This window comes from Melanostigma gelatinosum (genome assembly GCF_949748355.1).
Source record: "Melanostigma gelatinosum genome assembly, chromosome: 11".
NCBI lineage: Eukaryota > Metazoa > Chordata > Actinopteri > Perciformes > Zoarcidae > Melanostigma > Melanostigma gelatinosum.
Window position 1 is genome coordinate 5,502,922 of NC_136644.1, and position 72,089 is coordinate 5,575,010.

Here is a 72,089-nt window from a genome sequence, read left to right on the forward strand (position 1 = left end):
AACCTAACTATAACAAAAACAGAAATCTTAAGCATTGCCGATTGTTGAATAATTCTGGGTGTCTGTAGAGTCGTGGCACAGAAAAGCTATCTCATAACACAGAGGGGGCTTGTGATTGGTTATTATACTTATGACAGGGCGCTAAAGAGGCTTTTACAGATGGGTAAGAGACGGCTATGGTCATGAACCAATGCTCGTCTCTCCTCTTACTGCACCGTCCGAATATAAGAAAACCACAAACTACTTTTTCAAAAGGGATTGGACCATCCCTCGACACAGAGGTATCTGTCAATATGGTTTTAAAAGTCAAAGCAGTCAATCGTTTTAAACTATTTTAGGGCCATAATGGCAAAGGCCTCTGGTGTGGGCAGAACTGGGGCTGATGCTTCAGCTAAGGATTTACAGATGGAAATAAATGGAATGGAGATCCAAAGTATTTAATTTTCCTATCTGAGAAGGAAAGTCTGAAAATAAATCTGATATGGAGATTCACTTTGTTTGAGAGGCACTGACAACAGGACTTAATCCCGCAAGGGGACATTTGTTCGCTACAGCAGCATTATGATACAGTTTAGTTACAATTTCTTAATGAATCACTGTACTGAGAAGATGTACTCATATTCAGAGTTCCTCTCTGGTAGTTTTTAGTCACCTGCCCTATTAAAAGGACAACAGTTATAGCTCCAGCTGTGCTAGTATTATTTCTAATACAACTGGAGTGCTCCTTCAGTTACTGACTGAGCGGTTTCATTGTCCACAACCACATCTGTTCCAGTTGGTTTTATTGTGGGGGAAAAAGAGCAATCTTTGGGAGAAAACTTCCTGGTACATGCTTTGCATTCTTCAAACAATTCCCTTAATCTTTTATCAATAATGCTGCCGACATGAGAAGGGTTTTGTTTATTATTGATAAAATGGACCTCTATGAGAGACAAAAACTCAACAACCTACAATGGATCTAGGTGGACTTGACTTAATACCCTGATTAGACACCAGGGAGCGGCTCTAGAAGGGGGGGGGGGGTCTTACACCATGTCAACTGAAACAAAGACTCCCTTTTTCAAAACCACACCTTGGGACCCTTTGCATTGCTGTTGATGCAAGTCCACTTGGAAACCGTCGCAGCTGCTGACATGACCGGACCTTCAACACATGTTTTCATTCAAGCAAGCATTTCCTTACAACAAATGTGATAAAATTTGCTTCTTGTACGTCAGTGAGTTCATCTCGGCTGAGCAGTGAGGGCAATTATGTCAAGTATCTGGACCGCTAATCAATGACAGATGTGCAGTAAGTTCTAGAAGTCGGCTTGCACACCCTGTCTTTGTTTGGAAACACCTCATTTAACCTCCCATCGGAGTAGTGACTGGCTTCACAGCAATGCTGAGGTAATTAACAGACCCCTGTGAGGTTTAGACACCCTTCAGCCTTAAACATGATTTGCCAATCTGTTCGGATGCAAAGGTCGTAAATCAGAGGCAACAAACTATTTGTCGCAAGTGTTCTTTGTTGTTCAGATGGCAGCTGACACTGCAAAGTCTAAACATGGTTTGTGAATTAAACACCCAAATGTAAGATAACAGGGACAGGGTGTTGGGCAATATGGTGACATATAATGCAGGGCAATTTTGTGTGTGAAAGTTTCTTCAAATATTTTTGGTCGTATTGGCTGTAACTAACAATTATTTAAATTTTTGATTAATCTGTAGATTATTTTTACAATTTAACAATCAATTGTTTATCCTCTAAAATACATAATATATTTATTATGTTTGGCACAAATAACTTACATTTTATTTGAGTTTATCAAAATTGTTGACTGTTTTGCGACGGTTCTTTCAGCATTACACTGGGCCATGTCATGGAAATATTGGATATCTGTATGCTTTTTGTAGCATCTTGATTTGTCGGGTATGTTGTTTGCTGAATGAGCCAAAAACAGACATTCCTGTCTGAGTTTTATCTAGAAATTGTTGATTGATTTTACAGAAAATGTACTACACCAGTGTATGTCATTAAAGCAATATAGAACTACATACCCTGAAAGTTTCATCCATATCTAAGATGTGATGATATCTGCCTCCGTGTCTGGTTTTTCCACTCGGAGAAAAACAAACACCAGTGCTAGTCTATGCAGCTGGATATTGTTATACCCACCGGGTTGCTGAAATGCTCAGGGCCACAGCTGAACAGCAGCTGGCCTCCACTAATCTCCAACCTACAAACCTCATTTTGAATTAACACTGTTAACTCTGACACGACCACGACTGAAAATGGGTTGGAGTTAGCGGCGCATTCAAAATGACCAATCAGCCTCGTGTACTCCGAGACATACAGTGAATACACGCAGCCTTTGAAAAGCTCGAGGTCGTTGCTTCAAGGAAAGGGAAAGCGCTTAAATACTAATAGACGGGTCTCCCAGCCCTGCCCCACTGCGTTTGTGTCCAACCATGTAGAAACGTGCGGAGAATAGAGCGTGTGAAGAAAGGAGGAGGAGGAGGTGACAACAAGAAACTAGCTGGACTCAATGACGAGCTGGCAGAGTTCAACAACAGCTACATCGGGGCTACTGCTGAAACTACGTCCCTGTGCTTGTACATTATCAGCTGTGAAGAGATAATATCGCTCAATCAACATCACAACAACCTAAGAAAGAAACCTTCGAAAGAACAACAAGAAAAAAGGAATCATCAAGCTACTTGTTGACACTACCGAAACTTCCTTCTGTGTACCAACACGGGGAAAGCAAGGCCGAAAAGGACTGACGGGACTGTCCAGTCTGTCACCACCCCCACTGGTCGGCCTTCGCAATCACACAAAGGACCTATTGTTGAGCACAATGGGGTCACCCTCTCTGTTCTCGCTGGTCTGATCCCAGTCAGTCACTGCTCAGAGAGCCTGGAAGCTCGCCAACTACCAGGCAAGGGTCTTTGAAGACATCAATCTGAAAGGGGACTGCCTTCACTTACAAGATTGTACGTTCCTCAAATAAAAATGGAATAAACGCGACAACTGGGGCAGACTGGATGCCACCGGTGACAGCAGTGCCATGCACTGGGAAAGATTGTATTGATTGTGTTGATTAATAGAGACGGATGCTTGACGAAAATGGCTGCATGAAGGCCTGCATTGAACTGAACATCTGAATTTTGTTTCGTGCATGTGAGGAGGACTGTGGTAGATGAGAGGCGGTGACACTCAGACTTACCTTGCAGCATGCACCTGTATGCAGACTCTGAGATGGCGTAGATGTGAGGGGGCATTTCGTGCCTCTTCTTGCCCCTGTACATCTCAATGATGTTCTCCGAGTAGATGGGCAGGTTTTTGTAGGGATTTATGACCACACAGAAGAGACCGGAGTATGTCTAGAAAATGAGAAGAAAACATGGTTGGCTGTTAATTCACCACACAGCAGCCCTCACATCACCATTATGTCAAGACAAAATCTATTTATTCGTATTTTTATATCAAAATGGAGAATTATTTGTAGCCTGCTGCGTTGTGTGAACACTCGTTAGCGCTCCGATCAAATGCGCGGGATGAAATTTAACTGTACACGGTTAAACTATTGGGTTTCACGGGGGAATACTCACAGCACAGAAGCTAAAGACGCTCTACGGGCCCATTATAAACAAATCCGTTATGTTGTGCAGACTATGAATTCACAGATGATGCCGGAAAACTGTGCACATCTGCAGCTTGCTGGCACACTGCCACACTGTCCCACAGTATTTAAAGTCCTTGCGCCACTCGCTGATCCTCCTCATATGTGGAACAATTCTCCATCTCCTTTTTGTCTACATAGAACTGGTGGCAATTTTACCCCCACATTCTATGACTGACACCAGGAATCAGATGCAAGGGGTGGCGATGTTAATCCAGTATATAGGTCCCTCAACTGTGTTGTGTAAACAGATATGCAGTCAGACAGCACAGGGTTAATCCCCGACATGTCTGCTGCTGGGGAACTCCGTTAACTCAAGAGTGCACGGGGTACGCAGCTCACAGTAGACGCCAGATTAAGGCTTTTTGAATCGATCACTGGGATTATCATACATTATGCCAATAAAAACTTTTTTTGTGGATAAATTGCAGCCATCTGTCCAGATCATGAATTAAGATGAGACAAGGGTGTCTCTCCTCCCTCTGCTGACTGTCCATCAATGGTACCAACTTCCGTGTGCTTTTTTACTACTCTATGCTGCGTTCCTTCCTCTTTTGTCACTTTTCTGATTTCTGTGTTTGGCTGGGCTGCAAAGCCAGATTCTTTAAATGATGTGGTCTGCAGGGGGGGCCCAGGCCTGCAAACCCAGTTGTTGAACTGGAACAATAGTGGCATGACCAAAGCATGCTTTGTGAGCAGAGGGCATTTTGTGTGTTGGGTGTGTGTGCGTGCGTGCGTGCGTGTGTAACTGAGTGAGACAAACGCATCACAACTGTCACATGGCTGGAGGTTCACACCAGATGTCACCAGATGGCCATCAAAATCCCCCTTCCCACCTCTTCCATGTGCACAGATGCTTGCGACACAGCTCTGTGCAGCAACCTGGCCACACTGAGATTTGTCACCCTATCATCATCATCATCATCAGCAGCAGCAGCAGCAGCAGCGCTGTTCTACTTGGCTGGTTACAGAGGCCAACACTCACACCTCGCTAACTGGAATTGCCTGTAAAAACTAACTTGGTGCAGCACAGGATGTACTACGGGGCCCTCTCCACAATAACCCCTTCCCAAGCCCCCCTACGGTGGGCACAGCGCCAGGCAGACAGATCAGTGCTCCTGACCCAGCATGGGCCACAGGCAGCGGGGTGAGGGATGACTCAGCTGGCTGTGCTTGACGGTGGACCCCGGGGGGTATTCGAGGGATTAGTGTGGCTCTGAGGGCAGCGGGTTGGACACCTACACAACCGGGCATAACAAGACACCAGCCAGACAACATGTTGTGGTTTCATTCCTTTTTACTGCTCACTGGAACGGTACTACTACAATGACCAATATGTGATGGTAGCTGGGCTACATATGACTCCTTGTGCAGAGTATTTTGAGCTGATAAATGGGCCCGAGCTGGTCAACACAGCCTAGAGCGCACAACTCAGAGAAGCTGTGGTGAGCGGAGGGGAATTCTCACACAGTTGAAAGGGATCCAAGCCCTCCGGAAATGTCCAAATAAATGTCTGTGAACCGAACACTGCTTAGCAACAGGGCCTCAGCCTCTCGATGGGAAGAGGGGTCTCTACAATTACAAGAATCAGTGCTATTGTGACACAACTGGGCTTTACCATCAAGTCATTGTCTTTGCAGACTTCCCCGGGAAATTAAGAAATGGATTTGTCTCACACAACACATTTTAATTATTTCCAGTAATGCCCAGACAGATGGTGAAGATTCTTATAGCTCTGTATTTGCTCTAAATCTTTAGGTGCGCTAAATGTCACTCAACAGCACTTGATTAAAATGACGAACCTGTCATCACTGTATGCTTACAAGAGGGAACAAACCTAAATTCAAACAGCTTTCACAGCTGAGAGGAGTCATTCTACCCGGCAAAGTGCAACAAGGAAGATGACAGCCTAAGACTTTAAATGCTGAATGCAAATAATCTATGAGAAATTAATAGGAGACATCTTGTGTTGCCTCCATCAAGCAGCATAACTCTACTATTGCGTAACGTGATGTCATTGCACGAGTTATTGAGTTGGCGTTTTACAAAAGTCTCCAACTGGTAAATGAGTCACAATCAGGGAACGGGTTGGATGAAATGGAGATGTAAGAGACCCATGCTCCAGAGAGAGGCAGGCTTATTGAACGGAGAGACAGCCTGCAGATAAAGGCACACAACAATCAGCATTAAGCTCTCAGCCTGGAGCTGCCAGCTTCAGCAAAGCCGGGCACGACGAGGTATGTCCATTCACGTTTTCAATGAGTGAAACAGGTTGAGTTTTTGAAGATGAACATTGTACATGAAGTCCGTCTTTAATTATTTTCTCTTTTACCTTGTCATTTCAAAAAGCAAACATCAAAAAACATGGATTGGCTGTTAATTAAGTATCAGTGTTCTGGCAGACAAATTCGGTTATTTGAGCAGACAGCTGTTGCTTATCTGTGAACACAAAGAACTCTGTTAAGGCGGGTTGGTCAGTGTGACTCAGCACAGGCCTCCCTGAGCTAAGAGATGAGGCTGGGGTCACCTTATTCTCCCTTAAAGGTGCTCTGAAAATACAAAGATGTTGTACAGATGTTTATTTATTGTACAAATAAAAACCTGATGACTACACTGCTGCAGCTTGTGTAAGAAGAGAAGAGAATCAGAATCTCCTCTCGAAGGGATCATTTTGTTCCAGCACATGAAGAAGAAGGCGAATCTGGAACCAATAATTAACTTTTGTCAACACATACAAAGAGATTAAGTATGATTTATGTTACTAACTATCCTTAGAAAATAATTGTTTAGTCGTGGTACAGGTAAGTTCATCATTGTTCTAATATGGCGGCACACAACTTCTGCTGTCAGAAGATACAAACGGACCAAGCAGCCTCTTGGGAAGGAGACATCAGTACACGGGGAGCACAGGGCAGAGCTCACAGTACTACAGCTGGCCTGGTCACAACATCTACCGCTCCACTACATTCATTATAAAGTGGTAAAATGGTAGATTTAGGCCTTGCTACAACACAGCAGAATACCAGAAACAAATATCTAAAACATCAAAGGAGAGTATCACATTTTGGATTCTGCCATAGTTGTGGGTACCATTCTCATTATCACAATTGTGCATTGTGAAGCTCTTTACATACATATTAAATAACTAATCATTGCTCACATGTCATGTCATGCCAGCTGTAGTAGACTGAATAGATCTTGATGCAACTCATCTCGGACTAAAATGAATAATCAATCGTAAAATTTGCAATAAGAAATTAAGCCAAAATGCCACATTCACTGGTTCCAGCTTGTTATATGAATATTTGCTGGTCCAGCCGCTGTTTAAAACCGCCTAGACAATCATTGGTAACCATTTAGTGATATTGGTGACAGGGGGTGCCTGCGAATCGCCCAAAGGATATTAAAAGGAAGTATTCACCCCCAGCCACAGCCTGTCTTTGTGACCGGGCCTCTGAGTGTGAACCTCTCAGCGCCCGCCTCCTCCCTGGGTCTCAGGTGGCCCACAAGCTCCGTGTCTGGGCTATTCCAGGAATGCATGGCACTAAGTGGGCCATAATCACAGGGGAAAATCGGCAGCTTATGTAGGCCATGATGGCTTGGTCATTGAAGGAAATGTGTTTCTTGGCATCTTGAATTCAGAAACTCAAGTATAAAATGCTATGGCTAAGATATGCAGATAGGTGGTTGGTATTTGTAGAGAGGCTAATAGACAGTTTGATGGAACTGTTTACTGATCAAGAATCGTTTTTTCAGATCCAGATTCCTGATTTAGTTTCTTCGATGTGGAAGAAGTTGATTACGAGTTGTTACAGGTAGTTGTTATGAGTGAATGACAAATACTCACATAGATGAGGCCGGAGTAGTAGCGGTCTTTGAGGTTGTGAAGCACGGAGGCTTCGTTCAGGCAGGTGAGTTCGGCCATGTCCTCTACTTTGCTGAACTTTGGCGGGTTCATCTTCTGGATGTCATCCTTGTTGACCACCGCCTTCTTCCCGTTCTCTGCCAGCTCCACCACCACCTCATCTCCGCGCTCCTCGCGAACGCTGGCAGCCTCGAAGCCATTGCGTTCTGATGGAATCCATACGAGCCTCTTGGCCGTCCAGTCGGCCTGTGCCGCCGGGTTGTAGACCACGGCGCGGTCCACAAAGAGGTACCGCTCCGGGTCCTCCTGCCCACTCCGCTGGGACATTTCTGCTGGAACCAGAAGAAGAACACACTACGCCACCTGTAGGGAGAAAAGAAAGTATAATGTTTGTCTGAACAACAGAAATATGCTACATTTAAAATCCATGCAGCCTTCTGTCACGCTGTTCACTATATGTTGTACAGATGAGACCACCACTGTACTATGTACACCTGGCGTGCGCTAGAAGTGCACAGCTGCTGGAGTATAAATCAGGCATGACACCTCCTGTTAATGGCGTTACTAGTGATTTCATCAGTGAACTATTTGTGACAGCTCAGAGCGTGCACACAGCAAGCTCCTGGTTCCAAAAACTCGGAGGTGCGCGACCAAGCGTCTTCGTGCTCAAAACGAAAGCCTTGATGATGTCATTTCCTGCCGTGCACGCCTTTCTCTAATTTCACTATGATAAGCATTAGGCTCGCTTTACAGTGTATCACAACAGGTGACCGTGCCCGCTCAAAGCTGCAACTAAAAAAACATTTGATCATCTTCACTGATTAAATAAATCCATGATTTAAATTACAAAAAGTAAATTAGTTTACTTTTAAGAGAAGATGATTGAATAGAACATTGAAATATTAAGACAATTTTTCGATATTTATTTTGGGTAAATGAATTGTTACATCAATAACTAATTTAAAAATGTCTTCAAATAAAGTAGCAAATGAATCAACTAATCAAAAGTATAATCATCAGATTCATCAAAAAAAAGAAAAAAAAAAGATAAATGATGAAATCCACTGTATTTATTAGAAATAGCCTATGGTCACTGCTGTTTGTCATTGTGGTTTTTAAATTACATATTTATTTCACATAATTTGACAGTTGTGTCCAAACACAGAGCGAGTGCAACGAGCAGACACACACAGCAAGAGAGAGAGATTAAATCTATACAAAACAGCAGAATTGCTTGTTGTCCAGAGACATGTGCTTTTGGTGTCAACAGCCAGGCTTCTGCTCAACAATTTACATAATGTGGTGCTTCCGCGTCCAATGTGATCCCGCCATAAATTTAGCGTAAGTGCAAGTTCATAGCCTGCTATGCTGTAATCATGCATTTCTCTGTGTATAATGATGCAGCAGTGGTGGCACCATGACTAACATTTTGTCCATATCGGGTAAGACATCTGACGGTGAAGTGCTTTAAGGATGATGCAGCTTCTCTAATAGCTGCAGGCTCCAAGAAAACTCTGGTTTTTATCGTAAATTACAAGAATCTCTCAGACAGCAAGAAGTTAGCCTCCCAATAGCTAATGCTATTTGTTTGCCAGGTTTAATAAGTATATTGCAGGACATGTCCGATCATTGTCAGGCGTCACAGCTCATCACAGTCACAGCCTCACAACTCAGCAGGGACTTGTGATGGCTCACCTTGTTTTAAAGTACGACTAGTAGACAAATGTGGGTCATCTGAAAATATTAGATCCCCGCTGAGTTCCTGTGTGCAGGTAAAGTAAGTGCATGTATTGTGTGAAGAAAAAGCAAATACACCAAAACTAGTGTCTCAATCAGCATTTACAGCAGAGCCTTCTGAATCACCATCTCTTATGAAGCATGAGCATGAGAGGGAGCACCCGTTCTGAAACTGTTTTCAGAACGCCACGGTGTGTTCTGCTTTCCAAATGAGAGAAATGTAAACCACTTGTTGGGCCCACACAGACGTGTGCGCTCAAGCCTTTATGCCTCCATCCCTGTGCACAACCAACACACATGTACAGTAACATCACCATTTAAAGGTGAAACTGACCCTGTTGTGCAATAAAAACAGGGCATACATGCGAGTGGTATATGTGCATGTATATTCAAGGTTTTCTGACATTTCCCAGGGCAAAGAACGAATCGAGAAAACAGATTAATAGTTTAAAATGCTTGAACATATTGTCTTGGGATTAAGGGAACAGTGAGGATTATATTTGTTACAACTTTCTGACAAAGACCACAGGAGTAACCAATAAAATACTCAGACAATGAATCTGTAATGAAAATAATAAACAGAGCAGGAAACAAAAGACAGAGGAGAGTAACTAAGTAAAACCAGGCACTTGATGCCCCCAACAGCTGATACACTGACAAGTGTGAACGTGGGCCATGACTGGAAGCACCACTCCAGCTTGCTTCTTATTAATCTGAGATATCAGCTGATGAATGCTCGGAGACATTTAACCTACAATCAAGTCCCATGCTTAAATCAGGCGCTGATTAGACACGAATCTGGGTCAGGTCAAGGGACGGAGGATCAGCGCGGCTGCTGGCGGCGGCCGGGTCACAAAAAAACAACTGCTTTCATCCTTCATTCAGCTCTAACGTTACACCGCAGAGATATGGAGAGCGCACCGCACCCTCGGTGCGATATTGCAGCAGAGGAGGGTCGGCAATTAGCTGTGAGCACACGGCTCGTTAGGGGGCTGACATACAGCGGGCTGGGCCAGACCTGCTGCATCGGCTAGGTTTAGCGTGCTAACGTTAGCTCAAAGTTGGCGTGCTGTGCCTCGTATCCCACCCGCTCGACATGATGCCTGCAAGGAATAGACAGCTCCGGTTGACCAGCAAACACCACCCGGAGGTCTACACTGGTGCTGTAATGTCTGCGCGCGAATAGAAGGTGAACAAAATAACCCCAGACGCGCTCGTGTCTATGCCAATCAAGAGTTTAAGGGATGATCCCATCATGGGTGTGGGTGTCTCAGAGACGTGTCTGGGTGGGGATAAAGCGAGCGGACAATGACCACACCAATCCACGGGGGCTCCTGAAGAGCACACTCTAGAAACAGATACCTGCATCACAAATGTTCGTTTAATTAAGACTTTATCAGACTGATACAACACAAATATGTGCACGTTGGCTCTGCGACGCCGGCTAACATTAGCACAACCGTTGGTCCTCCATCATTGAAAAGTCACGGCACAATAATCTGCTAGCTAATGTTAAGTGTTGTTAGCCACATGGATCCTCATACACCACACGGCCCTGGACTCTTCTTCTGCTGAACTTGCCACACACCTGAGATGAAGGAACCCTGTCCAGGTGCAGTATCCAGTAGATTGATGTAATAGTCCTCCAATGCGTGCTAAAATAGTCCTTTAGTCCGCTCTCGCATCAGTGGTACTCCCCCACCATCCAGCACCCTCTCAACCGAACTCTCGCCGGCCGGGCGGGGAGCTTGCGCTGCACCGCCGCACTCTTTTCTGGGACACGCCCACACATATATCTGGAACGTGATTGGCTCTCGGAGTCTGATGCCTAACCACGATTGGTCCAAAATTAATTTCCATCCCAAAACTTTGATAGTTGACAACTGCCGCCCAAGATATTAACACATGCAGACTGGTGGATGCTGCTGCGGCTTTACATGGTTGTACGTCACTGCTATTACGGTCAACTTTTGAACAGAGCTACGATGTTTGTATTTGTCAAATTCACACAGACACTTGATGAAATAAATAAAATGAATCCTAGAATGATTGACAATACACACCATATCTTATTGTTGTAGGGTCCTTTTCCGTTTCCGTTCCCTCCCCTACTCTGATTTAAAAAAAACAATTTAAACAAATGTCAATACAATCAATAAGAATATGAGATCATTACAACAAACCATGAGATCATCAGACACAGGAGGATACAGCTGAAATCAATGAAGAGAATAATGCAATGTATGGAAAGGTAAACCACAATAACCATACAAGGTATTTTACAAAAGCTTTATTACAAAAAAAAGAAATGTTGAAGACAGAACTTAAAATAAATGGAAAGAGTGATCCAAGGTCTGGAGGCTTGGACTGCAAAAGCTCAGTCAACCTTTGTCACCAGCCGGGAATCTAGCATATACTGTATATCAGTGGTGTATGTACCCAAAAGCCATACTTGAGTAAAAGTAAAGATACCTTACTGGAAAATGACTCCAGTAAAAAGTCACCTATTAGAATACTACTTGAGTAAAAGTCTTAAAGTATCTGATATTTATTGTACTTAAGTATCAAAAGTAATTTTCTGATATTAAATGTACTTAAGTATTGAAAGTAAAAGTACGGTACAAGTAAATGCTGTTAATAAAAAAGCAAAGGGTCAGAATTTGCATAATAATCCAAAAAATATCCACTTGATGCATCAGGTCAGTGTTTTGAGAAAGGACACCTGCCTTGTAAACTCCTATGGGCCTGATTTGAACACAATAGGCAAAGGTTTTGCTCAAGCTTAATCTGCAATTGGGCGACTGCTACCATGATAACTCCATCTGATCATCCACAAAATGACTAAAGTATCAAAACATGATCAATACTAAAGCAGCACTGAAAGTAACAACCCAGTCATTACTTGAAACTGAAAAATGTCCTGTTCATCTTCAGAATACAATTATATTAGAATGTAAAGAAGTTACATTGTATTCGAATGTAACTTATTTACATTATATTAGAATGTGAAGAAGCTACATTGTATTAGAATGATTCTATTGGAGTTATTCCTTTTTTAAATGTTTTAGACGAGTCACTAATCACCTTAAAAGAGTGATTATAGCTGATTTAACTTACAGACATGAGATTGATCTTCTCATGTTGTTCTTTATACAATGATATAAATTCATCCCCGTTTTATTGATATCTTACGAAAAGTTACTCCTCATTTTTCGTGCGTTTTTCCCGCAAAAGTCCAGCAACATGAGTCTGTTTTGGCTTGTTACATGCATACTGTCTTTTCAAAATAAACTTCCATCTTCACAGGAAACAACTAAGGTTTAGGCGATGAAACTACTGAGTTAGGTTTAGGAAAAGATCGTGGTTTGCGTTAAAATATCTACGGAAGTGGCGTTGCATAAGTACGGAAGTCACGTCACAAATAAATCAACATTGGCTTCTCTTTTCACACACGGCACAAACTGCGGCCTCCTGGAGGAAACACCAGTGTTTGTTTGACCCATCCACCTCTCCTCATCCCACCCGTCCTGTGTGGAATGCTACTCATGTAGTAGCTTATAGCATGTAGCATCCTGGGCGTCACTGGGAATCACAACACCGCGGCTTTGAGAGCACTTGTTTGCAATTGCGCATTAACGTGATTAACCAATGATTTAACTTGCTGCTAGGACCACTGATTCACCAAACCTGCTTGCAGTCTGTGTTCCACCACAGTCCCCGACGCTGCTCTCATGATTCATTTTGTTTCTAAAGATAGATTTGATTTTGTAGCGAGGAACGAAGGTTTCAGGGGAAATGTATCGGAGTAAAAGTATCACTTTTCTTTGCAAAATACAGTGAAGTAAAAGTAAAAGTCAACAGAAATATAAATAGTAAAATAAAGTACAGATATCCAAAAAAAACGACTTATGTACAGTAACGAAGTATTTCTACTTCGTTACTGTACACCACTGCTGTATATCTGCAAACACAGTGAAGTTAATTATATATTTCCAGTTTGGTTTGCTTTGCTTCTCAGACTGGCAGCACATTTGTAGTGTGTCTCAATAGTGCCCTCTGTTGTATAAAGACAGACATGACTAATGCTGACCTGCCTTCATGTAAAATAGATAATAGATAATGAAGAGCTACAAAAGAGCAATAAGGTATTTAGTCTGTAGATGTCTGAATAAGCTCAACTAAACATGAGTGTTACTGAGAGGAATACGTGTTTCTCTGACACTAAAATTCAAAACCTAAATGTGAAATTATATTACTGACTCTGCTTTCCATAAAATCAAATTCAAACAACGTATATTGCATTCTCTACTAATATTTGTGCATATTAAACTTGAGTTACTGAACTTGCATTCAGCTCGACAACATCTGCTTTATTACTGCACATCAGTCTGAACGATGATTGAATGTGACCACACTTTTTCAGGTGATATGACAAAAGACTAATGTGGCTCTTCTTTCAAAATTGCACTCACTCTATCTGGCCACAAGATGGAGCCAGAGGCCAGACGTGAAGTATTTGTCACGGTAAGGACCATCCAACAGATTGCTGTAGATTACAAAATGTATATTCAATTTATGGACATTATGACTTGATAAAATCCCCCAAAATGTATATACAATTTTTGGACACTGACTTGATAAAATCCCCCAAAATGTATATGTAATTTTGGGATGTTGACGAAATGTCCCTATGGGTTTGGTATTGGACATGATTTAAGTCAAAGTCTTTCCAGGATTGTTAATTTTAAGGCATTGTAATTTAGCCCCAGCTAAACGTCCTCAAGTGAAATCACTTAAAATCAGTTAAATTGCGCAGCTCCCTGTGATCTGAACGTCCTTAACTAGCCTATACTTATTTCTTTAAGAATACATATTCACTAGATACAAATGTAAATGTTATTTTGAAATTCCTTCCTTTTTGAAAGTGCACTGTGCATTAGAAAATCAAAGATTACATTATTACAAAGAGACAACATTAAAACGAGTTACCACTTTTCAGATGCATATTGAAAATGGCAGCTTGCGCAGCTTAGTATGAGCCTCCAACCATTTATTTTAAAACAGCCATTATTTCACCTTAAATGTACTCAAATCATTTATCAACCCAAGACTGCCAGATGTTATTTGAGGTGCAGCAGAGGGCAGCAGCGGTAAAGCTGTGCAGACCTCTGGCTTGACAGAGATCCAGGGGAGGTAACAGGACAGCTGTCTCTGGCATTTGTTAATCACATATTCGCACATGCATGTACTGTATGACAGAAACGCTGCATGTAACACAGTAAAAATATAATTCATTCCGTTTTTAACCTCATGCGAGTCAAACTGATTTTTGTCAGAGGCATCTAATTTCTGTCCATTTTTCCTCATGTACTCTTCCTCCATGTTCACTTACAGTATCACACATAGACTGAGTACATTTCTTTCCTCATTCGATGTCAAATACTGAGCACTGCCATCGCTTGAAAGACAGATGCAAGATGTCTGAGTGAGTTATTTCATCTTGTCTTGTGTGTGACGAGTGACAGAGTGACACCCTTTGGTGTGGTGCATTTTGCAAAAATGCTGTGACAGCTCCATCTCTCAATTGTTGGCTTCTCCTGTCGCCTTTGTGGCATAATAGACCTGTCATCAGCATCGTCCTCCACCATCCTTCTTCTGCTTTTGTCTGGACAGCAGTTTATCAAACATCTCCATCTTTTTTTGCAAGCACAGATAAGGAATGTCAAATGTGGCGTTTTCAATACCAAAGTGCCAGATTGGATAGAGATGAATGTTTGACCTCCTTGGGCACAGTTTTCGGGTTTACTGCAGGAGATTGATCCGCCCTCTGCTTGCTCGCTGCAAAAATCTCCATCTTAAGTAATTTTGTCTATCATCGAGCTCTAAAAATTCATATTTTCTTTAGCGAGGTGAAACAATTTCACCCATTTCCAAAACAAATCAGTGCTCTTGATTTTAGCATAACCTTTTCTCTTCGTCTCCTGGTAAGTTTTCATTCTCAAAGAAAGGAAATTTCTATCGGGGAAAGAAGAAATAGTCTGAACCCACTTTCAGATGCTTTAATTCCTTTTAGGACTCAATAGACTCTAGCAGAGTCATTGAAGACACTGAGGTCATGTCCACAGTTATTTCCAAGGGATCTGGGCATTTTAGCTTCCGATGCAGTTTTACATAACACAACACATGTTTGTTTATGGGTTGATTTCAGTGCTTCTCAAACAGTTAATTAAATTAACAAAGTATGAAAAAGCAGCACAATGTTAAGATTTAGAGACTTGACTTTAGGAGTCACAGAGGGTGTTTGGGGGATTTATTGGACTCCTGACCTCAGTATTTCTAAAATACTGGGTACAGCCTCGGTTTGAGAATAAGATCCTTTAAAGACACAATTTGGTTCTAAATAAAGCATTAAATGATTATAAAACAATGAAATATTGTGATTATGCATTGGCAGTTATGACCTTGTGATCCTTTTCCTCTCCTAGGTTGTCCTGCAGCTTCCTCTTCATCTGGTAAACTGTCTGCTACAAAGGCCAGAGAGTTTGTGTGGAAGCGGAATCTTCTCACATCGCTTTATTTCTGAGCGCGTGCCCTCTGGCTATTGCAGCTGCACCTCTTCAGCACAAGTAGCTATAATTTCCTTTTTGCCCCCCAATTTAAAATGTGCTTTTTTTGGCATGGCGTGTGAATAGATTTGTGCTGCCGAGGCGTTTGAGGGGAAAATAGTGGATTGAGAAAAAGAAAGCGAGGAAAATTGCAATATGAAGAAGTTACATTAGAAAAGAATGATTCATTAAAAGTCTTTCAAAAAAGATTATGTATCTCAGGTATTCCTAAGAAGTCCCTCCAGTTTTAAATATTGTACGTGTCATTAAGGACAGTTTATTGTATGTCCACAGGTTATTTTTGTATCCGTCTGTACTGCCTTTTGGCAGCAGGTAATGATCTGAGCTGCTCATCTTGCAGTGTTTTTGTTTTAGCTCATTATGTGGCAGGGTCATAAAGCCTGAAATAGTCTTTTTTTATTAATTAATTAAACCTTTTTGTATAGAGGGTAGGTTGGCTGAGCTTACATGCGCTTTTACGTCAACAAAGCTGCTTCCAGTATAATATAACCAAAACCAAACAGACAGAGTTGATAAGTGAAAGCGAAAACTGAAGAGAAACAGGCTCAGTGAAAACGATCACAGGCAGGTAGAGAGCGAGTATGTTCTTAAAGTGTGGTCTGATTTTTATTTCATTCCATGAGACATGCTGCCTGAACAGCAAAAGCAGGCAGTCTGGTCTCCAGTTCTGATTCAGGGCTCCTGAAGCATTGAACCAGTCACTGGAGTATGTTAAATATGGAGCACCAGAGCATGATGGCAATTTTCCAAACCACCAGAACCAGCGGTTATTACATCTCTCAGACGGGGGGCGACCAACTTTATCATATCAATGCAGCTGCGAGCGTTATTATCACCAGTAATGAACCTGTAGGCAGAAATCCAGGAACCTCAGAGGGGAGGCAGCATGCAGCATGTCGATATTTGAAATAATCCAGAACTGAGAGGAAAACTGGTGCAATAATCTTATTTTTACAGGTCAGATGGAAGCTGCTTCTGTTCCTGTTCAATAGGCCAAGCATCTGACACAGTCACGGTTTACCAACAAGGTTTTCCACATGATATTTAAATTCAAATTTCTTATCAAGCCAGATGCCAAAATATAAAGGTTCTGTGACTCTTTTGATCGTATAGACAAATGCATATTTTTGTCATCTATTTCTCTGGATTTAGAGAATGTCATCGATTTTATTGCATTTTCTCATACGGAACTAATTCAAGGTTAATAATGGCATCTTGCTGTGCATTAAACCAGCATGAATTGATTTTTGTCCACTTTGAGGTGGCAGAATACATACACCATTGACATCACCTGATAAAGCTAAGGGGCTGTAATCAATATTTCCATAACAATGGATCAAATTACAATGTGTGATTTAAAAGGGGGGGGGGTCGCTTGTGATGGCAAACCAACAGAGAAAAGTCCCCTGCAGTTCCCCTCACCTTTACAGAGCATTATAGCATTTTTCAGCACCAAATGACAGACAGACATAGTTGCCCACCTCTGGAGGGGGTTCAGATTAAAGTATGTCCTGAATGCTTCTTGGATGCATTTACACTTTGTCTTTTTTTGAGATCGGATAGCTATCCAAGTGTACATGGGGTATGGACATTTAATCCATTATCAATACTACTACTACTACTACTACTAACAATAATAATAATCAGAGTATATCTTTAGAGGAGTCGTAATTTATGAGTGACTAATTGGACAGAATAAGCATGAATCGGATGATTCACTATATCTAAAAAAATGTTGTTTGAACTTCTTGAATGACTAAAGGAAAATCTTCAGCACCATGGACAGTGCCAACGATATTTTTTATTGTTACGGTTTGTAACAGGCAGGTAACGAAGCTTCAAATGTACACCACAAATGATCCTGCAATGAGTTTGCGTTCATAAAACATAAAAAAAGTTTGTATTTGTTAGTACTGCTTCGTGCTTCGTGCTTCGTGCGTGGCTTACTGCGGCCAGTCTAGTGGTCGGTTGTTGTAATGATGCTGACCAACAATGCCTAAAGCCACTATGCTTCAGTGCTACATTTCCACACAAGATTAAAATGTACAGAGCATCAGTCAGCTGTTTATAATAAATATTATTATGCACAACTTGTCGCGTGCATGCAGATAACCGGGGCAGACCAAGCGTCTGACCAGCAACACAACAAACAGTATCATATGCGAAAAGGCAAATTTTACATCAGATTTGTTTAATATATTTTGGACATATGGAGAGGGAATGTATCTCAATCATCTGTTGTGATGTTGCTACTTGTCTCTAAAAGATCCAGTGAAATAGACAAATTCTTACTCACTGGATGTGCAACGACACAATACGTGTAGTTGTGTGTGTTGGAGTGGTGACAGAGACCCTTAAAGCTCTCTCTCTCTCTCTGTCTGTCTCCCTCTTTATCTCTAGGTTTCTCCACCCTTCTCTCTCTCTCTCGCCCTCTCTCTCTCGCCCTTCCTCCCCACCCCTCTGTCATTCCATCAGGTCCTCACAACACACACACCAGCCTCCGAACGCCTCATCGCCTCCACCAGAGCCAGAGAATCAGAGAGAGTAGAAGTGACGGGAGAACAGCATCACTGACAAGCATCTCCCTCACTGGGGAAGAGGGGGAGAAAGAGAGAGGTGGGGAGAGGAGAAGTTGAAAGAGTGAGGAGAAACAAAGAGAGAGGGAGAGAGCAAACCAGTGAGGGAAATAAGTTTTCAATTGGAGGGAGGACAAGCGAGGGAGAGTTTGGAGGGTGGCAGTGGGGGGATTCGGAGTTCATCTTCCCTTTTATTTGTTCGGCTGTGAGCACTGCCTCTTCTCCCCCTCCTCCTCTTCTTATTCCGCCACTCCGCTCCTCTTCTCATCCCAAATCTCCTCTCCCAGCTCCCGCCGTGGGGTCTCAGCTCTCCATCTCCCTCCCCCCCTCCCTTGCTCCCTACCTCCCCCGGGCGCTGCTGGGAGCCTCCGGGCTGCTGCGCCGCAGGAGGATGTCTCGCAGGGAGTCACCGCCGCCGCCCTCGCCACCTCCGCAGCTGCTGGGGGTGCGGAGTGGAGAGGTGGAGCGCGACGATCGTCCGGAGCGCGCCGAGCCGCTGTCCGATGCCGAGAGGGAGATCATCCAGGACACGTGGGGGCACGTCTACAAGCACTGCGAGGACGTGGGGGTGTCTGTGCTCATAAGGTGAGTTTTCGTCAAGAAACAAAAGCTAATAATTGTATTGTCACTGTGAAAGACTTGCATCACAGTGTGTGTGTGTGCGCGTGTGTACACTTTCGAGCAGTGCATACATTCTTTACAGTTTAAGATGCTTCAGTTTAAGGCTGTGTGTGTTTTTCTATCTGTTGCTCTCTTTGGATGTGGATGTTTAATTCTCACAGTGGATCCTTAAAGCTTCTATACATTCTCTGTGATTAATTCGCCATAGTGCATCCTTCTCTCCTAATTTGTCTTTTGTTGTTTGCATTCCTTTATTCTCTGTTTGCATTTGCGTCAACAGCGAGAACAAAGTCACAAAAAATGATCCTGAAATGTATTTATAAAAACTGGACCTTTCTTTCGCTTGCCTTTTTTAATCTGCTGTAACATTAAACGCTCACTTGGTTTGTTATGATAAGAGCTTGACATCTCTGCTGATGTAAATGACAATTAACCTTGTAGTGTTAAAGGTATTTCTCAACAACCTCCCTTTATGTTTTTACTGGATAGTATTCGAGGAATACAGCGATCACAAATGTGGTGAAAAGACAGGCACATCTGTGAAGTGCATGAAGAGTATGTATAGGTATTAACAGTAATAGGAACTGGGGGGGAAATCTCCAGGCTAAAAAAGGAAATTGAATAGAATCTACAAATTCTCGGCCAACATCAACATTTATACATTTTTACGACCTTATGCATAAATGTACATTTAGTTTTTGTAAACCAAAGGGGGGGGGCATTTAATCATATAACATACAAATGTGTAAAGGGAAGATGGTTTATGCCTCATAAACTTACATCTTTGGAGGTACTGTAATCACCTTGTTCTTGCATTACTCACAGGGCTCTTGCTTAACCATCACTACTGTCTTCTTAAGTCTTCAAAACTAATTCATAAAAATATAATCCAACATTTTTCTCCAAGAGCCTAATCTTCAACAGGCAGTAATTCTCTGCAAAGCTTCACTGCAACAGGATGCAACACGGCTTGACTGAGTTTTTCCTGCTTCTTTTCCTGTTTTTTAAACTTATATATATATCAAAGCAAAAGGACTGGATTCGTTTGTGTGTGTGTGTTTGTGTGTGTGTGTGTGTGTGTGTGAGGGGGGGGGGGGTGCGCTTTTATCTGTGGATGACAGCAACAAGCTTTGGCACTTATCTCCCTCCATGCCACACTATCTGCCTTCTCTTCTGTCACTGTTTTATCTTTCCTTTCCTTTCCTGACATTTTCCTCCCTTGACAAAAAGATGACATTTAGTCAAAGCTCAGCTGGTTGTGATAACCATCAAAATCAATTATGACAAACCTGCCAAGCAGATTATATATCCAGGAGCTTCTTTAGCTGACTCTGGTGAATATACGTATTGACAATTTAGAGCTTCTCGTAGCCAAGGAGCAACAGATGTGTTAAAAGGGTGCAAACCAGACAGTGACAGAATACGCACACCTAGAGTACAACTAATGACTATTTCCTTTATGGATTTAATCATGCTTAGCACCATTCACTAATACCAGGAACAGTTAACAGCTTTGTCAGCTCCATTTTCAAGCAGTTTGTCAGTTACCTAACATAACCCGAGGCTGACACTCGGTCACAGTCTTGCACGGTCGAGATGATATTGTTGAGATCAGTGCACAACGTGTGATCTCGGATGAGCATTTTCATGTCAATCCATGTGCCTGGATGCATGGAGAGAATAGACAGCGACAATAGCCTCCGTTGATCTCACCAATGTGTACAAATGCAATTGCATCGGGAGTGAGAGCACCCCAGGCGTCTGCAGAACAGTGCATATGGCAGCTTTGTGAGGAAAATCAAACCCTGCTTACTTTGACTCAAATGGAGCCGTTATAGCGACAGTGCTGATGGAAGGATTCACGCACATTTTCGCCACGCAGAAGAGAATTAGGTGGCACGATGAAACAGAATTCTGAGACAAATCGTACTTAATGAATTCGAGGTATTTCATGCTGTGTGGACACACAAAAAGAAGTGCTTTACTGTAAGGGCTTAGTGGTATCTGTTAGTCTGTCAGTGATACACTTACAGGGCTTTGACACATGAATACATGCAAGGCTATGCTGCTCTGGTTTGTTTGCAGCCCGGTTTTTAGGCCAGGAGTTCAACCAAATTGAACTCAAATGGGCTGAAATTGTGAAGGTGCAAAATCGATAAAAGTATTCTATCATGATATTTTTACGAGTCCAAATTTGCGTTATGAGGCCTATCAACGTTGAGGTTCTCTCGTTGTTGAATCAGAAATGGAGGAAAGAATATTGTAGCCGTCTGTGCCTACCCAGAGCTCTAGTACCTTATACTTGTACAGAGACCGGACAAAACTAAATGCATGCGTAGAAACCATAGACTGGCTATACAAACAATAACATCGCTGCTGTATTTACGGCTAGATGACGTTATTTTGAGTGTTCATGGAGCAGTTACAAAGTTAGCAAAGCCTAGCACTGGTTGATCAGCACCCCATTCAGAAAACAAGCATTTCAAAAGTTTGTTTGCTTATCGTCTTGCGGACGGACCTAACAAAGCATGAATTCAGCCATTTTACTAATTATTGGACAAGTTGAAATTGTGACCTTGTGGCACTAGAAACACAGTCATAAAAAGTCATCCACTGGCTCCCTGTAGCATCTAGGATACACTTCAAAACTCTCACCATCACTTACAGAGCACTTCAAGGTCAGGCTCCGGCTTATGCTGATCTACTTCGCCCCTATTCACCCGCCCGCACTCTCAGGTCAAACGCTCTCGGTCTTCGGTCAGTCCCACGCACACGATTTAAGACCCGTGGTGACCGAGCCTTTGAGGCAGTGGCCCCGAGGCTCTGGAATGCTCTGCCTGCAACTCCACGCCTCGCAGATACTGTGAATACTTTTAAGAACCAGCTCAAAACCCACCTTTTTAGGCTGGCATTTGAGTAAAAAGTAAACCCATGTCCTAGACCTGCTCTTAAAATATGTTTTACATTTTTATTTTTCTCTGTGTATGTAATTTATTGACCCTAGGGTCACATTGTGTTTTTTTATGCTTTTAAATGTCTGCTCTGTTAAGCACTTTGTGATGTTATGTCTGTGAAAAGCGCTATATAAATTAAATTCATTCATTCATTCATAAATATCTGAACCAAATTTGATTGCAATAACACCCAGTAGTCAAGATATGTCAATCAAAACCAAACAATGTCAACCTGCTGGTGGCGCAGGACGTAAAGTCAGGCGATCACTGAAGTCGTAATGACTTATCATCTGGGGAACAAGAATGTCTGTACCAAATGTTGTAGCAATCTATCCGATAGTTGAGACATTTGAATTAACACTGTAGGTCTACTAAAATCAGGACTTTATAGTTTTTTTTTTATTTGTCAATAATTAAGCCGGCAGTATGGAGTCACAGAGTTTGCCTTGTGAAAAGCCGTCCTTGAAGATCCGGCAATGGGGCTCAAGGTTGTTCATGGTACTCCAAAGAATTATAGAAAGCCTTCCAGTCCAATCAAAGAGTGATTAACAAGCCTCGTCGATGGTGCCGCTTTGGATTTGATGACTTCATTTAAATGCAGAGACAGGTGCAAGAATGTGTTCAGAGCTCTGCAAAGTACTGAACACCAGCACTCTTCTCCCACAGGGACAAAATGTTTCTCACCATGCCTCTAGAGACATGCAGTGTTACGCTTCTGAACCATAATAAGGATCAGTCACTCTGGTCCCGCATATCTTCCCATCATGTATCCCTCCATTAATAAAATGCACCGCACACCACCCATCCTGTCATTGCAGGGTGTTTGGCCCGTTGGTTCTCAGCATGTGATGAGTGCTTTCACATCAAAACTATTACTGCATCAAACAGCTATATCTATATGCGGATGTTTTACCATACAGCGTATACTGTTTACTCACAACAGTAAGGAAGGCATAGGTGATTAGCATTGTCAATAAAGTTAGAAAATGAAATGAGAATGAATTTCGGTTTTGGATATTATGCAAGTGTTAATATATAATGAGATGGCCTCATATGATATGCTGAGGGTTCGGCAACAAAACCACTTAAAGGAAAGATTGTAGTTACAGTTAATTCAAACTAAAGTCCCTCTTATACTGGATTTCTTTAGGCTGTTACTAGTGTTGATATTTGGAAGTTTCAATAAAAAGGGTAATTAAATGTGTTGTATTTTTTACATAAACACAGACTATAAACGAACAATACTGATAGGGTTTCCTTAGATTTATTCATTTTTAAAATTCTTCAACAGGATACACGATTGGAACATTATACAGTATAAAAATCAACTTGTCAGTGCTCTCTGGTGGACAAACTATGTAATAATGACAGTATGACACTGTTTCAAAATGAACGTTTCTCTACTGCCACTTCTTGTCACTATCAGGCTGACATATAGACAGATACAGATGTATCTGCAATAAGCTGATATCCGCCAAGCAGATTTTTTTATTTGTATCAGGCTAAATTCAAAGTTGGATGTCTCTGGTCTCCTGCATGAAAGTCTGATGTTCTACACACCCATCCATGAATCCATCACTCCAACCTCCGCACCATCACTTTCCACCTCACTACATAAAGAGTCCACTGCTTCCTGTGTTGGATGTAAACCATCACGTACACGATCGTCCAGGAACCAAACCACAAACGAGTCATTGTGATCCTTAAAATTGGCTTCTTTTAAGAGAACGTACTTCCTATAATATTGGTAAACCATTAAAATCTTCAATTCTGTTGGTCATGGGATTCACTTTAAAGGATGATAGGGACATTTGGATCAAAAAAAGCTTTCCTGTGCCTGTTGAATATTATTATTTTAATGTACTGTGAAACCATGCCTTGGCTAGAGGGGATTAAACTTGTTTCTTCTTCAAAGAAAACATCAGAGCAGCACACTGTTTTCTTAAAGCGCCGCAGTTTGTCAGGATCCCTGTCTGACCCACTGTGTGGTTACCTCTGTTTCCCCTCCAATCTCCTCTCCTCACGTGTCTGTCATTCCCCTGTGTGTGTTTTGTTATGCCATGTGCTTGGTGTTTTCTCGGACCTGCCTCCAGACTCCTCCCACTGCTACCGCTCTGATGGATGCCAGCTGCGGACAATCTGGCTCGTTACCCGGCAGCATATAAGCCCTGGGCCTGCAGGCTTGGGGCGTCAGTCTGTATTGTCTTCTGCCTCGGTAGCGTCCGCCGTGTCGTGAGTAAACCCCATGGTATCTTCCTGTGCTAATCTCTCTCCTCTCTGCTACGGGTGGAAAGTACTGGGCGATCTACGAACTCTCCGGTGTCGAGCCACGGGACATCACACCGTCGATCTGTCAACTCTTCAGTGTCGAGCCACGGGACATCACACCGTCGAGCTACCAGCCCCCGGTGTCGAGCCACGGGACTCACACCAGCCACCCACTTGTCTACCAAATAAACCTGTTTCATTGGACTTTGTCTCCTGTGGTCTGCATTTGGGTCCTACCCGTGAACTCCCGTGACAGAACAGACTGACCATAAAATGGACGCAGCGACCACAGGAGCAGCTACGCTGGCCGGACATAGCACGCAGCTGGAGGCACACCAGCAGATGCTCATGGAGATGCGTCAAGCCCTGCAATCCATGGCAGGTGAGGTCTCTGAGGTTGGCCGCATCTTGCAGGGACTGGTTCGGACAGGCCAGCTTCAGCCGGCTCCAGCCCCGGACCCATCACCTGCACTCCCCTCTCCAGGCCTCGCCCCGCCGGTTCGGGAGTCCCCCGTGCCACCTCCGGAGCCCTATGACGGAACGCTGGGGAGATGCCGGGGCTTCCTGTTTCAATGCAGGCAGGTGTTTGACCGACAGCCCCAGATTTTCGCCTCAGACAGGTCCAGGGTTTCTTACGTGGTCGGCTTACTGCGGGGAAGGGCTTTGGACTGGGCCACGAACACACTGAGCATCGACCAGCCTAATCTTGTGGATTATGTCGACTTTGTGGAGGATCTGAGGAGGGTTTTCGACCACCCAGTGGACTCCGAGGATGCAGCTCAACGCCTCCTCCGCTTGCGACAGGGTCAGGCGAGTGTAGCAGAACACGCAGTGGACTTCCGCATTCTCGCCGCCGAGTCCGGGTGGGGAGAGACGGCGCTCAGGGGAGTTTTCCTTCACGGACTATCCGAAGCCATGAAGGATGAACTGGCAACCTGTAATAGGGCCGGTTCGTTGGAGGAGCTGATTAAGCTCTCGATCGGGCTGGATAATCGGATGCGGCAGAGGCGACGTGAGAGGAACTACAGGTCCCTAGGGGCATCACCCGTGACATCGCCCTCTTCCAGCTTCCGCCTGCGTGCTCCGGCGTCAGCCTATCCGGAGGAGCGGAGAGGGCCTCAGGCTTGGGATTCGGTCCCCTTTTCCACGCCGGAGGAAGAGCCTATGCAGCTCGGGCGTGCCCACCTTTCGCCACGGGAGAGAGATAGGCGGATCAGAGCAGGCGAGTGCCTGTACTGTGGCCGCCTGGGGCATTCCCTTTCCTCCTGTCCGGTTCGGTCAAACGGGGGCGCTCGCCAGTAAAGGTTGGGATACTGGTGAGCGGACCCGAGCCTTCTCGAGACTCCCTACCAAGACTGTTGTTGCCGGCATCTCTCTCGCTGCACTCTCGCTCTCTCTCTCTCTCGGCTCTGGTGGACTCTGGAGCAGAACAGAATTTCATGGACACGGAGTTTATCGCCAGAGTCCAGATTCCCTTGGAGAGACTAGAGCGTCCGCTAGTGGTCAATGCCCTAGACGGCAGCTTCCTAGCCCGAGTCACTCACCGGACCCAGCCGCTGCAGCTCATCCTGTCCGGTAATCACAGAGAGAGACTTCAGTTTTACATTTTTCCTTCTCCGCAGAACCCCCTAGTTCTGGGCCACCCTTGGCTCACCACCCATAACCCTCGGATTGACTGGGCGGCAGGGAGGATTGCCGCATGGAGCCCCGACTGTCATGCTAACTGCCTAAGATCGGCGCAACCCCCTGGAGGACCTCCCCAGGACTATCACGAGCCTTTGCCAGATCTCGCCTCCGTGCCCACCGCCTACCATGACATCGGGGAAGTGTTTAGCAAGAGCCGGGCCCTCTCCTTACCACCTCACCGTCCCTACGACTGCGCTATTGACCTCCACCCGGGCGCTCCGCTTCCTTCCAGTCGGTTATATAACCTGTCTAGGCCGGAGAAGGCATCCATGGAGGAATACATCTCACAGTCGTTGAGGGCTGGAATCATCCGCCCGTCCTCATCACCACTCGGAGCTGGATTCTTCTTTGTCTCTAAGAAGGATAAGAGCCTCCGGCCCTGCATCGACTATCGGGGTCTGAACAGCATCACTACCCGGAACAAGTACCCTCTGCCACTGATTAATTCTGCGTTTGAACCCTTGTCTGGAGCCACAATCTTCACCAAGCTCGACCTTCGCAATGCATACCACCTGGTGCGGATCCGAGCAGGAGATGAGTGGAAGACGGGGTTCAACACCCCCCTCGGTCACTTCGAGTACTTGGTCATGCCGTTTGGACTATCCAATGCCCCAGCAGTTTTCCAGGCGTTGGTAAACGACGTACTCCGGGACTTCCTGAACCGTTTTGTGTTCGTGTACATCGATGATATCCTCATCTACTCTGCGGACCTTCTGGAGCATCAGCGCCACATTCGGTTGGTCCTCCAGCGCCTACTGGAGAACAAACTGTTTGTGAAGGCGGAGAAATGTGAGTTCCATGTGACCTCAGTTCAGTTCCTGGGATTCATCATTGAGAGGGGTCAAGTAAGAACGGATCCAGAAAAGGTCAAGGCGGTAACTGAGTGGCCGACTCCCTCCTCCCGGAAACAGCTCCAACAGTTTCTGGGGTTTGCCAACTTCTACCGTCGATTCATCAGGAACTACAGTAACCTCGCAGCCCCGCTCACTGGGCTCACCTCTTCCAAGACCATATTTGTATGGACACCGGAGGCCGGTCGGGCATTCAAGCTCCTCAAGGAACGGTTCTCCTCCGCCCCCATCCTGATTCAGCCCGACGACACCCGTCAGTTCGTTGTTGAGGTGGACGCCTCTGACACAGGTGTGGGGGCCATCCTGTCTCAACAGTCGGACTCGGACTCGAAGTTGCGCCCTTGCGCCTACTATTCCCGCCGGTTGAACCCAGCAGAGAGGAACTACGATGTGGGAAACCGGGAACTGCTGGCAATTAAGCTGGCTCTCGAGGAGTGGAGACACTGGCTAGAGGGGGCTGTTCATCCGTTCGTGGTCTGGACAGACCATAGGAACCTCGAGTACATTCGGACGGCCAAGCGGTTAAACTCTCGCCAGGCTCGGTGGTCATTATTCTTCGGACGGTTTGACTTCACCATCTCCTACCGCCCAGGCCACAAGAATACCAAGCCTGATGCTCTCTCTCGCCAGTTCTCTCCCGAGGGTCGCTCCTCCAGTCCTGGGACCATCCTCCCTACAACCTGTGTGGCAGCCGCTCTCACCTGGGAGATCGAATCAGTGGTGCAGGACGCTCTCCGAACCCAGCCAGATCCCGGAGGCGGGCCTCCCGGCCGCCTCTTTGTTCCCCTGTCCGCACGCTCCCAAGTGCTCCAGTGGGCGCACACCTCTCGGTTCTCCTGTCACCCTGGCGTCAGACGCACCATTGATCTGCTTCGGAGAACCTTTTGGTGGACATCGCTGGAGGCCGATACTAGAGCCTTTGTCCTCGCCTGCTCAACCTGTGCCCGCAATAAGGCGTCACACCGACCTCCCGCCGGCTTGCTGCAACCCCTCCCGGCGCCTCATCGTCCCTGGTCCCATATCGCCCTGGACTTCGTCACGGGCCTGCCACCCTCTCATGGAAACACGGTCATCGTTACGGTGGTTGACCGCTTCTCCAAGGCGGCTCACTTCCTCGCTCTGCCCAAGCTTCCCTCAGCTCAGGAGGCGGCGGATATCATGGTCAGCCAGGTGTTCCGTCTGCATGGGATCCCGGTGGACATTGTGTCGGACCGAGGCCCGCAGTTCGTATCCCAGGTCTGGAGAGCCTTCGGCCGGGCCCTCGGCGCAACCATCAGTCTGTCCTCGGGGTTCCACCCCCAGTCCAACGGGCAGACGGAGAGGCTTAATCAGGAGCTCGAGGCCTCCCTCCGCTGCGTGGCAGCATCGAATCCCTCCAGCTGGAGTACTCACCTGCCTTGGGTGGAATATGCCCACAACTCCCATACATCATCGGCTACGGGCCACACTCCATTCGAGGCCTCCCTGGGTTACCAGCCACCTCTGTTCCCCGCCCAGGAGGTGGAGATAGCTGTTCCCTCAGTGCAGCGCCACCTTCGTCGCTGTAGGAAGGTGTGGAGGGAGACCCGGGCCGCCCTTCTCCGCACGGCGGAACAGAATAAGCGTTTTGCGGATCGCCGCCGCATCCCTGCTCCACATTACCAAGTCGGTCAAATGGTGTGGCTCTCCGCCAGGGACATCCCATTACGGACCGAATCCCGGAAGTTGTCTCCCCGGTTCATCGGTCCGTTTGCGGTCCAGGCAATTATCAACCCGTCCGCAGTTCGTCTGAAGCTTCCCTCATCCATGAGGATCCACCCGACGTTCCACGTGTCGCTGATCAAACCGGTGTCCACCTGTGCCCTGTGCCCTCCGGCCAGACCCCCACCACCCGCCCGACTCATCGACGGAGGTCCAGCGCATACGGTCAACAGACTGTTGGATGTTCGCCCTCGGGGTCGGGGTTTCCAATACCTCGTGGACTGGGAGGGTTACGGTCCTGAGGAACGCTCATGGGTGCCCCGGTCTAGGATCCTCGACCCCACTCTCGTTCGGGATTTTCATCGACGGCACCCGGACAAGACTGGCAGACCGCCTGGAGGCTCCCGTTGAGGGGGGGGTACTGTCAGGATCCCTGTCTGACCCACTGTGTGGTTACCTCTGTTTCCCCTCCAATCTCCTCTCCTCACGTGTCTGTCATTCGCCTGTGTGTGTTTTGTTATGCCATGTGCTTGGTGTTTTCTCGGACCTGCCTCCAGACTCCTCCCACTGCTACCGCTCTGATGGATGCCAGCTGCGGACAATCTGGCTCGTTACCCGGCAGCATATAAGCCCTGGGCCTGCAGGCTTGGGGCGTCAGTCTGTATTGTCTTCTGCCTCGGTAGCGTCCGCCGTGTCGTGAGTAAACCCCATGGTATCTTCCTGTGCTAATCTCTCTCCTCTCTGCTACGGGTGGAAAGTACTGGGCGATCTACGAACTCTCCGGTGTCGAGCCACGGGACATCACACCGTCGATCTGTCAACTCTTCAGTGTCGAGCCACGGGACATCACACCATCGAGCTACCAGCCCCCGGTGTCGAGCCACGGGACTCACACCAGCCACCCACTTGTCTACCAAATAAACCTGTTTCATTGGACTTTGTCTCCTGTGGTCTGCATTTGGATCCTACCCGTGAACTCCCGTGACAGCAGTTAACTTTGTCTGAGCAGAACAAGAGCTACTAGACAGTCTGTATTATTCCCGTCACCGAGGAAAAGAGTGTGTACGTATCGTGACAGCTGGAGGAGCCAAGCTAGGACGGATACAGGCAAGCCGAGCCTTTGTAGCTCAAGCATGACATAGGATCTGGGGGATGTGGATGTACTGTATCGCGGCTGCCGAGGGCCAAACTCCAACTGGGAAGTAACTGTACAAGCAATTCTAGTCAGCTGGAGCACTGACAAGATTTAAAGTGGGTCAAAGCAGAAGTGTGTGTGTGCGTGTGTGTTCATATGTCAATCCATTTGTTTTTCAGTTGGTGTTTGTCGGTATGTCTGAATGTGTAAAGCTCTCTATTAGAAATGATACTCTGCATGGTTGTCAGTGAACATTTCTCACATACGCCTTTAGCTAAGCTCGAGGAAACGTTTGTATTGCTTTGGCATACCTCCCGTCTTATTGAGCTGCTGTGAGCTCACAGTCTCTCTGTGATGAAAACTGTCAAGCCGCTGAATCAAAACAAATCCTCCTAACAAGAATCCCACAAGACTATTTACATTTTCTTTGTTTATCGCTCCTCTTACATCTACCAGGGTGGTTTAAGAATGGAATTTACTCCATCCGGACCTAAAATAACTCTTGTTGTATACACTGGGCAGACCTCAAAAAACAATCCAGACACATCAGAGATAAGTGTCATTTTCTCCCACATCACAATTCTTTCAAGCATTTTGAAAAGCTCTGAGGTGAAGCTTGGTAAGGATCAGTTAAGTCCTCTGTTAAACAACAGCTCCCAGGTTTGTGAAAGGGTGTCAGGACTTGATGGACGACGTTATAGCATAGCAGCAAAAGATGAACATAGTTCAACTTTTTTAAAGGAACCCTGCATCGTTTTGCTGCTATGTTGGAAATGTCCCATGTCGGTCGCATGTCTGAAATAAGCACTTGATTCACTTTTACTAAAGTCAGGACGGCATACTCACTGGGCTGGATCTTGTTTCGTGTTCATGTTTCACTGATTAAAGCTGGATTTGATCACTGGCATAAACAGCAGAAGACAAAATGAAACACCACTCTTGTGCACACCTGCAACCAATTACACTCAATCTTCAATAACAGGGCCACATGTGAGCACCTGATCCATAAAGGATTCTGCCAGGCACTTTCTGTCACAGCGATGAGGAGGATTACACACTTGACAGACATGAAAAAAGAGTGTGTGTGCGTGCATGTTTGTGTGTGTTTGTAAACCGCACTAAACAAAAAACTACTAACTGATGAAGGAATCACAATACATCGATTGGAATGTATGGTATCTGTGCATTAAAAGGCCCCGGGGATATCGTTTGCAGACTGACTGAGAGTCATGTTTTGAAATTGGAGAGAGAGTGACTTTCCAGCCTCGGGCCATTTGCTTCTTGGGTGTAATTCTTATTTTTCAAGCACGAGTCCCCACATGCTTTGGTCAAATGTTGTGAGGCATGCATGGTTCTCATTATCATAGACTTCCCCTGGCTTTATTATGGGCTTCTGATGGGATTTATCCCAGTTAAGCTGAATAGATGTCATCGCTTTATTGCCAATTCAGAATGAATAGTAACAACAATTTTAAGCAATTTTCTTGTTCGTGTAATGCGTTTGTGGTCTTGATGCTTCACTCTCTCGCCAATCGGTATTCAGGGTTGTATATTGTGTCGATCTAGTTAGATTGGAAAGTTCTTTCAAAAATACGATACAAAAACAGAAGATTATACACAGCAGGAGCCTTTTTCTCTCTGCTCATTTCTAATTTCTCCTCTCATTTTCCCCAGCCTGTCTTCACTGCAAACCAGCAAAGAAAAAAAGCAATTTTCCGTCTTTGTTTCTTTTCGTCTAAATTGATATAAAATGTCTTTTTGCCTCCTTAGGTTCTTTATCAACTTTCCATCGGCCAAACAGTACTTCAGCCAATTCGAGGACATGGAGGATCCAGAGGAGATGGAGCGAAGCAGCCAACTTCGCCACCATGCCTGCAGGGTGATGAATGCTCTCAATACTGTGGTGGAGAACCTCCATGACCCAGAGAAGGTGTCGTCAGTGTTGGCTCTGGTGGGAAAGGCCCATGCCATCAAACACAAGGTGGAACCCATGTACTTCAAGGTGACTTCAAGGAATAATTCACTGTCTGATACAATTAGACCGTTGTACATTAATAATCTGTGATGTTCAAGAGTTATCTTATGATGAAGTGTACAACTTGACCTCTTTAGTGTCAGACTACCACATTCTGCTTTACTTTCATCGAGGATTTTCTATATTTCCAAGAATCGCCTTTGACAATTCCGCAAGGTACATTGCAACAGGGGTATTGTTTCTCTGCTAGGAGAACTTGCGTTATAGTTTGGGCCACTTGGTTGGCGATGCAACAAAACAAATGTCCTGAAAGATAATTGTCTGGTTAAGTGGCAACAGTAGAAGTGTTTTCTTGCTTCAGCAGCCACTGGAATTATCAAAGCATCCCATTAGCACCCTATAGAAATGTTCTCATTACCACTGTAGTACCACAGGGTATTCTCCCGCCTATTTAAATTGACTACGGCCCAAAAAATCATGTTACTGTTTTGCTCCGTTGATTGAAACAGTAGGAAAGCAGTTCACAATTTCTCAACTATAACTGACTGTTCACCTGAGGCTATGTCAACAAAGCAAGGAGAAGTTCTGGTAACAACGCACACACAGGAAGAGTGACTTCATTCTCTGCTCAGGTACATTACTCCAGTATATCTTTATATAGAAAATAGTTGTTTGCTGCGATATTAATGCTCTGAATATCAAAGTTAACTAATGTAAAAGTTATTTTATCACAAGGGTTAATAGTGCTGATTACCCGTGAAGGCAGGAGAAGTAAGAAATAGAATAAGTGTCGTCAAAAATGTTTAAAATCCAGTGTTTCATTTAAACCATATGATTGCATAATTTTCAATTTGAAACTCTGGTTATTAAATATGCTTCCGTCTTTGTCTTATTCAAGAGGGGAAGCATATGCTTCCTCCCTTCAAGTCTTTTGAATGCCGACTGCAGTTGGTTCATCAATGCAGCTGTGAAGAGGACACATTACCGTCATTTAAGCATCGCTCCACCGGCTTCCGATTGCCTTTGGAATGTGTTTTAAGATGTAATTGATCACTTTATGAATAAATCATTGAATGTAATTCAATGATTTATACTGTACTGTACTGTTAACCTCATATGTACAAGGGTGAACCACTTAGGTCTTGTGGCGATCATGATGGTGGTGAACTTGTTGTGTGAAACAACACGTCAAAAATGATCAAGAATATTTTATTCTGATGAAATAATCATTTTAAGTGGTTTATAACACAATATGCCAATTTGTTTTGCTTATTGAAGCTTCTCAAATGTTTGAACTTTTTATATTTTGTATCATTTTGACATTGAATATCTTCTGGATTTTATAGACAGAACAATTCATCAAAAAATATCAACTGCTAAATAAATAACGGAAATAATGAATGTGGCTGCATCGTTAATCATCATATACACGAGCATAAATACCGCATTAGCTTCTCAACAAAACAAATCTCAGTGCAAAGTCCTACTTAAAGGCACCGTCGTTCCGCAGCTTTCAACCACATCTCATGGCCTTCCTTCCTGCATGTCGTTGCTCAGTTGCCATGAAGATGCTTTAGTTTAGTCTCATCTCTCTAACAGGTGGTTGTATATTAAGACATCACCCCAAACTGCTATTCATTCTTTCTCAGTTAGTAACACTTTAATTGCCACAAAGTGAGAGGGGGTTCTACGTGTCCCTATTTCTGCCCCACCACTGCTCATTTACTACATTTAAATCCAAATTTCCCTCTTTATTCTTGCTTTTCTTTCCTACATTTTCACACCCCACCTGTGTTGTACTTTCTCTCTACTTTGTCATGTTCTTTCTCTTTGTATCCCCCGTCCACCCACTGCTCTCATGCTTTCCTGTTATCATTTTCAATTCTCGCCTCGCCCACTTTTCTGTGAGAGCGAATTGGATTCGTTATTTCCGCCGCTCCGCTCTCACTTTACATTACTCTCGTTTCCTTCCACCTGCCATTATCTTGATGGATGTCTCTCTTTTTCCCCCATGTTAATCGAGATTATTTCTCACCCTCTTTCCTCCCAGATTCTGAGTGGTGTGATTCTGGAGGTGTTGGCTGAAGATTTCCCAGAGTTCTTCCCGACAGAGGTGCAGATGGTGTGGACCAAACTGATGGGGGCGGTGTACTGGCATGTGACAGGGGCCTACACAGACGTGGGCTGGCTCCAGGTCTCCAGCTCAGCGGTGTGAAGAGTTTGGAAGAAGAGGGGGTAAAGGAGTTTCAATTGAAAGCAGTTCTGTGAGGATGGTTTCACAAACATGGATGAGATTAACGTGGTAATCCGTGCTACTCTGTACTTAATTTTGGTGACATTTTGGGTGCTACTCCTTCATTGCTGTGGTGTTTCTACATCACACTTCCCTGAGATCACTTGGACGCCAAACAATGTAGCCAGACGACATTTTACTTTTCTTCTATTGAAGTTTTAGCCAGTGTAAGTGGTACTCTGGTCTGTGTTATTAGCCATGGAGGCTATCACTGCTAATGCTAACTCTCCGGTTCTTCTTCATTTCAAAACAAACGACTGTTGCAGCCAAAATACAACACACATCATTAATTGACCCTTCACTAAGCCCGGTCCCCTAAGTTACCATTGCTAGGCCTGTCTGACTTTCCAAAATTAGTCCCATATACAGTTTACAAACGTAATGGTGTCAAATTCACCACTCACAATTCTTGGGTCAATTTTGAAACAATGGCTCCTTGATTTCAGACAGCGATAGATTCCAACTGTTGCTAATTAATGTTAGCTAAGTAATTTATGATAATGCTATTTTCAACCAACTCATTGGTCAACCAGGCTACATAACAGCTACATCATATCACGCTAAAAGGCTAAAGCAAAACATCACATCCTCACCACGAAACATGTACAACACATGGAAACAACGGAGGAGCATTGTTATTGTGGCATAGCTATATACAGTAGTTCTATCATTATGATACAATATGATCATTCATAAAATGTGAAGTAAAATACTGTGTTATAGTACAGTTTTCCAAGGGAAATGAAAAAGCGCTGAGGTAGGTTATTATGTAATAAGCTAGTTAGCCAGACATGCTAGCATTTTCAGTTTAACACCCTATTAAATCTACTGCAGTCTTTCAACTTTTGGTGGTGTGTTTTTGTTTGAAAAAAAGAAACAGCACCCTCCAAACTCGTGAATACCATCCTGTACATTGCTCTCGCTACAGACCGCTTCAGCATGTGGAGAAATACAAAGCTTGACAGGTCTGCTGTGTGTCGTTACAGACTGGCTACCGTCACGCTGAGCTAACGCTGTTCAGGGTTGGGTTTTAGTGAACGCCTGGGGATGGCAGACAGATTATTACTTTAGAGTTACTCTCTGTGGAAACCTGCGGCATCTTCAGGCAAAGCCGTACATATGAATACACCTCATGATATTTTGAGAAAGGGATTCAGAAGGGGTTTTAGACAAGGAGTGATTTTCAGGCTCTGAGATGGGGGCCGTTAGCTGTTGAAGCCGCAGCTATGGGACCATGGAGCTGCTGACTGTTAATAGATTCTCTTTGTGTCCTACTACAGTATATCCTCATGTTTAAGGGACCTGTGCCCCTTTCTCTCTCCGTTGATGCATTGCGTGCTCTTAATGTCTTGTTTAACTTTACCGAGCTGTTGTTTGTATAAGTGTACAGTGGGCAAGTGTGCATATACTGTTCTGCCTTCGTTTACAACTCATTGACACGTCTGCCTGCTGACGTGTGATAGAGGGCTGTTTCCTTTCTCTGCTGAAAGTCTCGGACTAGCAACGACGCTTTAAGTTTCTTCTTGCCGATCACTTTCATGACGCAAACATTGGGAATGTGCGATGGAAAAAATATCAGCAGGTGGACACAATCATCAACCGCACATGCACACACTCACACACACAGGCATGCTGTAAGACCTCACCTGTGCTAATATTTACAGGACTGTCGGTTGGTTTACCTCTTCTAAACCCCATCAGAGACGCGAGGCATTAAAGGCTCCATTAAGGGCTTTAGAAAGTCACTCTGGAGGTCTACGGAAAACAGGTCAGTTTAAGAAGTGCAACCAGTCCGTTTCCTTAGATCTCTCACCCATCTAACACAAGAAATTACATCCAAATACATAAAATGCATTGCGCAAATTGTACTGCCTTTGCTCTAACATGGACTGGATGCTTTCGTCACATTCTCACATGCAGACATCATATTCAGTTATCCGCCCCCTCCTCAAACCTGCTGCATACTGTCAAACTAACTATCTTTACCGTACATAACATCATCCTCTTGTCACCGGCGCTTCAGTAATCATGCACTGCTGCTGGCTGTCCCCGTCTGCGAGTCTCTCTCTGGTCAATTTCAAAACATACACGGTAAATCTGTTTAGGATGGATGTTTGATGCAATCTTCAGTTTGCATCTGCTCCAGTGACGTCCTGTATCTCCCATCTGACCCCCCTTGGCATCGGCATCTGGCATTAATGAGGAAGTAATGAGTCTCCTCTCCTCCTCATTTGGTCATTCATCTACTGTAACTTCCCATTGCCTCCGTTAGAGTCGCGTCACTGAGACCAAAAAACAATTATGACTGGACAGATGGTCTTAAACTCAACACTCCACCACGCCATTCACAATAATTCTTTCTAAAAATGTTTTTCGTTCACATCAAACATTGACAATGTTTTAAGTGACTTTTGAGGGAGTGACTTGTAAGTGAGTTCCTCCTTAATTACACATTATGTCTTACCTTAGACCAGTGGTTTCCAAACGTTTCCTATCATGCTTTCCTTCTGGAAGGCGGGCAAATTCATGAACAATCAAGAATTGCATGTTTCTGATTAGTCTCTGTCATGCAAATGAAAAAAAGCAAGCTAAACCCAAACTGCCACACAAAAACACATTGCTCTTGACAGAGTATCGTGTTATCTTGATATTAGAGTTCGATAAGGATAAAATTAAGCTGCTATAAAAAAATCCTGAGCTAACAAGACAATTTAACATGTGATCATTACAGGGTTAAAACCATAATTGCAACTACAGCTTGGATTCAGTATCTGTAAAAACTGTCCGTTTACATTCAAAATAAGTTTAAGCTCTCATGAAGAGTTTATTCTCAAGTTCAACTGGAGAGTCGTAAGCTAATACATAGACAGCTTACTGTGACTCCTGTGTGTGACTCACAGGAGTCAAACAAACCTCTAAGCATTTCCATTTTGACTCAAATAGCTCGGGAGGCAGTAAAGCTGTTGTCAGCCATAAATGATCCGTATCAAAATACACACCAGTCCTATTCTTTGCCTTTCTTCTGAGGTCAGCGTCCCTCTGAGGTCAGACCTCAAGCAGCCCGAGGGTTCACGAGTATTTCTGTTCCCCAGACATGTTTATTACACAGTGTGTGGTGTGAAACAGACACGACGGAGATGTGCTGTTGCTCTTGCTAAGCTGCAGGTTTCGTGTCCCTCTTCGTCCTTATGCAGCACACCATGAACACACACACACACACATAAAGAATTATGTGCAGACACATCCCAATAACGCTCACTCGCTTTCTTTATCACTTTTCACACACTCCCACACACACAGTCTTGCATTTAATGGGTTTGGCATGTCCTCGCATGCCAAGTGTACTACAGATGCACTTAATCCAATATATATTTTCAATAATTTTTCAAATCACGAAAATTAGACAAACTTGGCTCATTAAAGAATTTCACACGCTCATTCTCAAATAAGGGCATCACAGCATATATGTGGAACTATGTGGTTTTCGTTGTGCAATGTTTCTGTCTATCAGTTGAAAAGTTAGGACTTTATATTTTTCTAAATATGTATCTATGCGAAGGATTCTATGTATTTGAATACTCCATATGAATATGTCATTGTGTACTGCGTTGTTGGTGGGAGCGAGTGCAGTGGCTTTGTAGTGTTTTGAGCATGTTTGCACAGCCGACCACAGACTTGTACCGCCGCAGACCTGGTGAAAATGAATCATGACCGTCAATAAAACATACTTGTAAATTTGTCTCTGACTGAGTTTTTCTTTTTAAAAGAGAACACATTAGATCTGATACATGGATAGATGAACCATGATGGATCTTCTTGTGATGAATGTTTTCACTGCATACGACCTCAGGACCTTGTGTCAACGTTCGGGCTAAAATTAAGCAGAAATATCGCTGGTGAAATGATGAGCACACATGAGTCTGTTCAGAGGCAATTGGCTGCTTGAGCCATGCTCACCATGAAATGTTACATCCAGGTTACATCACCTGCAAAAAACATGTTTTCATTCTCACTCACATTTATATCGAGTGTGACCTGCAGCGATGGCAAGAGTATAGGATTAAAGTCAGCTCCTCAATCACTAACAGAGACCAGGCTAAAAGAAGCTACACTTAAAATGTGTTACACCATTTTATGTGATGTTATGCAGGTATTGTGCATATTTTTCAAACATTGGATTAAACCATTTTTGGACATATTTGTTAAAACAGCGTCAAAGCTTTAGACCTCTGGGGACTACGATTGTGTTCATGGTCAAGACAAACAGCAGTCTCCAACTTAAAAGTCTAACGCTTTGTTGATCGATTATGTTTTTTGTTTTTTTGTGGGAGGTCAGTCTCAGTTTAATGTACAATATTAAGTGTAAAACTGAAGAAAAGAATAAGCTAAAATAGAATTACACGGAAGAAGAACAAATTACAGTGCAGTGCGAGATATAAATAAAAAGCCACAAAGAATTAATAGAAGGCATCGGCAAACAGAAAAGTGAGGGTAACTCTGAATTATGCCTGCAACCCAGAGTAATTCTTCCCAATTTACAATGCAATTTTTTTAAATAGTACAGAACATACTGATACGACGTGCAGGTGCAACAGAAGAAGATGTGAAGTTAGGAAATAAGAGGGTAATAACCTGGGAACAACATGATAATAATGTACACTGTCTGCATTTCTAACAGGTGCCTTTTAACCTTCGTTACTGCAGACGATGATACCTTAAATTGGGAACATTTGTATGCAGTATGTTGTGGGCCGTAATCTAAAGCTCAATTTATAAGAACTGAGAGTGTTGCAGATATGTGGCGCTCAGAAAATGAATGCTGCTTCTGCTTTAGGGGTCTGGATGGTTCATAACGTGGCAGCACATCAAAGATGTATTTTGGCCCTAAACCGTTCAGTGCTTTATAAACCAGTTGTATTTTAATAGCAGTTCTTTGACACACTTGAAGCCGGTGCAAAAATCCAATAACTGGTGTGACGTGCTCCACTTTGCTGTGTTAGTGAGGACTCTGGCAGCAGAAACTAAGGAGAATGGATCATTTTTCTATGTAGCCTTCTATTAATCTTTGTGGAAATGATTTTGCTCTTTGAGGACGAATCAGCATGTTTTTGTCTTTGCAGGCTATTCCTGGTTTTTTAATTTATTTTCTTTTTAAATCTCCTCAGCCAAAAGGTGAACTCGACCCAGATATACCAACGCAGCTCATATCTCCTGCCGGCAGGTAGGTCGGTCGCAGATACTCTGCTTGGCAGTGCCACTGTTTCAGGAACAAGAGATAATTAAATGGAATGAGATGTAAATGTTCCTAATCAATGATTAATGGTTTCCCGTTCGCTGCTTGGCGCTCCAGGCGAGACTCTATCTATGAACCGGGAGGTTCATGCAGGGAGGAAGATAGTCATGTTTCCAATCCATACAGTAATTTATTCAAAGAGTACATCTTATCATCAAAGATAACACTGTTATATCTGCTTTCTGAATGCTGGGAAGTTTTTGACTACTTTTGCTTTCATAAAAGGAATTCATACACACTGTATTTCTGAGTAATTGTATTTTCAGTACTGTGTAATGGTTGGGTTGAAAATGTAGCGCTGAAAGGATTAAATATAATATTCAGGATATAACATTTATTGTCTTGATGCCTGGCTCGACTAATAGGAATAATGCAGCTAAACACCATAAGGGTCTTAAAATAGAGTCGTTCTACGATAACTGTACAGCGTGGTCCACAGGACACAGACTCCTCACCATGGCGACACATTTTCCCAGACCGCTGGCACCATGGGCTCATCAACCCACCTGGACAAAGTCTACTTTGCTCTTAGAGGACACAAAGAGGCTAATAATCGGTTAACTTTGAGGAGCACGACAGCATTGTTTTCACTTTACCTGTTACTGTTTGGTTCAGTCTCACCAATCTCTTTGTCTCCCGTCTCAGCAGGACGCTGTTCCCTGTTGCATTGCATTGGCCGAAACACAACTTCAAATGAATGCTAATGTTGCTCTGAATCTGCTGGATGTGTAAATAGGCATCTGCTCGCTAGCATAGCATGTATTAACAGTATGAGATGAATGTTCGGTTTGTAGATTCTTCCACTGTCCCGCAAAAACATGCAGCTTTTAAGAAGCTTAAAGGAGGTGAAACTACATGTTGCATGCTTATAATATACGTCTTAAATCTCAAGAGTGTCGGTTCTTTTAAATGCATACTGCGTGTCAACAAAAGAAATTGCATGGCAGCAAAGGCTGCTTGGGTTCAGGCCGTGTACACCAGTGTTCACCTACTAAACTGTCCTCTCAGGGGGCTGTGGGTGTCTAAACATTTTGATTCCCCATAAGGTCCCATCAGTAAGAGTACTTTAATCATCTATACGGGTATACAGGGCAAATCATATAAACTCCTGGTACTCTGTATTTAGGCACAGGGCGGCTTTGAGCTGAACACCAGCATCAGCGTGCTAACATGCTAATGTAAAGCAAGTATAATGCTAACCATTTTCACCATCTTTGTTTAGCATGTTAGTATGCTAACATTTGCTAGTTAACGTTAGCACTAAACACAAAGCACTGCTGAGGCTGATGGGAACGTCATTAGTTTTGCAGGTTTTGAGTAAAGTATTGGACAAAATGAAAACTCAGAGGATCACCAAAGATGTTAGAGCCGATCTCGGGAGAAACATGAATGCCCACATTTCACTTGAACCCATCCAATAGATGTCGAGATATTCCTGCAGGATAGAACTATACAGAATCTAATAGGTCACTTCTCGCATACATCGTCCATATGTTGAACTATTTGAACACAATTACTGAAACTTAGGGGCCCAGGAGGTAACTGTTCAAAATGTTTGTAAATTTGAGCCAATAAATCCCTTAATTCTATCAGTCAAACAAGCCCAGAGCACGGCTAAGCCGGCCAGCACGCGCAGTTCAACACAAATAACAGCTCTGTGACACTTAATCCCCCTCATTTTTAGGCATTGGTGAGTCCGTGCAGCTTTCAATCAACACAAAGCTGGAGAAGGAGCCTGAAGTATTTTCCAATTATGCGGCGAGAGCTCGTCTCAAAGCTCCAGATGAGATGCACAGCCACATCGCTGCAACTTGACATTCCTGTCAGCCACTTGTGTGAACTTTCATCTGTCGGCTGTCCATGCACCAGAGGCTTTCGTGACAGAGCGGTGACAGCAGAGTCGCCGATGCCGTTGCTGTGAATTTCATCGCTGGGTTGAAAATCCACGTCCTGCTGTCTGCAAGAACCATAACTCCAGACTAATGAGACAGAATGGGGAGGTTTAGGATTTAATTTGTGCGTGTGTCCGTGTGTTTGTGGAGCCACCCTCATTATGTTGCCAGGTTGTTGTTGTTCCCCTTACCACTGGTCATCATTCACAAGTATATGAGTGGGATACAGATTTTAATGCGGCTAAAATGCTGCAGCAGCTCATCTTCAATCATTCACAGATTTACAACATGAGGTTACTTTGTCAGAGAGCACGCTGTATGAACAGCACATGAATTCATCTTCCCCTGAGGATGAATCTTAATGATTGGCGAGCCACTGACTTTTTCTCTAGTGCGACGAGTAGGTCAAAGTTTTCCCTTATCCAGTGAAATATTTCAACTACATGACTGATTGGCACACAATTACGACAGACATTCATGGTCACCAGACAATGAATCCTTAGACCGTAACTTAATCTAGTGAATAATCCTGTGGCGCCACCAGGAGTTTAGCTTGTGGTTTAGAGTGAAATGTCTTAACAACTGTTGCATTGATTGCCACACCATTTAGCATACACATTCAAGCCCCCCTCTGGTTTAACTTTGGTGAACTGTAGACTCATCTAGCGCCACCGTCAAGTCAAAATTACAATTGGTCCAACACTTTGGTTTATGACCAAATACATGCAAAACTAATTCCCATCAGCCTCAGCTGCCTTTGTGTTTGGTGCTGCTTTGAAAACGTTAGCATGCTAACCTGCTAAACTAAAATGGTGACCATGGTAAACATTATACCTGCTCAACATCAGTCTGTTAGCACTGTCACTGTGAGCACATTAGCATGCCATCGTTAGCACTTAGCTCAAAGCACAGCTTCACAGAGCCTCTGGCATGGCTGGAGTTGTTTACCAATTTTCCAATAAAATCAGAGCATCAACCTGAGACTCGGATGTTGACATGATCACCTTTTACAGTCATACAGTCATGGTAATTATGATAACTACAATATGAACATGAACGAGAGGCACATCAAAGATATAATACTAGGTGTATGATCAGGAGGACGAGGGGCAGGTGATGATCAGGTGACTGCTGACCAGTGAGGGAACAACAAGGCCTGTCATGACAGGAAATATTACAACAGGAAAATATTCTAAATGGCAGAAAAAGATGCCGAAGAAAACTAGGGTGGCTCTGTCAAAAAAACAACAACAACAACCTGAGGGCAGGTGCCTTTCATTGGAGATTACGCAGTAAATATGCACAGACATCACAACACAGTTCAGGTGTGTGGCAATGCTGTGTCTCAATAATGCGCCATGTCATCTTTTCTAATCTGGGATTGACTAATCCCTCTCTGTTCCTCCTCCTCTGTGGTGAGTGGATTCACTCTGGATGGTTCATGTTGACCCTGCTGTCTTTTTGGCTGCAGGGCGGTGGTCTGCGGGGACCATGTGCACCACCATCATGTTTCTCTCCACTCTGGCTCTAGTACTGCGCCGGCATTTCGTCAGCCGAGACAAGAAGACGTGAGTTGTTGTTGCTTTTGTAAACCTTTATCTAAGCAGGGCAGGGTGTTGCTACTCATTCATGTCCCTGCCATAATATAAGTTAATTTAGTTTAAAGGTAAAACTTTACAACAGAGCTGTAGACTGGAGACTTGACTCAGACTACTTTTAGAGTATTTTTGTTGAACTGCTTCTGGTCACTGAGGAAATATGTTTTGGAGGTTATTGAAGATGCAGTAAAATATGCCTCTACGTAATTATAATTACACTAAATGAATGATTGTTATTGAAGTTGTAAGTCTTATACTAGCAGGGCTATTGCCGGTATTTTAGAAAAATACAAATTTAAATTTCCCAAGCAGAACCCCAGCCACCAAACATCTTATCTTACTTTGTTTATTCATTTGACTGTTCAATTATATTTTCTGGTTGTTTAATCTTTCTAAATGATGTTTTCTTGCAAGGTTTGTAATTGTGGTGGTGAATTCTAAATTAGTATAATTATTTTCCTAAATACTGTGAAATTTAGTCTTAACTAGTGTCAAAAATACGTAATATGTAAATCATGAAACGTAAAGTCTGAGCCTGTGAGTCATCTCACTAAGAAGGGTACATTAGTGTTTGAGATATTGACACTTGTACTTTTTAATTGCAGCACAGCCTTTGTTATTTTATTTTAAAAACCGAAGTACTATTTTGTGATTTCTTTGTGTTGTTTCTGGATCAAAAACTCCTTCTTGATTACAGGAATTCTTTACAAGTAGCATCTCCGGCCTTCAACAGTAATTTCATAAGCAGTGTATAAAACCATGCACCTTCTGTCTCAGTAACTGGAGGTTCAAGTTGAAAGCGTTATGTTGAACTCTTTCATTTATCTCCGAATACAGCAACATGGCTTTGCTTTCTTCCGGTGCTCTGGTTGTGCCGAGATCTTCGCACTGTTTGAGAATAAATTGCTTTAGATGTCATCATCCTCAGGTTGTCAGATATTGATCTCTCCACACAATTATGTGTAATGAGGTGCAGCGCCTCTGTTGGAGATCCATGTCTAATGCCGGAGCATGACAAAGTAGAGAGCACTACATGAGTCATCATCCTTCAGGCTCTCGACCCCCCCCGGGCAGGGTCTATCATTCGACCTCCTTGGTGCTCATTAGGACATTCAAAATCTTCGGACAAACAAAGCAATTATGTGGTGTGAAAAACACCCCGCTCTGGGGCTGGCTTAATTTTAAGGCGGTGTGTGCTGGGAAACCAGCTGAACACTGGGAAATGTTTTTGTCTTTCTGGATTAGTCAGCCTCACAATGACTGTTTTGTCACTGAAGGGGAATCTCCGAGAGCTGGATGCTATTCTGAGCCGACTAGACACGGGTGCTGATTGCAAATGCCAAGATTAATATGTTGAGAGCCGCAGTAACACTGACGGACTCAAAATAAAAAGCTGATGCTGGTTTAAAATGCCCTTTATGAAGGTTGTTTTACATACATTATTTAAAACACAATAGTTTTAAAGAACATACACTTGACTCTTGGCTGTCAATCAAATTTATGACGCACAATGACATGATGTTGTATAATAAACTGACATATGTCTCAGGAGGCGTTTAGTACAAGATCGGGATACTTAATATAGCTGTGGTTGAACAAATTGTATGTGTTGGATTAAGACTTTACATTTTCTCAGGAACACCGTTTTTCTCATAAAATGCCACAGATCCAAACTGATAGTTTACTTAATTACACAGGCAGATCCGGTAATAGCCATCCATTTGTTTTGACATTCAACTAAATAAACAGATGACTAATAATTATACTGTATTGAGCTGCTGGAAGGTTGAATCATAAATGCAGCATTAAGAAACTGCACCGGAAAACAAAGAGGGATTTTTCTTGATGAAAGGAAAAATGGAAAAGGCTTTCCAATGTTAGAGAATTGGTTATTTTTTTATCAGAAATATGCAGTGATGAAAGTTAAGAATTATCCCTGTTGTTATACTCAACGAACAATTACATTTATAGACAAACATATTGCCGTCCAGACATACTGGATCTACATCTGGACCTATTTCTACAGTGTGTTTTGAGTTGGATGAGCAGCCGCTAAACCTACGCAAATAAGACAGAAAGAAACCGTGAAGGGTGAAAGGCCCTCGCTTCGCAGCCAAGCAAATGGGCCTTGTTGCAAAACCAATCCAATTCAAGAAGATCAGTGCTTTGAACGATGAGCTTCTTCAGGGAGTTGGCGGTAACTGAAGCGCGTTAATAAGGGTTGACTGTAAAGGATGCAATGACAGTTGTGTCGTGAAAAATAAATGAATAAAGCCTCAGCATCACCAACGATATACCTCTTTACCAATTGTTAAAGTTAAGCTTTGTTGTCACTGCCAAGATGGCGGCGGCCGGAGCCACTCCCTTTGAGCGTCGCAACACCTCTCCTGAAACCTATGGGTGCGGTCACAGACACTACGAGCGCATATACGCTTTGCAACATGGGATAATTGCAATGACACACAAAAAAGGGCAAATTGTACACGCCTGACAAAACTTCATGGGCACGTTTATGGTGTAATATCATTCCCGCAAAATGATTTTTTGAATCGGACCTCGACACGGGAAAGATAGTGGTTGCAAATGACGCGCAATTCATGGTGATATCAGCGGCCCAGAGGAGTCTATAGCAGAGGTGTCTTTTAGTTTAAAGAAGTATTCTAAAAATGTTCACAATTAATGAACAATCCATTAACAAAACAGATGATAAACAGCCTGAGATGTCTCGCTGATCTCTCGTCTCCGACTGACAACACACTGTTTTTTCCTCAAACCTGCCAAAAAATCATTTATCTCCTGTTGTCAGTTGTCCTTGCAAGAGTGTGATAGTGGCGCCAAATAATATCTTCCTGGAGCGCTGAAAGATGCTGTGAATACACAAAGCACAATGGCCTCCCATTTCATTACTTTTCATTCAAGTAATGAAAAGGCTTTGTTGAAGGGATGCTAAAATAAATATCAGACTCACACACACAACACACACTGACCAACACTTTTGCCTGAGACAGTGTGAGGCGTAACCCCACTCTCTCCATTTGGCAGCAGATCGCTTTCCCTGACTTAAAGGTAACCGCCATCCCCTCACTCGTCAGCTTCACAAGTGTTTCCCATCATTCTCTGCTTCATCCAAGCCAATTATAATCTTAGTCCACGGATAACACACAGTTCTGACCACTCTGACCTCCTCCGTCTCCTCCTTCTCTCAGCCATCCCAAAGACTCGGGGGAGAATGAGGCACCAAGTGTGCAGAGCAGCAAAGACTGAGAGGAGTGACGCTCCGTGTGTCACCAGGCATCCACCTCAGGTAAACAATGATTACTATACCGTTGTCTTGTGTCACCAATCCCTTCCCCAAGGGCAGGGGATTTTATCAGAGCCTTTGTGAGCTGGACCAACAGCTTAATCACAGCTCTGAATTACATGTAGCCAACGCCTTGACAGTTAGACTTTCCCTGTTTTCAAAGAAGGCGAGGTGATTCACAAATCTTCTTGGGGGCAGTTTGTATCAGACTCTAAATATGTCAAGCTGTTGATGAAGCTAATTATAGCAGTCGTCCCTCATCGTCTCACAGTGACAGAAAATTAGACAGTAGGCCTATTGTCGTCCTTATTTCACCTAAATTTCAGTCTGGGCGACAATAAGATGATAAGTCTATCCAGTTGACAGAGTAATATTATCCAATTGGTGGATACAATGTATTTACACTGACTTACCAGTTCATTAAGTTTAGTTTTATAGAATCAACTGCAATTGCGTTTCTATTTACTTCATGAAGGGAAATGGACAGCATTGTTAAGTGTTTCTGTTATTTTGTCCACCCACAAGCGAAGCGTCTCCGTCATGTCAACATCTGAAATATTTGGTAAAATAGCAGCGTGCACACTGATAACAGCGTAACATCTATCTCATGCAACACTGAAACCACATTCAGTCTAAAACATGAACGTGTTTTGTCTCGCCACAGATATTCAGCCTCCAGATCAAACTCAATAGGTACATGTTCATTACTCTGACTGCCACATAGAACCAAACCTGTGCCCTCCACACTGGTATCCTCTATTGTATTCAACACAATGCCAGCTGGAACATTTACCAGAAACACTGCAGTGAAAGGTAATCCAGCATTTAAAGATGTGTTTTATCAGCCTTTATTGGCCCGATAATGGGACTGTAGTCTGACCTCCACATCTACTCTGATACTCTAAACCTTACGAGCAGCATAGATCCCGCTGCACACCGTTACCACCCGCTCTGTGTTGAAGAGTATCAGATTCTAGGCTCATGTTACTTTGTAGGAAACTGTGTTGGACCCTCGAGGGGGGGGGGGGCGGACGTGGTCGGTGCAGTGACACACTGTGTGGAGGGGACATCATGGCTGGGAGAGGAGACGGCCGGGCAACGGACGCACGTTTGCCAGAGCACTGGAGGGATGTGCGAGACTGGAGCATAGAGAAGAGACAAGACCACAGAGTAAGAACGTCTCGAACGTCTGAACCGCTTCTGCTCCCGCTCTCTCCGTCTGAACTTGTTGTGGTCTTGTTTTCTAGCAACGGCCTTTCTTACAGCTCTTGCTCATTTAACTGAGCTCAGAGCCGCCTGTTGTCTCCCGGTGCAGTCAATACTAACTCCTTTAGACAGTCTATTATGTTTTCCTTTGTCCGATGCCTCTGGGTGGTGTCCAGCAGATCAATCAATGGCAGTGCTCCTTTACTTACCTCTAAACTGTGCTGCATCGCTTGTGTAATCGCGCCATTACTGTATGCATTTGTTTTACAAACGAAACCATCAATAAGGTTTTACCAGCAAATAATGCACAGTATGGGTGTGTGTGTGGCAGGGATCTATATAGTGGCTTGAAGCAGAGTGAGCAGGTGAGAGTGATTGAGCTGATGAGGCGAGTGTGACTAACAGGTGCACTGAATGAGCTGATTAGATGAGTGACAGGATAGCCATGGCAGAGCTGTGACACATTAAAAGACTTTGACACCAGTGGTTTTGCCTGTAGGCCAGGTGATCTGCATCTCCTTCATGCTTTTTGATAGAGTTAAGTTCAGAAGTGAAACTGACATAAAGATCGGTACGAATTACTGTATTAATTAGCTTCTTAATGAAGTCATTATCAAACACCATCAAACCATGCTGTGCTCCCAGTAAATACAACACAAAGAAGGACAAACCTGCCTGTCGGCACAAACTGCTCTCCAGCTGTGTGTGAATTTTTCATTAATCTGGAAAGTAAATATCCAAAAATAAACTAAATAACTATGCACCTGAGAGCCTGACAGACAGCCGTCATGTCATTCACTACTCGAGGATGTGGCTACCGCATGTCTTTCAAAGAAACACACAGACATTATTGCCATCACTAATTTTGTTTTTGTTTGCCGCCTTCCAAAAACGGTTGCAGGTCAGCACCTCATTGACGGATGGTTCAGCACCCTGCTCTACTAATCAATTAGTTGATTTAACGGACAGTTTCTCCACCAAGAGTCACACAAAAGCACCACCTTAGATCTGACCAGAGATGAGTTCAGAAATTCCTGAGAAAAAAGTAATTCAGTATGAAAAAGGCATAAGAAACGACTGATCGGCTAGTTCGGTGACAGTGTTTAGTGCAGGAAGTAGTATAACCCGGGATTAATTAATAATAAAATAGTTGGAAGTGCATTTTTTTGCATATAGGTACCATATGGGCTTTCTGAAAGATAATAAGTTTAGGCCTCTCTTAAAAGTTTATATTCAGCACATCTTCGTCTGAAAGGGAAAAACTTGTACAGGATCTCATCCATGAATATTGTTTAATGAGTGTAAATTGGCAGCTATTTCCCTCAGTCAAATTTACAAATAGTAAATGAGGGAGTTACAATTCATAAGCTTTTAAATAAAAAAAACACGATGTTGAAGCCTTTGGATTCGGAAACACCAGATAACACGAGAGGAGGACATGTAGCAACATATTCATCCTGCATACCGATCTAACGGGAAGAAGTTCAGCTAAACGCTCATGATAATCATTTTTACCGAAATGAAACATAATTCCAACAACGAGCAACAAAAGGAGCACGTATCAAAAACACGCGGCGCATGCACGCATTAACCGGACCCGACAGATGGATTTTTACACAGAACCATCTGAGAAGTCGTCATTGGAAACTGTTTGGAAAAGGGCAGGCACTTTCCAAACATACGTGGCAGGTGATTGGATGAACCATCTGTCAATCAAACTGCCGAAGCAAGTCGGAAGACGAGAGAAAACGTCCTTCAGTGTCGTTCTTTTCTTTGTTTTCAATTAGGAAACACTCAAGTTCAGCATCTACACTCATCCTTCCAGCATTCAACAGCCTATCATTAGCCTTCCATGTGAAAACACACACATGCCTCCACTAAAACATCTCCAACTTTGTGTCTTCAGAGCTAACTCTGTCTTTTACAGCGTTTACATTGATCAATGAGAACTGTCCTTGGAAACTAAAACTAACCAACCTGTCTGGTAGAAGTCCAGTAAGGCTGAGCACTTCCTGTAGCTTGCTTAATATTCCATCGACTTGAATATGAAACTACTCTGTTCGCTCAGAGGTGGGTCTGCTGTGATCAAAAGGTGCAATATCCAATTCCGCTTTGCAACATCTCTCCTGATGATGAAATACTTCACGCGTCACTTTCTCTCTCTCTCGTTTCCACAGATGTGGGTTGCAGATGTGGAAGGTGTCCTCAGATCCATGGAGAGACAGCTGGTGAGTCATTTAAAAAAAAAGAATACCACGTGTAGTAGTGTGACTAGATAGATTAGTCAATTATCTACAAAGTTGTTATGATAATTCTGAATGATGATACTTGTGTTTTTGAATGTGGCCGTCTACAGCTCATTGTGAACAGTGAAGTGTCAAACTAACTTACCTGTACCCAGAATGCTTTGCAGGAGAAATATCCTCGTCGGCCAAGTGGAAACAGCCCAGAGAGTCGTCCTCCATCTTCTTTGAACCACAGCGGGTCTCTCTGCAGTCGACCAGCTGATCCACAGAGGCGGCTTTAGATGTTCTTAAACTATTTGGAGGCAGAACAACTAACACACTTCAAACCATTCCTATCGATTGTTTTAAATATTTACAGTTGAGGTTAGGCGCCTTCGGTGCTGTGTCTTTGTGTCCCGAGCAAGAAAATTGCAACAAACCCAGTTTTCTTCGCAAACCTGAGCACTTCAATCACTCATGCAATGATCTGTTCCCATAAGCTGTTGTATGACATTCAGGAGAGGAAAGTAATTTCACACCCGAGTGTATCTTTACTTAACTGTCCTGTAAGCGACCAAAAGTAGTTTCCAACTTGAGCTTCTCCTGGAATGACTGCTAACTTTGTGTCCTAAATACTCTGCTGATGACTGACTAGAAATAAACGAGTGTTTTGCACACGTCCTGTTGTCTATATTTGAGGGGGGGGGGGGATCCACACCCACGCTGCCAGTAGCACAGAAACAAGCTACCAGGGTTAATCTTTTGAATCATTTGACATTTTACTCTCTGCACGTGGATTATCAAGCATGTGGAAGGTTGCACAAATCATTTAAAATAACTATTCAAGCCTACGTATGTGCAGGATCTCAGCAATGAATGCGTGTTTTCATCTCTCTATGAGCTGGACCATTTCCTTTGCCCGTAGACGAGATCTTATTTCCCCTCTGATTACATTAATGATTGAATCCTTATTGATAATAAGGTTGTTATCCTGTTTGTTGTCCTGTGGATACCAGTGTGCATTCAATTTATGTTCCGCTGGGACCAACAGGCCACAGAGTTATTTTGAAAAGGGACCAAAACCACCACTGTGACAGGGAGTGTTACGCATCTACTCTATGTCTCTGTTTGCCATTGTGACAAGTGTGTACCAAATCCCTCCAGCCGTGGTACACTATGGGGAACTAATGTGCCAAACACATCGCCACGAACATCGCCTCTGCCAAGCGTGCACTCTGAATCCGCCTGTGTAATCAAGACGATATAGAACACGCATATCTGCAGATAGCGGCGGCAGCTCTCCCATATCTCGCTGTTGCCTCCTGCCCCTGATGAGCCTCTCTGACTCAAATTACAAGGTGAAAGCGGGGCTTTCGTGAGCTCAGTTAAGTAGAGCAGCTTGGGTAATGAGTGTGGTCTTCCTGCGCACTCTGACAGACCATGGGAGTTAATCTAATGATGGCGGAGAGAGCCATGATTCCTAATGGACTCAAAAAATGAAAGAGAGAGAGACAGAGATAGAAACATAGAGGTATAGGGACTGAGACTCTAATACAGGGCTGTCTTTCTTCCCCAATCACTGGGGCAGCTCACTTTAATGCAGACTTAATCATATCTCCACCTGACTTTGAGATTCAACATAGAAAAACCCCCTGAGCGAGGGCCGTGAGGAATCAAAGGAGCAGAACACAACTCATTGGCTCTTGAGAAGCTGATTATAGTTGTTGTCGACTGTTGGCGGTAAAAGGATGCAGGGTATTCGGACATCAAGTAAATATTGCGACCTGTTTTGAAGCTATCCGTCATGACTCACAGTAGCTTGCAGGCTTTGTGTAATGTATGTATACATGTTACTATAGAATGAAACACGGGTCACAAATAAGGTTCAACCACGGGCCAGCTTTTTCAACATTATTCATACAGTAGTCCTGCAGGCGAAATGGAAACACAGACCGAAAAGTTTTCAGTGTGTGTTGTTTCTTTTATTCAGAGGAATAAATTAATTTATATAACTGTTTGCATTGGTTTGTATCCCCATTAGCAAGTGAACACAGTAGCTGAAGTTAATACTGATTTGGCAAACAATGACGAATGTACATTCTGTGTTGCATTACAAGGTTGGCAATTAATTGATGTAATTGACAGGAAACCTTCGCTTTTACTGGAGCAAGACCATTTGTCCAAGTAGGATAAAAGAAATGATATATGTTTCTTTCATCCTCTTAACAACTCTCCGTCTTCTGTCGACAGAAATGCCTGCACATGAATGTGGAGACAAGAACCCCAAATAATCAGCAGCAGGTTGATAGAGCGAGCAGCAGCCTCCCGCAGTGAGAGCAAAAGTCAGAGAAGATGCCACTCACAGGCAATTAACACGCTGCAGCAACAATAACGCTCCTCAAAGCTCTTACCCAAACCCCTCAGATGCACACAGCTGCAAACGCCTACACTCTCTCGCTCCACTGGTTTACAGGTTGTGTTTTTGTGTCAGGTGGCTTGGAGAGGTTGTAAGAACAGCAAGTTGTCCCTTGAGCCGGCATGATATGTTGGTTCCCTTCTCTCAGCACCGTCGGGGTGCCACTCCAGGAACACAGAGCGAACACACAGAGGAGCTTCCTCCTAATAGGTCAGGTCACGTATGAGCATCATGAGAGCTGACCCTGGGGTTGACTCTGTGATGGAGGACATGAGACTGTGGGGAAACGCAGCGGTGAGCAGCCTGGTAGAAGTCGTTGCCGCACATAACCGATGTTCATAAGGGACGAGACACAGCAGGCACACGCACTGTCAATCTCTAGTTCTCACCAGAGTACAGTAACGGTACTAAATACTCGATTTATTCCTTTATCCGAAAGTGTTCATGCAGAGGTTTGACTGCTGCCTCCCAGCAGATTACGACATCAACAGCACACACGACTGTTAGTGAACGCACCCCCAGGACATGTCAGTGACGCCCACTGGCCACGATATTCAATGCTTTTCTAACACAACGCTGCATTTCAAGAGGAACATGGACTCCCTCTAATCGAGTCAGGCAAGTTGGATCAGTTGTTTTGAAAGACTGTACATCACCCCCCCCGCCCACCCCCGGGTAACACAGTGTGCTCACACCATCATGCTAATCCAGCTGCCTCCCCCACCACCATGCTCCAACGAGCAGGCCACGAGAATGGAGGTGACCCAATAAACCGCGTCCACATGTAATGAGGAGTGATTCCCCCGCTGCGGAGGGAGAGGCCTGGGCTTTCCCCCTGTCTGTTCTTCTTGGCATATCTTCAGTTCGGCGAGTGACTCAGCCCTTTGGATGCCCCGTGGCTGCCAGGCGGCAGCTGAGTTAAATTAAAGATGGCCTGGTGAGCCCTCCAAATCATTTACGCCATTTGTTTTGTCAGCAGCAGAAGCAAACATTCCCTGGTTGCAACTCCTTGAATGTGAATAGTTGCTTGTTTTCTTGAATAAAGTTAAATATGTTTTGTTTCTGGATTGTTGGCAAAATGAGCAATATACATATGTCAGCTTTGGCTCTGGGAAATTATAATGGGCATTTTTCACTATTCTGATATTTTTATCCTAAATTTAGCTCTTTTTTAAAATTGGTTAACAGGTGATTTTACTGAGATAGGAGTCCTGACATCACTGTGAAGTTGCCAGGCAATCAGCAGAGATCTCGAGAAGTTAATGCACATATCCCTGTGTTAAAAACAACTAATTGTTTTTGCACCTCAGTTTTAATTGGTGTTAAATAGCCTAACTAAAGCAGGTAGGCAGCTTCTGTTACCATTGGACAGAGCCAGCTGTTTCCTGTCTTTATGCTAAGCTAAGCTAATCAGCTGCTGACGAATATTTTACATGTACCAAACAAGTGATGTCAATCCTCCCATCTAATTCAATCAACAAGGAAAACACTTGTTGGTAGCAGCCCTAAACATGACAAAGTACTAGGAGTGAATGAATTATGGAAAGAGTCACAACGATGAAGAAAGTTCATACAGAATCCAAGTTACGTTAACCCCTCAACATCCGGCTTCGTCTCCACACTTGCCGACAGTATTTCATGTATTCAGCTCGTTGCAAAACAAGTGGTAAAAGCAGAAAATGACGACAGTTGACAATATAACCTTTATGCTTTGGAGAATAATGAAATAAATAATAAAATCAGCCTGACATACTGTATCTGGTGTCTTTGCTCTCCTCTCTGGGTGCAAACCACGTTTATCCAGCTCGCCCCCGTCGCCATGTGTTTGTCAAACGAATGATGAAAATCCCATTATCAGTTTTCACAGCAGCCAATCTGCATTGATGATGACCCGCCACACAGCATCCACGCACTTTATTCGTTTGAAATGATAAATTTCACAGTAAGCGGCTGTATATTTCCCACGGTTATTACCGTCATTTAGGAGCTCCAAGTGCTTCACCGTTTGCCGGCAAGAGACAGGTTTGCATAACTCTTATATAATTATGGCAGCACCTTGACAAAAGGGGCGGGCATCTGAAGAAACAGAGCAGAATTAAGGGGCAAGTGAAGGAGAGCCGGGCAGACAGGCGAACCCTTTCTGCAAGCCTTCAGTGCTAAGCGACCCAGGCGGGGAATCTGTCATGTTGGATGCCAATGCTAACTAAATGCTGAGGCATATGACATCCGTTCCTCCCACTCAGTGTGTGTGTGTGTGTGTGTGTGTGTGTGTGTGTGTGTGTGTGTGTGTGTGTGTGTGTGTGTGTGTGTGTGTGTGTGTGTGTGTGAAGGTTGTGGGCTGGTGATAAGTCAGAGGCAGGCTCAGTGTATGTTATATAAGCAATAATTAAGTTAATGTATTGACCGTATTGATATGCACTGACATCTGGTGCTGCGGGACACAGATAATGGATGAGTATCGGTTATTAAGCGTGTGTCAATGGTCTCGTGTTCAGGAGATGAAACCAGATGGCGAGGAATGCCAGTTTAGGGCAATTACTGCAGAATGTGTGCAGAAAGTATGCAGTGATGACACGGTTGTTTTCATCGCCCTTTTGAGATGAAACCTCTTAAAAATATACAAGCACATGTTGGGTATTGACAGCACAGTGTCTTAAATCCCATTAAAAAAAAGAAAAGAAAATAAACACACCATATAGGCGACAGGGACGGCCCTCTCTCTCCCCCTTCAAGGCCAGGCAGCAATGGAGCTCACAGCTGGAGAACGGTGGAAGTGGGAATCTACTGTCTCCATTCATGGCTCCTCTCCCGCTCCTCAGCTGTGCCATTTTCAATCAATAGCTTTTAGGAAATCAGCGTCTACGCGGCAGTTTGAAATGAAAGGCCCCTTTTGTCGCGAGGCCCGTAGTGTGTCTAATGATCGCACGCTGAAGAAACACGCACGTTTTTCAGAGGCATTTTCTCCCCCGTTGCAGCAAATTACATAATATGTTCATGTTCAAAGTAAAGCCTGAATGGATTTTTGGTGGTGGGGGGGGGGGGGGGGGGGGGCTGCATTTACTGCCAAAGTAGGAATTAAGGTGATGCCTACCTAACTTCTGCTGCGAAGGGGATGAAAAGCGGTGCGTTTTAGCAGCAGTGCGGCACGAGACTTGCATGTGAATAAGATCTTGTACCCCCTCTGGCTCCAGGTGTTTACAGGGACCACCAATAAATTCTATCTGCATGTATGCTCTCCTCCTCCTTCTCCTCCTCCTCCTCCTCCTCCTCCTCCTCCTCCTCCTCCCACTACTGCTGCCACTCCTGCTTCTCCCTCTTCCTCCTCTCTGTGGATCGGTGCCTGCAGGCAGAACAGGACCGCAAGAATGACTTTGATTTGACCAAAGAGAAGTCAGACAACTCCTTAATGATATTTTCTCAAGGCAATATACTCCACAGACACATCACCGATGCAGTGATGAAGATGAAGTACGTTGCCAGTAATGGATTTGTGGTGCTGATGACAACATATGATGGCTGCCGTGCCACTCTAACAGTTCAGGAAAAGGATTCAAATCCTTTACTTTGAGGAGGATTTCCAGAGTAACACATACTGTAAAGTTAAGACCCAATAACGTCTTCAATACAGCAAAAACATGTATTGTTCAGCAGTGGAAGGAGAAGGAGGTCCCTTTCAGTCAAACGGTGGCTGATTAAACTGCGGTCAAGTCAGCAGACACTCAGATCTCCGTGGTCAACTCAGCAGACACTTAAATTGTAGTGCACCTATACGCTGAAACTTACGGTAAACGCATTCAAACGGCACAGATCGGGAGCGAGCGAAGGATTTTGCAAAGTTAGCGGAAACATTAACGTGAGACAACTTCCGGTTTTCTACAGACGAACATCCGGTTTCAGAATAAGATACCAACAAAGTATACATATTGCATAAATGACGCTCTGATTTCATGAGGTGGTATATCCCTCTTTCAATTAAACATATTTGTTGATATCATGCTGCACTTTGTATTACAAAGCATCCGATGTTGGGGTAACAAGTGCAGTACTTACCACCGAAATGTGATGACGTTAAAGAACGATGTCTCACAAAATAGAGGTAATAAAGTAAAGAGCCCTAAAACATACTTTCGATGAATTGCGTTTCCACTTCTACTTTGTATAAATAACATGAACTATATGTTTTCATTAGTACAGTGTAGCTCAGTCTGTTTAGTTTTTATTGTATTGAGATTGGCTTTCAAAACCAGATGCATTGTGGGATGGTGACTATCAGCTGTTAATCCAACACCGCCATCTGTGGTTTGCCCAAAGTAACTGCTGCATTATGGAGCTGAGATGAAAGTGTGACTCTTCACTTGAAGCCGACTACATTCAAACGTATATATTATTTTCTAGTGGGCAGAGGCTGTGACTGATTTCACCGGCACAGTAACCGAAGACAAACTGCCTCGACATGATCCTAATAATAGCGTCCTGCACGGTTTCGACTACTTTATTATTGGATATATTATCATTAGAATCACTAGAATATACAACACAATCACTGTGGTGCTACATAACATATCATAGTATATGCAAAATGTAATGAGTGAAGTATGTAAATAAACATGAGTAGCATAAAGTAGCATATGTACAGTACTTGAGTAAAGGCACTGAGTTTTTCCTCCACTGTGGTGGACACTGATTTATTAAAAATGCATATTTCTCTCAATCATTCTTCATTCAGCCAGTTGCTCACCACACAGTTATCATCTTCCCTAGCTCACGGAATTCAGCTAAAAGGTATCACTTTCTATGACGACCATGTCTATGATGCATTATAAACATAATTATAATCTGCTTGTAGCACCGTAATAATAGTTATAATCACTCGTAAATATTCATGATACTTCATAAGACAGCATTTTATATTGAGTATCTAATACTTGATCTTATAAGTATAATGACTTATAAGATCAAGTATCTAATACCTCATAATTGTTGACATTTGTTTTCCAAGGATCGTAGTGTATTGTAATTCCCATAGTTATAATACATTCTAATATTTTATAATATATTATGTGATTATAAATTACTCTAAGTAGTCACTGTTTGCAAGACAACTACAACATTTTGTAAAATTTACTTTTGCTTTACTTAAATCAAACAATGACAACCTGGAGTAATGTATAGTACATTATGAAGCATTATAACAGTGATTATAACTATAATTATACAGTACTATATGCAGATTATACGTATGTGTATCATGAATAATAGATACATAGAAAGTATAAGTTAAACTTAACTGAAATCATTTTTAACCATAATTAATTAGATACATGAATCTCTGTAAATTATCATTTGACGAATGAATTAATGCCATTTTCTCTATTTGCAGTCATCCTTATCTGGAAGTGCGTGAACAGACTTTCACTGATGTGTTCAAGGCAACCAAGACAATCAAATGCTCATTTTAATTACTGTTTCTTTGGGGGGGGGGGGGGGGGGGTTCTTTTGCGCATCAAAACTTCTGTTTGGTTCCAGTTATCACGAATTAAAGTGCATTTGTATGCATGTGGGGAAATTAATTAAATACAGAGTGCTACGCTCTCTGGTTCTAATCATCTGAAGACATTTGTTGCTGCGGTTTTTTGATACAATCATGCGAGACTAAATCCATTGTTGAAAGACAGAGAAATTACTTTTTAAGTTCTGTAATCGATTTTTCCCTTCAATCTTAATGTAACGATTTAATATGTTAACTGTCAAACAAAAAACATTTTTACAAATGGTGAATCAAAGTGTATTTTGAGGGGATATTGAAATGTGTGTGCAGTGTGTAACATACAGAAAATGATGTGGTTTTGGCTCCATGTAAATCTGTGTTTACATTTTACAGCATCAGAATACAGCCTGCTCATAATACCTTGTTTGTCTTGATTAAATCAGATGAATGTATAAGTGTTCAAAAAAATAATAAAGATTGTAATATTACTACTAACAGTCATAGCAATAATTATGTACAATTGTCTACAATTAGCTTGTATATTTTACACTTAGCACTGATTTTTTACATGTTTACTAACATTGATAATAACATGCAGCAAACTATCTTGTCAAGAAAGAATGTATTTGAGAGCGGATACACAATAACACAACAGTTGATGTATGGATAACTACTTTTGTATTATAGAACTATACTGCAAAGTTAAACTTTTATCAATAGGCCCTTTTCACAGAAGACATTTTGACATAGGAATAGCACAAGTATAAATAATAAAAGGAAAGAAAGCTGAATTATATTTGCTTCATCATTCCGGGTACATGCTGGCTCACTGTCATACTGCCATGACTTATTGGGACTAGTGAATAGAGCAGAGGCATGTTAGTGTCATCAGTAAGACCACTGCAACCACACACACACTTGTCAGTATTAAGTTTGTAACCGGGTATGTCCCTCCTCGCACCACTAGGGGGCAGCAGAGCGCCTCTTTTTAGCGGCAGAACAACTGAACAGCAAAGTTGAACGTGAACTGCAGCCCGGTAGAGATGAGTCAAGTCTGCACGAGACACCCAAGACAACCGAGAGAAAACGGGCAGTTATGACCTTAAAAGTAAAAGGGTGGGTTTGTCCATTGATGGTTTAAAATTACTGGTTGTACTAGTGTACTAGCAGTGGTGTATAAAGTACTCAAAAGCCATACTTGAGTAAAAGTAAAGATACCTTACTGGAAAACTACTCCAGTAAAAGTAAAAGTCACCTATTAGAATACTACATCAAAAATCGCTTTTTTATTACTGAAACGAAACATGTCTAATTTGTTACTTGTTCAATTATATATTCCAACAGCTTTATTTCCCAAACCATAAAATGTTGTTTCAAAGCTTTCCCCACTGTATATTTAATATTGGTGGGCCAAAAAGTTGTCATATTTGAATATGCCGAATCGCTCACCTTGTGTACGTTTTTAATTGCAGAAAAAAAGCTCCCTCTAGGTTTCTTAGAAAATAAGGCGAGGACACGACTTCAGTGTTTTTGTTTTGTTTAAAACATATTGGCGTGGAACAACGTATGTATCTTATTTTGAAATATCACCGGAAGTAGTGTGTTATAGTACGTTTGTCTTGACACCGGTCCGAGCAGCAGGCTGTCAGTCGCAGTTTAACAGCCTCCACTTGCTCCGGTAGCTATGTGACAGAGCGGCCGCTGCTTTATCCCGGTCCGCTCAGGATGGATCAGAGGAGAGCTGAACCGGACCGCAACAACAGCATCAACCTGGTTTCGCTGTACGGGGAATTCACGCTCACAGGTAACCGAAAAGTCCGGTGTGCCGTGAGCTTGACCGAGAGGGACCTCATCGTCCAGAGGCTCACCTCAGCACCTGTCGGGCGGAACAAGGTGATGCTCAGCCTGAAGGACTGCGTCGGTTGCCGGGCTTACCGGGAAGATGACAACGCGGACCCGGCTGCGTACTTAGCGGCGCACTTCTACCCGCTCAGACGGCGCTGGATGAGTTCCGGGGTCTCGCGGCAGAGAGCAGAGCACTGCTTTCGTCTCGCCGCGCTCCAGGACCCGCGCGCTAACCTGGAGGAGGCGGAGAAGTGGGCTCGCGCTGTCCGAGAACGCTCTGCACGGCTACAGTCACTAAGAAGAGACGGTGAGTGCTCGTGAGCAACAAGAGGGAAAAGTTGACTGTGTGATTTAGGCCATTTAATATAATAGATACCTGTAGGTATCCTGCTGGTGTTTAGTCTGACTTTGCTACCAACTAAAAAAGGAATTGTCCAAAATGACGAGCAATATTGTACCTAATGATTATTTTAGTTATTGATTCATCAATTATTTACAAGATAAATCACATTTGACAAAGAAAAGCAGCACCTAAGATTGTTGGCACTTTGCTTGGAGAAACATAATGAAAGGATCAGACAATCATCCAAATCGTTGTTGATGATCTGATATATTCATAGATTAATCATTTCAGCTCTGCTGCTTCATTTGTCACTTTAGGGAAATGACCTCCATGCCCTGAGGAGATTTCATGGTCCTCCATAATTATTACAGCCATTGTTTTTAAAGGCAGTGTTAACTGCACTAACAACCTCTGTCTTTTATCAGTTTCCCCTTTAAATAACTTGTTCAAACAGACACAAACTCGAGGAAATTGTCAATTACAATGTCTTTGATCATTTAGACATTGTAAGGCTTTCCTCTTATCAGTTTGCCCAACAGCTATTTAAACAGATAATAGGATTATTTGCTTATTTGCTGTACAGAAGTGGGTTCTTGTCACCTCATCATCTCTACCTGGTCTGGTACAGAGTCACATTTCAGTAATGTGATTCAAACAAAACCTTTTAAGATAAAAAAACATGGTATTACTGCTGCTGAGTTTGCGTCATGTCATGTCCTGTAGAACCGGTTTCTTATCTCTTATCTGTCACAGGGTATCATGACCATTATCCTACGAGTGTGAATAAAACAATAGGACTGGTGTGGTATGGAGAGTTACATTACAGTAACCCCAGACTGCAAACGAACCATTTTAACATAAAAGACACCTGAGAAACGTGAGTGAGTAATATGCTACTGTCACATGATGCCAAGAGGTATAATTACTCCGCTGGGAAACATTGTCTAATTGAAGATTTCTGAAGATAAGTTGTCTCGTTATTTGTCCTCCTCACCGAGCTAACCCAGCTCTAGGAAGAAAAAAACATGAAATGCATTTTTTTGCCTCACCCAAACGTTTTCCTCCACACAGCCATGGTATCACTGCCACTCCGTGACCCAGATAGCGTTCCCCCAATTCCACAAATATATTTTTAACGAGACAAAATATGCCGCAGAAGCCTGTCAGAAGAGGAAAGATCAGACTGAAAGGACACCATTATTTACTTTGACACGCACGCATTGTCTGCAGCCGAACCTGACAATTGCTCTACCTTGGGACAGAGAACACAAACACAAACGGCTTCAGCGGCTTTGTAGTAATGAAATACACCTCTGCCTCCATCCAGTGTATCCAGCCTTTGAAACACCGGCTGTATCTGGAGCAATTTTTACAGACGCAATTTTATTTCATGTTCTCCAGAACTTAGTTTGTGTCTGACAACGACGATCCAAAGTGGAACATTGGAAACTAGAGCTGAAACAACTGACTGTCCACTGAGCTTCGTGAGCACACATGCAGCTCACAATGGAATTAACTGATCAAAAATCATTGTATTTCACAACAGTAACTGTAACAGCGGCTCCTTCAATGCAGGCACAAGTAAACAAAAGCAGGACTGTCGCTAGAGGATCTTTAAAGACTAAACGATAGGTTTGGCAAATGTAAAATCAGCCATATAATTCATCGCAACTGCTCGTCGGAGGGTCGAGAATAGCTTCGGACACTCATTCTCCCAACGTCTTAAAGTGTTGTAAAATGATTATGCTGGTTGGTTGGACAAAAACAGGCGACTTTTCACTGTTATTTGATTAACTGGCAGATTAATCAACGATGAAAATAATCATTAACTGCAACCGAAAACCTGTGAGGTACACATTTCAAGGAGGGTTGGCTGTCCAGAAGTGATTGAGTCGAACAGGACCAGATGTGCTGAGCGAGAATGTGGGCTGCATATATACAGCTATACCACTGGGCATCCTGCAGAAGTGTCACATTTCTGAGCATTTTTGTGGTCAGTAGCATTCATTTCAAACCTCATTCAGGCTGAAGGGGTCTTTGGTATCTCTGGAATGTGACGACAGGATTCCCGTCTGAAAAGCAGTCTGCAGTGAGTTACTCATTACGCCGACGGCCTTGTGAAAAGCACTAAATCATGTTCAGGAGCTCTGCATCCAAACCACTGGCCTAAATGAGGTCAGCGCTGCCCGTCTGACCTTGTCATCAATATTGGTACGAATGCCGTCGGCTTGACTTCCGGCATCCTCACATGATTGTTCAGAAAGCGTCTGTTTTTCATGACTTCAGCCTGCTGGATTACAGACTAGTTATTTCCTCACAGCAGGAGGAAGTGCAGAATATACTGCATGTCACGGGCCAGCTGGCTGTCGGCTCTGTGCAACGATTAGCAGAAGAAGTGAGTCGACACATCGCCCTTTGTTGGCACTTCTTCCTTCCGACTCTAAAACCTCATAAATGTCCTCCCTGCTCTGACGAACACAACTGACAGTTCAGGTGCTTTTGCCAAGTGTCTCCTAAATAGTATTGATCCTACGTCGTCAATAAATGGATTAAATGCAGCTGTGGACAGCATCATCATTGTAATGAGTAAGGTGACGGCAGCAGGCAGAGCGGTTACTAGTATCGAGTAAATCAATCGCTCTGGGTTGTCATCTGGCTCGAGCACTTGAGCCACTGTCCAAATTAGTGTGGGTTACCCAGAATGCATCAGGTAGTGACACAACACTTGTCACCCAGCAGATACAGGCTCACCGGCACTGTGGTCCAACCGGTTCTAGATTTTTAAGAAACTGTATCTGGGACAAACACGGTGACATCTTAAATGTGCAGCGCTCGTGATATTACCAGATACATTTTATTACAACGCCCATGTGTTGTGTAAATGCTGGGCCGTCTAATATGTTAATAAACTCAGTATGATGAGCATTCATACAAGTATGCATTAGAATTATTTAAAAATGATTCTATAGCTGGCTGAAAGGAATACGGATAACTCGGGGAAACTTTATAAGGATCATGTGTCAATGCATTATATCTGAATGAGGCTGTTCGTTTACGTGTGAACCCGTGATAATGGCAGCGATGGAAAGTCCAAAGCACCTTATTCAACCGTCTCGGGGGGGGGGGGGGCCTCTCTCAGCCAGTCGATTGTATTACTAATACATTACTTCTGGCCGAGACGGAGTTGAAGCTGGGACGATGGTTTGTTTGCTCTATTACGCACAATTTCATACATGCACGCAAAACAAAGAGCTTCATGCTACATTATGTAATCATGTGATTCCTTTCGAAATGTAAAAAAGATAAAACATAGCTTAGGCTTGGTGAACTAATTATCTTTGGATTTTGGACCAGTGACATTAGGCATAATACACTCCAGCGTAAACCCCTTCAAACTTCATTCCTGTCGCTGACGCAGAATATTTACATCTCAAACTCTACCGTTGTACCACCAAGCGTAAAGGGCATTCGGTGCTCACCCAGTTTGCTATTCTCAGAAACATCCTCTCGAGTCATTTCATGATACGCCGACAACAACCACTAACTGACCATTCAGCCCTACAGAGCAGCTGGTTTACCTCAGAGAAAGTCTGCCTTGGTCTGGTAAAAGAACATGTGGTTGTGGGTTTTTTTAATGGTGGGAAGCCCATTTCCTCCATACGCGGGCACACGGCACCTTTTAAGTGCATTTAGCTGTTTCTTTTAGTCTGCAGTCACGTCACGTTATGCTCTCATGTCTTGTGTTGTTATTCAAAACTGGCTGATGGTTGCAGAAAGTGAACATACAGTCGAACGTGGTGCCAACTGAGCTGACAGTAATTAAGAATTTAAGCTCCAGTTAATTAAAAGGAAAATAAAACTCAAACTAAACATTACATTAGTGGGAATGTAACCAAGTGAGCTTTGGGAAGTTTGTTTACAGCAACCTAACCTCCTCTCCCTAATCCAACCCTGCAGCCCAAAACACTCCTGATAACGAGACACGTCCTCTCTCTGTTTCAGGGGATACACGGTATAAAAACAGGGTTGACGGTGCAGGATCATTTTAATTGAAACCTCAATGTCATAAACTCTCTGCCTTTCCTAATATAGAGCTACAGCAAGCTAACCGCTGCCACCACCTCCTCCTCCTCCTTCCACACCCTTTGTGGTTCTGGCTCGGCAAAAATCTGCTGTGTGCAGCTTCAACTCTTTGATTTAGAGACAGAGTCCTCACCTCACTGCACCCAAATGTTACTGCAGTGAGGCCGGTCATCGGTCAACAAGGCTTCTTTACTTGAGTAGAAAGGTCCTGTTTTCAAAAGTTTTTTATACAGTGATCATTTGTGTGTAAAATCTGAATAGTAAATAGGAACTGCATCTGTTAAATAATGTATATAAGTATAATATACATGTATGTATAATCTATATGTAGTTGTAAAATGTGCAATATTGTCCTCCTAAATGAATTGGCACAGTACCAAGTAGCATAAAATGTAAATACTCAAGGAAATGACAGCACCTCAAAATTGTACTTAAGTACAGTACTTGAGTAGATGTACACGTTGTAGTTATTTACCAACACTGAGTATACAAAAAGCAGGAGTCCTCAAACTTAATAATTAAAAAGGTCCACATATGACAATACCATCAAAATGCACAGTTTTGCAGCCTTAGACTTTTAATCTTTTGTTGTGCTATAAAGGGTCTTTGAGTGAAGAAAAGCGCCAAAAAACACACAATCAAACACAAAACAGCGCTCCTTCTGACACTGCTCGTGTCCATGCACTAATAAGAAAGTGGGCACATTTAATCACATCACTAAACTGGTCCGGTCCACAGTGACCTGCAGTTCAGTCAAGATCCAAACCTTTAGGCTCCAAAATAAAGCATGTCACGATGGATGATATCAGAGATGACTCCGAGCAGAACTGACCCTCCAATCAGGATGAATACGTCCCAGGCATTGTGTCGTCACAGTTGGTATGTAGTTAAATGCAGAACAGATCAGATGACAATCTCATATATCTGCAAAAAAATATGTTTTTCAGAAGCTAAAAGACGACTCGGGCGCGACATAAAATCAAGTTGTTTGTTGTCAGTTGGAGTCTGCTTTATCCTTTGATTGGCGGCTAAAATGTTTTGTTGTTGTGCTCCAGATACATCAGACTACATGAGCTAGAGAGTGCCATACATGTATATGAGAAAGCCCTCAGCTGGCCTGGGACAAGAGCTAACATTTAGTAAGATTGGACATATCTGTCAAATGACAGGGGGCAGGGCGGGTCTAACACATGTTAACCCTTTAATGTGGAAACTGGATTCCCTCCTAATGGGTGTTTGTAAAAGGCTTAGAGCCCACATCACCACTGAGACAGAGATGCAAGAGGAGTGGGACACAAACCTGTTTCCGACAAATGAAATGCCCTTTCGAAGCAGAACGTTTCCCGGTGTCTCCTCTGTCCCTTTAGTTCCCCAACGACACTAAATCTGGACAGAGTGGGGCCGATCCCATCTGAGTTTCAAATTTATGCCGGCTGAGTGGTGTTTTGTGGGCTCAGCTAAGTGTGATGAAAGCCAAGATTGCTCCTTTTATTCCTCGATCGCAGACGGTTAATGTTTCGTCATGCTTCCCTGCTGATGGGAAGCTGATCTGAAGGAAGTTGAGTAAGACACCAGCGCCACTGACTGACGCATGCACGGGTCATCGCAACTAGTCAGAGTCGTCGAGCAAGGTCGAGGATGAATGTAAGGTCGAGGATGAATTGATTCATTCGCGGCACATAACGAGGACGCAACATGCCGAGTCATGTTTGCGTTTGACCCTCATTTCATGTAAAATGTCTGTGCGTCAGTAAATAAAGATGCACACGTTTCAATGAATATGTACATCTGGCCTGTTTTGAGGTGCAGAGGATGCACTTTGCGATCTGAAGGAAAAGTGACAGATGTTACATTTGAGTTTTCAAGTTAGACCTTCGTCTGTGCTGCATGTACTGAACGAGTTGTCAGACTAAGCTAAGAAAGCCGTCTATTCACAGACTCCATATGCACCCAGATAGATATTATAGGGAGCCGCCGGAAAAATGTGTTTTTTTTCCGGCTCCTGGGTTTTCCCCCTTTCATTTGGGCTGTCACTTCCTGTGGCGAATACCTCGGTAGTGATTATTCCATTAAGATCTGGGACAGTTCCCATGCTCTTGGTCTGAATAGAGCAGATGAGACGTCTGTAATCACAGATGAAGTGAATGTAGTCGAGACGCAGGGCAGATATTTGTTGCTGTAGTGTTGTCGTCTTTCATCTTTTTCGTCTCGCGTCTCGCCTGCTGTTTGCTAAGGATGACGAATCAGTCTGGTTGCAGGAGAGTCACTTCATCACTTCATCCAGGACAGTAATTCACTTTTTCCTACAGCTGTTTTGTGGAGGTAATTGTGCCCATCAGAGCTCTTTGTCATAATTTGTAGTTCAGTTATCGCCACTATCCAGAAACAGACCACAAGATTGGACTAAATGATGTGGCTTTGACCGTATACATTTATCATCATTTGCCAGAACTACACCCATTCCTATACAAACAAACCAGACACATTATCTGCTGTCAAAAAACCACCTATCCTCAATGAAGATGAACAAACACCTCCATACAAATACACTGCAGGAAGTCCAGCATGGTGGATACATTTTGATGAATATATTTCTGTTGATTGGAGTGTGCCTTATTAGATGTATGTCACACTTTGGCTCCAAGCCATGACGTAGCTGCAGCCGAGCTCCTGACAGGAGAGGTGACTAGAGAGATAGTGTCCTCTTCAATGTTTTGACAACAGGAGGGGTGGAACACACAGGAAGTGACGCGGGGTTCGATTTAGCCAACAAGCTCCATGTGGGTGTCGGGCCACACAGACGAGGCGAGGTCATGAGGGCACTGCTGTGGCTTTCCCTCAGGAGTCCAGTCCTTATGATTTGGAGATGAAACATTCATCCGACAGAGAAAGCGACTTTAAATGTGTAGTGTCTGTTTGCAGATAGAACGCCTACGTGGCGTTTACCTCCCTACCTTTGGGACAGAGGGGAACATGAAAAGGTTAAGGCGTGGTAACCTGTGAACATATTTCTGACCTGTTTCACTGCGTTCCAGTAGGATCCCTGTGAATCCATTGACAGTTGAAACCAAACCTCATTCTTGCACTTCAGTTGTTCCCGCCCATCGTTACTCATTTAGCAGCTGTCAGACTTGTTTGGAGCGTTCGCCTCCCGCCACGCTCTCAACGTTGAGATCTTTTTTTTTTAAATCCAGCAGTCTGTAAAACGAACTTTCCTGTGACTGTGGGGTTTCTGCCTGTCAGCCTGCTTCACCGACGCAGTTTGTTTTGTGGGTGAGTGTTGACAGAGTGTTGTGTTCCTACAACAGAAAGGACTCTGCGTACCTGTAAAGATATCCCACAGCTGCAGCGCTTCTAATGTGGCTGATGGCGCCCCGACACACTCCCCCTTTCATTTGGCTTCTCTCCCAGCTGAGGCGTTACACCAACATATTTTAAGGAAGACGAGGAAAGGGAGAGAAAAGGGAGGTAGAGAAAACAGTTTTATCAACCACGCCTTCCATCATATCTATATTAGCTTCTTCCAGTTCCTCCCTTCTTCAGCAACATGCTGCGCCGAGATGGTATTCTTAAAAAGATTTGGGATCTGTGTGTGTGAGATCAGTGTAACCCCCTGACTACTTTTGGATACCCAAGCTATTTTGAAAACTAATTAGCATCAAAAATACACTAAATATATACAATCACTGTTTTAATGAACGGATCACACAATCAGCTGTGAGACCAAATGCCCAGAAATGTATAATTAATTCACATTATCAGACGAGGTAACACATTGTAAATGAGCAGAACACACACATAGACAGTATATGCTCTGTGATATACTGTCTATGAGTATGTGAGGGTTTATCATCACCTCCCGTCTCCTGGGTCGGTCTTGTACTGCAGCGGTTTCTTCCTTTCTGTTGGATATATTCAGCATTTCAGCTCCAACAATCATTGTGCACATCCAACCTCTCCTTTACAGGAGCATCGCCAAGCTCTGTTAGGAGAGATGAGGTTTGAGATTAAGGTTTGCAAAGGGGAACAGGAGGCCGTAGTTAGAGAGTCATGAGAGTCTGTCCGTTCACTGTGCTGTCGAACAAAACTAAAACCTTCCAGGCTACAGTGTCACAATCCCGCCTTGATTTAGAAATACGGTTTTGTGTGGTGGAGAAGTGACCTTGTCTCCTCTGTCCTCTGCAGGGGTGTCGATGAGCGCGCTGTCTCGTCCGAGCCGGATGATGCTGCTGGTGAACCCGCAGAGCGGCAAAGGACAGGCGCTCACTCTCTACTACAACCACGTCCAACCAATGCTCAGCGAGGCGGGAGTCACACACACTCTGGTCATCACCGGTGAGTACGTGTATAAAGCACGGCATGAGAATACACACATTACTGCTGATAGGTGTTATGTATAAAAGCTGTAAGTCTGGCTGGGGGACAAATCTCCAAACACTCGCACAATCACACACACAGCTCAGCAAAGACCACACGACAACACTATCACCTCCCTCCATGTCTGTCCCAGGAACCCCCTCTGGTTTAAATCCTCTCCGTGTTTTCATGCTGTCACCATCATTATGGCGATCAAGTGCCGCTGACCCATATGCATGCAGATCTGTTATGTAATAAACATGTGTACACACAGTGACACACACATATGGATAACAACACACGCACGATAAACACACATTCGCACAAAATCCGCCTTTGCCGTGATTTGATAGGATCTTGATGCATTCATCATCGTCCCCATAATCTACACTGGGCGGTACTTACTCATCCTGTACTGTGTCGTACTCTCAGCCTGATCATTTCACTGATTCACTGGAGTCTTCCCTCCTCTTTTATTCTGAGTTTCACCCTCTGTCTGGGTTTGTTCATAAATCAGTGCAATGTCAGATAAATACAAAAAGTCTTTCGTCACAGCGTGGGGTGCACCGATAGAGAAAAGAGGGCAGACCAACGGAGCCGCATGAGAAACCATCTTACTGGTACTGTGCCGTGGAAAACACACACAAAAAAATGAGCTTTTTGTGATTTCTGAGATGTACTTTTTGACAAGTTAATCCCGGAGAATACATAATAGATGTAATCCCCAAAACTACAGCTACATGAAAAAGCATGGCTACTGAAAGGGACATTTGGATACCACAGTGACAGGAAATCTCTTTGACAGATAGACTTCTGAAAGAAAACTTTGACTCTAATCGCTCCGAAATGGCCCTGAATGATGCCTCGGCAGAAGAGTATTAACATTTTAGGTTTTTTCTACATGCAGTCTAGTAATTCCTCAACAATTCTAATGGGGCTCCGTAGCACGAGAAACAATCCTATTTACATATTTCATTGGACTCGGATGATTGTATCTGCCTTGATTGTTAAGTGGATATATGTTGTAACTACTTTATATGGTGAATGATTCACTAATAACCTATAATATGCAGGAGTTTTCTTCACTTATGACCCAGACGAAGTGTGTGGCGGTGTCTGTATCTACAGAGACTCTGCCCGTTGCTTGCATTTCCTCTTTTATTTTCTTATTTTGCTGTATGCTAACGCTACATTCCCACTGTCCTCACATGTCTTTGGATAGTGGGCCTACCTGTCAGACTCGGACCTCATGTAAAATTATTTGCTCTGCCATTATTTGATAATCGTTGTTTTGGGGAAGATTATAGTGATTAACTGGAACAAACCTAATTTGACCAATGAAAAACACGTGTTTTGTGATAATAACAGCACTCGCTTAATTAACAGCATGTCTAGCTGATCTTGTGTATCATTGCCTGCGGCTGGAAGTCTCTTGTATGTCGACGCTGACAAAAGCAGGCAGACTCATTATGGGAGCCGTGGCTGTGTAGCAGCTGTGGGCACTGCCAGGGGTGGAGCACAGTTGAAGGATGACTGCAGCAGAGAGAGAGAGAGAGAGAGAGAGAGAGAGAGAGAGAGAGAGAGAGAGAGAGAGAGAGAGAGAGAGAGAAAGAGAGAGAGAGAGAGAGAGAGAGAGAGAGAGAGAGAGAGAGAGAGAGAGAGAGAGAGAGAGAGAGAGAGAGACTCAGCGGCTCAGGAAATGTAGAGGGCAACGAAAATAGAGAAGCAAAATATTTCCCTTTCTGTGACGTTTTGACTTTTCTGTGAAAGTTTTGTTTTGTTACTTCATCCGACTGAAAACAGGCAGAAAAGATGGATCTAAATAGTCTGAACGGGTCTGGCCCATGTTCTGACCGTGTCTGTCTATTCTCATGTGTAACTTTAGTAAATCCCTTGTGGATTTTTTAGAGCCATCAGTAAACTGAAGACAAGTCTCTCCACCGTGACTCAAAAGCGATCATTTCCAGGATTATCCTCGTTTAATGTGGTTGTACCACTTCATATAATTGCTGCTTGGTGTAAATACACTTTCTAAAGTTGAACTATATCTTGATTGTCGCTCAATTTAGGTACTTTTTTTTCTCCCCCACTGGCAGACCGCAAAAGATGTTTCCACGTTTAAACTCTTGTTAGCTGATCGTGGTTTAGGCGTGGCTGAGGAAGTGTCTTTCAGAGCCTGTAGCCTTCGGTACAACCCGCTCAAGTCCCTTTGGATCTGTGATGAGGTGTGTTTCTATTACTGTCTGTCCCGCTTCACACTGGGGGGAAAAATACAACCTTGTTTTGGGACAGTGGGGTGAAAGCAGACCTCCTGTGGTGGTGCTTTGTGGATGCATGCATTTTATAAGATTTAAGAAAGAGCTGTTTCAGTAAACTTAATATGTTTTTGAGAGTTGGGGGAATGGAACTGTGGCAGTAAAATACATGTGGCATGCTGTTAACCAAGAACTATGGCATATACAGCCAGTCTAAGTCTATTTAATGGCTTCTGGGATGATACAAGTTTAGCATGAGGACAGAACCTCCTGTTACCCAAATCAAATGAATGATAATGTTGCTCTATGTATCTGCTCGATGTGTAAATAAGTACCGGCAGTCCATTAAACTGTTGCAATAACTTATCAAATCAGCCGTCACTTAATGTTCTTTTGATCAACGAATCCATTTTTTTCTTCAGTTTTAGAATGTTCAACACGAGATGCCAACTTGAACATTATCAGTGTAGTAACCTCCTCGTGTGAGAACTTCAGTAAAATCAGAAAATGTCCCAGTGTTGGTCAGAGAGGACGCTCCCTAGTGGTTTAACTTTTTAATCCTCCAAGTATACCGGCAAGTATGTGAACCAAGCTGCATGCAAATGCTCAGATATTTCTACACGCTGGAAAGAAGTACCATAATCCCAACAATGAAGTTGCAGCTTTCCTTGTATCCTTCTAAAACGTGCCTCACTGTGCCCGTCCAGGCTGTGACCAGAGGCCAGCGGAGATCTGCATGACTGTAATCAGTTAGTCACAATCCACTGCCTCTCCCCGCAGAGAAACTCGAGCGCACTCCTCTCCTCGTCTTACCTCTGCAACTTAACCATTAAAAACCATCACACGCACTGCGTGACTTATCTGCATCCCCGATGTGTGTTCTCTCCTCACTGCGTCGTTTTGCCATTATCAATCTGTCTGATGAGGGGAGCTGCATACTAAAGCGGCTCTCAGCTCTCCTCCCGCCTCACTGCAGAGTCACTTTGGACCCTTTTACAGCCTCTGCATGGATAAGGAAATGTGATGTGACTGGACTGATAAGGAAGAATTTATTCCTTTATTCTGCAGAGTTTAGGAGAAGGGAAGGGAAGTAGGGAGGTCGAGAAATCAGATCTCTCTCCAGAGGACTGTGTGTGTGTGTGTGTGTGTGTGTGTGTGTGTGTGTGTGTGTGTGTGTGAGATAAGTTACACAGCATTAAAGGGAAGAACAAGGAACACGGAAGAGACACAAAAGAGGACAACTTATTTTCAGGTCCCTGAAAAGTTTGGATGATTTTTGGGCCTTTTAATAATGTAGAACCTTTCAAAAGTAATTTATATAAATATAAAGTAGTAACATATCATGATATAATTGACTGCTTTTATTCTAGACCTGTTGTGGGTTTTTTTTCCCCTCCAGGATACAGTCCAGTGTTGCTCCATGTCGATTATTGTAGCTTTCTCAACCACTATGGCTAACACCACACTGTGTATTGATTTGTAACTGACTGTAGCTAATAGCTTCCTGAGGGCTGCTGTGTCTTTCTGTCTTGGTTTGCATTATTAACTGTTGCTATAGCCGCAATGATAAGGAGCACTGCTGTCGTCCTGCTTTGGGATAGTTCAGCTGTCCATCAGGAACCTGCTAGTCGAAACGTTTTTGTTGCTCAACCTTTAATAAACCTTGAACAAATTCCACGTCCGAAAAACAGATCTTCCAGCTCAGTCTCGTCAAAAATATCCGCAGCAGAAATATCTGTTCAACTTGGCTACAAACAGATCGTGATTCCAGCACCGGGCTGCCATTGGACGAAAATAACAGTCATACATACCGCATGAAAAACAACTCTGCCGGCTGTTACAGCAAAGAGCAAGAGG

At 43.5% G+C, this 72,089-nt stretch overlaps 3 protein-coding genes across 3 annotated transcripts in view; 2 read left to right on the forward strand and 1 right to left on the reverse strand.

Annotated features, from left to right (window-relative positions):
• Positions 1-10,983, reverse strand: part of LOC306784825 (myosin-10) — a 42,528-nt gene extending 31,545 nt beyond the window's left edge. Inside the window, exons 1-3 of the mRNA XM_079278965.1 lie at positions 10,855-10,983; positions 7,512-7,892; positions 3,209-3,365 (exon numbers count right to left, since the gene is read on the reverse strand). Coding sequence (XP_079135091.1) covers positions 3,209-3,365; positions 7,512-7,856 — 502 coding nt within the window. The 5' untranslated portion in view covers positions 7,857-7,892; positions 10,855-10,983. The remainder of the gene's footprint in view (positions 1-3,208; positions 3,366-7,511; positions 7,893-10,854) is intronic.
• Positions 10,984-18,859: 7,876 nt separating this feature from the next.
• Positions 18,860-33,853, forward strand: cygb2 (cytoglobin 2; the record flags this gene model as incomplete). Its single annotated transcript, XM_079278900.1, has 3 exons — positions 18,860-19,053; positions 31,434-31,665; positions 33,689-33,853. The coding sequence occupies 3 exons, from the start codon at positions 18,860-18,862 to the stop codon at positions 33,851-33,853; spliced, it is 591 nt and encodes a 196-aa protein (XP_079135026.1).
• A 25,222-nt stretch (positions 33,854-59,075) lies between these two features.
• Positions 59,076-72,089, forward strand: part of LOC306784042 (sphingosine kinase 1-like) — a gene marked incomplete at both ends in the record, with an annotated part of 20,570 nt that continues 7,556 nt past the window's right edge. Inside the window, 2 exons of the mRNA XM_079277856.1 lie at positions 59,076-59,502; positions 67,807-67,956. Coding sequence (XP_079133982.1) covers positions 59,076-59,502; positions 67,807-67,956 — 577 coding nt within the window. The remainder of the gene's footprint in view (positions 59,503-67,806; positions 67,957-72,089) is intronic.